This window comes from Vicia villosa, unplaced genomic scaffold (assembly GCF_029867415.1).
Source record: "Vicia villosa cultivar HV-30 ecotype Madison, WI unplaced genomic scaffold, Vvil1.0 ctg.001398F_1_1, whole genome shotgun sequence".
Lineage (NCBI taxonomy): Eukaryota > Viridiplantae > Streptophyta > Magnoliopsida > Fabales > Fabaceae > Vicia > Vicia villosa.
Window position 1 is genome coordinate 226,060 of NW_026705604.1, and position 72,089 is coordinate 298,148.

The window sequence follows — 72,089 nt, forward strand, 5'->3', positions numbered from 1 at the left end:
TTGAAATTTAAATTTGCTTAAACAAGAAAGAAAGAACGAATTTATTAATAATAATAATAATAATAATAATAATAATAATAATAATAATTAACTTGTACTTAGTTATGGTTCTTTGCCACTTTCAGGCTTACAAAAGGAAACAAATAAGTAAAACAACTAGAAATAATAGTAATAAGATAAAACTCCTTCAAGTCTCCCATGGGCGCTTCCTCTTTGATCCAATGAAGTTGTTGATACCTTGCTCCGCCTGAAGTAGTCTCGTGAGCTCTAACACTTGTTTCTCTTTAGCACGGAATTGAGCCTCGAAAGTATCTCTTTCTTCTTTCAATTGAACCCATGACTTTTGTAGTTCTTCTAAATCGGTAGGCATGTCCGGATGGAGAATAACCAAAGGAACCTTTTCTTCACATTCAGGTTCAACAATCACAGGTCTAACATAGGGATATGGCATGAAAAAACGTTGAGCGCGAGTGCGCACCCATCTGAGATAAGGTTCTGAAGGAAAGGAGTTCTTTTGCCCCCAACTCTTACTATCTACCTTGTACACTTTATTCCAAGCTCGTATGAACTCTCGGCGTTGGTTTTGAACATCTTCTTCATAGTTGAAAGCAACCCCTTCAATAATCAAGTGATGAGGACCATCTCTTCGAGCATAACCAAACTGTCGTATGGCTAATGAAGGATTGTAGGTGATTCCCCCTCTAATGCCAAGGAGAAGCACATTAGGGAATTTCCCACAATGATCGATAGTAGTGACGTACTCCTAAGATATAACGTGCCAACGGATATCTGAATGAGAAAGTGACATGATTCTTCGAGACCTTTGCATCTTTTGATCGTTTCTGACCACTGAACGCGGAAGGTGTGAAATAAACCACCTAGCTATCAAGGGTGTGCAACACATAAGAGTCCCTCGCTTCTTCATGATACGGGAGTGAAGAGAGTGCAGAATGTCTCCCAGTAGTGTAGGCACTGGGTTGTGGGTTAAAAAGATCTTGATTGCGTGCACGTCAATGAATTGATCAGGATTAGGAAACAAAACCAAACTATATATCAACAAAGCCAAAACATCTTCAAACGCATGGTAACTCATGGCTTTCAGAAATTGTCGAGCTTTCCCAAATAAGAATTTGGTCGAGAGACCTTCGACTCCATTCTTGGTGTCCCAGTTGGAAGCCTTGTCTGATCTCTTTAGGTGTAGTGCAGCAGCAATAGTCTCAGGTTTTGGAGTGCTCTCCAAACCAGTAAAGGGTAAATGCTCAGAGATGGGTATACCAAGTAAATCCGAGAACTCCTCCAAGGTAGGTACCAACTGATAATCTGGAAAAGTGAAGCAATGATGCTCGGGATCAAAGAATTGGCATAAGACTCTCATCATATCTTCTTCAAATTGGGAGGTGACCAGTCGGAGTAGATAACCATGTATTTCAGCAAACTTAGAATCTCCAGGAACTTCTAAGGCAAGCTCCTTAAGCTCAGAAGGTATCCCCACGAAGTTGAGTCGTACATAATCCCTAGTAGCAAAAGCCATGTCCTACAAAATAGTACAAATATAAATTTCTTAGTCCTTGAAATTGTTAGTGGATATGATATGCCATGATGTCATGATGCCAAGTAGATAACAAACACAAGCAAGTCATACAATTGCCTTAAGGGTAGGCTTGCATGAAGTTCATAGGTATATACCCTTCTTCCTTTCGTTTAGTTGGTTCAACTTGTCCTAAAAAGTAACCAGGTTCTATGGTGCTCATATCCCTGATCTTTCTCGCGGGCATTGTCTCAACATAGCACTCAATCGGCCAGCCAAAAGCATCCCTTGAGTCCAATCTCAATGAGTGTAGCATCGAGTATCAACCGGCTTCAGTCAGGAATCCGAAGCCAGCCATCTCGCTACTTCTTATAAGCCAAAGTCAAGTTCAACTAAGGTTCTAAAGGCGGATTAGTGCTCCTGACACCACGCGGTAGCCAAATGTCTCCTCGATCAGATTCAAGGGCCATCAAGACAAACCAAAGTGTCGCACTAACGGTGGCCACCAGTTCAACCATAACAATACACGTCGTACAGCTTCCCTGGTCTCATGCCACATAATTAAGGTACACTAGATCCGGGTGTAGGATCTTTCACACAGCAGAATTCCCAAAACAGCCTTGAAAATTAAAACAAGCAAAACAAACAATAGAAAACAATTAAAATGAATCCTAAACTTTTAAGGTAACCCCTCTTTTATCGAATTTTTATCCCCATCAGAGTCGCCAGTTCTGTAACACGGTGAACTGACTTTAATTTGAAATGTCGCGGTTAAGCAAGAGTCGCCACCGACTTTTATTTTATCCAAACAAGTTAGAAAGGCTAAAAGAAACAGGAAAAACCTTTCAAATAAAATAGGGTTCGGGGGGTAATTATGCAAAGGGAAGGTGTAAGGCACCCTTTGCATCCATGGTTTTCCATGGGCTCTTAATTGCTTTGCTCTTTGTTTTTTCAGAAAAAGTAGAAGAAAAGAGTAGGGACTTTAGCTCGTAAATGAGCGTAGCCCTTTTGAAGGATTATGAGAAAGAATATAAAAAGTTTAGAGCAAGGCAAAGCAATTAGGGGCAATTACCTTAAACTTAGATGATAGGTTTCTTTTAGCCTTTCAGGATGAAAGGGTCCATCCTTGCCATAAGAGGGCAGGAAGCCTTTCGTTTGGAGGTTGAAGGGTCATCGCATTATCATTCACCATAAGACTACCCCATGCCATAGAGAGGCATGTAGTCTAAGGGAAGGATCAGAATAGCCTTTTTCGTAGGCAGCCAGAGGATACCTCAGCCTTTTCGTAGGCAACTTCCGAGGGTCGAGATCATGTATATCGAAGGCAGTATCATTAGGGACCATGATCTTTAATCGAGGCAACATGGCTGAGGTATCCTCGTATTCGAGGGACTGGCTATTCTGCAAAGAAACACAAGGTAAGAAGGCAACAGGCAACAGGCAACAAGGCAACAGAGAGGTTTACCCAAAAGTGTGCGTGTGTGCACCAATCATGTGATTATGTTCAGAAAATTATCTTATAATTAATCATCTAAATTCATTAGAGGCTTGCACTCCCTAGGATTACTAACCACGCAATTTAATATAAACAGTAATAATGGGGAAGGGAAATTGAAACCAGCGGAGGAGAGGGGAATTGAAACCAGCGGGATATAATTAATTAAAAAAAACAGAAGATATAATAGTTTAGGGTTTAGGGTTACCGATACTCGTAGCTTTGGCAATCGACAAACCCTGAAGATTGGAAAAGGAAAAGTAAGCAAAAGAAGGGGTGAGTGCATTATCGATTCGGGGGCAAACAAGGCTAACCCTAAAAAATAAAAGATAAAGAAATTAAAAATAAATAAATAAATAAATAAACAATCACTTAGCTTTGAATTTGATCTGATATGGTTGGCGGGAAGCCTCGGGGTTAACCCTGAAAAATGGCGAAGCAAAAGGCAAAAAGTGAATGTTAGGCAAGACAAACCCTGTTTTAAAAGGGAACAAAATAAATTGTTAAAATAATAACTAAATAGAATACTTAGCTTCGGATTCTGAAGGCACGTAGTCGGAAGGTACTTGAAGAGTCAGCCCTAAAAAGAAGGCAAAGGCACAGAAAGGAAATATATTCAGTGTAGGGCAAACCCTAATTAGGATTCAAATTGAGTATAATGGTAAATTGATTTAATTAATTATTGGTCTTGCGACCTAATTAATTAAATCGGGGTAAGAAAATTAAATCGAGTGTAAAAATAATTTTTAGGAATTTTTTGGAATTAAAATACAATAAATATGAATTTGGAAAGATTAAGTAATAAAAATATAAATTAAAATAAGAAAATAAATAATAAAAACGTAATAAAATAAATATATAAATATATAATATATAATTAAGAAAATAAAATCATTATACTAATTAAATAAATAAGTATACAAAATTAAAGTAAATAAATATAATAAATAAGTATATATAATAAATATATTAAATAAAATAATTATTAAAAAAAGTGTTTTAGAAAATAAATATAATTTTTATAAGTAAAAGAGAAGAAAAAACAAATAATAAAACCTATATATAAATATATGAATATATAAAAGAAATCATATAATTGAATAAAAAAATTAAGAAAACTTAGCTGGATCCAGTGTGGCACGCGTGTAGAGTCCATGGTGGTCACGCAGCTTTGGAGGCGTTGGATCTGCTGGGCTAGTGATCTGATGGCTGTTGAAACGAAGGCGCGTCATATGTGCATAGGCGAGAAGCACCTGATCATTCACAGGAACACGCGCGCAAATGTTTGAAATCAGCCAACCACCGCGCGCCACGTAATCGTCTCCTTCATTGGGATTTTTCAGAATGCGCTTTTTACAGCGCTTATTCATAGAAGCTGTAAAAGGTCGTACCTTCTACACCTGCGAAAACATGAACTACCACAAAACAAAGCGAAAATCTGGCGCACCCCCATGGATACGATCGTCCAAGTGCCACGAGTTCAGTAGTACCTACCATTAATCCTAATTTTGCTTAGAACATGAAACCCTAAATTAAAGCTTCAAAACCCTAACATGGTATAACGATCAAAACGGCATATAAATGTAATTAATTCTCCAGAATCATCTAGTATGTCACACAGATTAAATATATGCAATTGGATTTGATTATTCATGCGTGTGTTATGCAAATCGAAGAGAAAAAGAAAGGCAAACTGTGATGCTTTTAGTGGTTGATTCCGAGCGTTTCAACCTTGGAGAACGGTTGGGAATTGTTCAGGGACCTTCAGGGAATATGATTGACTCCTTTGAATGCTTTGAATCGGTCTCCGAATCAGAATTCGTGTTTGAGATTTCCTTGCTTTTTTTCACTCGGATTATGGTTCTTGAGAGCAGAATTCTTCAACCCTTGTGCCTTGGCTTTGATCATCTACTTATAGAGGAGGATTAGGGTTGATACAACTGAAGGAAATCTCTTTAAATCAATCAATGGAAATTTGATTGAAATATTTTATTTAATGTTTCTAAATATGGCCATGATCAATCTTTTTCTCACCAAATTATGGGTACACGAGTTTGATTTGTTTTTAGGAGAATATATTGATTGAATCTTTGGCCTAAAATTGAAGAAAATCATATCTTTTATTTTTATTATTTATATGATTAAATTATGATTTTTTAATAAATACAAACCATAAAATATCAATAAAAAAATAAAAAATAAAAGAATATATTCTTGGGACGTGTATGGGCCTTAGATGAAGATTGAATGAAAAGAACATAGGCCCATTTGGAAATGTTTGGAGTTTTGAACCTTTTCTCTTCACATTTTTCCCTCCAAAATAGTCCAACTTTGACAAGGCCTATCTCTCTCAATTTTTTAGGTATGGAAGTGTTCTAGGACTTTTTAGAAACCTTAGAGAGTCCTCTAACCAGTGTCTTTGGTCTCATATCAAAATTATTTTCCATGCTCATTTTATTTCCTTTTGAACAAAGTGTCTTTTTGTTGACTTTTGAAAAGGACCTATAATGTTTTGGTTCATATCTCTCAAATGAAGCATTTTTTGACTTGGCATGTGAGACATAATTTTGTAGAGAATCAAATTTCCTTCAAAATGAGCTTTGGATGGAAAATTTCTGATGTTCCATGTGAGAGTTATGGCTGGTCAAAGTTCAGTTGACTTTTCCTATACAAAACCCTAATTTAGAAACTTTTTGATTTGTTGATTTTCTTTTGAGCAGACCAAACCCTAGTTTCAGAGCCTTGCATAGGAGAGTGTGTCCTGGAGCTTTGTGTATTGATTTGAATTTGTATAAGAGAAATAGTATGGGCAAATTTTGGGGTATGACAGTGTGTTATGAACCTACTAAGGGGGGACATGCACACTTGTAATTTTTGACCAATACACTTCGGAAGGAATGAGCAAAGATCAATGCATACGAATTTTTTGGAGTTTCTAACACCTTTAGTAGTTCAAAGACTCATTAAAAGGACATCTGATAGGATCGAGTAAAGATATCTATAGATGGAAATTAGGATTACTTTGGTAATGGGAAGGTGTTTTGTCAAGATATAGAGAAGATCTTTAAGATTGACAACTTTCTAAGCTGATTATAACACAAAATAAATCAAGATTCAAATTTAGGTTGTTGAAGCGATTGGCTTTTTAGTTTTTAGTATTGTCTATAAATATCTGTTGTATCAAAAACACTATGTAAATTTATGTGAATATAGTGGAAGAAACTAGTCATTTTCAATGACTTGCCATTATGGACTATTAATAGGTGGTGGTGTATTTAGACATTGTTAGCGGGCATGAATGCACTAAACCAATACAAATCTGCTGCATAATATTTATTTTCATGTCTCTTTAATTTTTGTACGTATCATTTTACATGTTTAGTTTCTAGAATCACATGTGACTAAGTCTCTATCTTGCTTTTAGAGATTTATTATATATGTGTAGGATTATGATAGATTTAATCATCTATTTATTCTTTGTGGTAGCTTAAGAAATGTAAAACTATAATGTTTGACTGATAGTTTGATTAATTAGGTTCATTTCGAACATCTCGTGTTAATTGAGTTTAGTTAATTGATGCATCATTTGTTAGAAATTTTATATATTATGCATCATTTTATCTTTCTGCCGTCAGAAAAAATCCTGAATTCGATCCAAAACGCATTATTTCCTGTTCTGGACCGGCCCATGGTGGTTTCCATCCGACCAGACTGGGCAAACATGCCAAGTAACCGACCACGAGGACCCCTTGTGCTCGGTAAACAACCAATCCACGCGTCTCCTAAATATCCGCCCTAAAAGGAGGCGTCCAATCCGTTCCAAAACATATTATATATAGCCCTCTACATACAGAGGGCAAGGTAATCTTTTTCTTACCACTAAAACCCCATTACTTTATTGTACCGTGTGGAATACATACTTACTTTGGCATCGGATTGCCTTGCAGGTACAACACCTTTTTCTCCATATCTGTCATCCTGAACTTCAAGCCTTCATTGTTACCGGTCATCTGATCTGCTCGGTAAGATCAGTGGCGCCGTCTGTGGGAACCCTAGCTCCCCCGTTCCTCTTCTTGCACTTTCTTGATTCATTCTTGCCTCCCGCAAGAACCCTGGAACCAAAGATTTAATCAAACCATTACTCATGGTCGGCAATAATGAAGATTCCTCTTCCTTAGACGCTGCTGTAATACGGTGAACTGACTTTTTATCGAAATGTCGCGGTTAAGTATGAGTCGCCACCGACTTTTATTTTATCCAAATTAAAGAGAAAGGCTAAAAGAACAGAAAAAACCTTTTAAATAAAAAAAAGGGTTCGGGGGGTAATTTATGCAAAGGGAAGGTGTAAGGCACCCTTTGCATCCATGGTTTTCCATGGGCTCTTAATTGCTTTGCTCATTTTCGTTCAGAAATGTAGAAGAAGTGAATACGGACTTTAGCTCGTAAATGAGCGTAGCCATATTGAAGTTTTTAAGAAAAGGGTAGAAAAAGGAATTTAAACCAGAGCATGCAATCAAGGGAAAATTACCTTGGTATTTGTAAAAAGGTTCTTTAAGCCTTTCAGGGCGAAAGGGTCTATCCATTCCATAAGAGGGCAGGAAGCCTTTCATTTGGAGGTTGAAGGGTCGTCGCAATATCGTTCGCCATAAGACTGTCCCATGCCATAGAGAGGCAAGTAGTCTAAGGGAAGGATCAGAATAGCCTTTCATTTAGGCAACCAGAGGATACCTCAGCCTTTCGTAGGCAACTTCCGAGGGACGAGATCATATTAGTGTATCGAAGGCAGCATCATTAGGGGCTTATGATCTTTGCATAATCGAGGCAACATGTGTAACACCCCATAATTTCAGTTTATTAATTTAATTTGGATTTAAATTAAATAATTGGAATTTTAGAATTTTAAATTGGATTTAATTGGAAAATGATGGAATAAAGGCTATTGGGCTTATGGTGTGATGTTAGTAAAAGAGGGGTGCTATATTGGTTAGGCCTTTTACTAAGTTGTGATATTTTATTTTATTTTCATAAAATAAGAAAGAAAGGAACCATTAGGGGAGAAAGGAAGAACACGTGAAAAGAGCAAGAGAAGAGAAAGAGGCAAGAACGTGAAACCGGAAGGAGAGCATTCAAGAGATTCATCGAGGTAAGGGGGGACTCTTCCTTTTAGTATCTCTTATGTGATCTTATGTGATAGGTAGATTGATGTATGGTTTGGTTCAATTAGACATTGGGATTGTTAGGTTAGGGTGTTCTAATTTGGATTGAATTGATGATGATTGTGTGAACTATTTGGTTAATAATGCGTTAAATGATGTTTTGTGGTGTGTAATTGAATATAGGATGATTGTATGCCTGTATGTGATGTATGGAATCGTTTTTGGGTAAAAAGGGAGTGAAATCGCAGGGTCTGTCGCAGACTTGGGGTTTGCTGAAATCGCAGGTCCGCTGAGCGGAGGTCCCAACGTAGTTCGCTTCTGTTTGACGTCGCTTGAGGTCCGCTGAGCGGGGGTTGGAAGGGTTTCGCTTCTGCCTTGCTCCGCTGAGCGAACCTTGCTGTGTGTGAATTTTTCCAAACATCAAAATAACGTATCCTTTGATCCGTGAATCATTTCTTAGTGCCATTTTGGGCGTTGTGCAAGTAATTAAGTGTTTTATATGATGAACGATGAATATTGGTATTATCCGACCTTATTTCTTTAAAACTCGATTTAATTACTTGATAAGAATTGAACATTGTGTGCATATGAGATAGGTGTGACAATGTGTTTGATGTGATGATGAATTGGTGTGATTTGTTATTATGATTGTGATGGATGCATGACTATTTGAATGATGTTGAAAACATGTACATACTTATTCGGTGATGTGGTGTTGAGATGAGTTGCTCATCGTGATTTAGTGTGTTTTAAGTATGTTATATGTGTTTCATTCATTCATGTGCATTGATGTTAGATCCCGGTGAGGTTTGGATCGTTGGTGGACATATTTCCCATTGTGTGGAAATTGTGTCGGTGGGCCGTATCTCGATGAGGCGTAGATCGGTTAGGTGGATTGATTCCACGGTTTATTGGTACCACATGCATAGTGTCAGTTGTGTCATATGCATTTTGTCATAATATGATTGTATGGATTTCTGTAGTATGTGTTGTAATCTATTATTGTGTGAATTAATAATGGATGTGAATCTGAATATGTATAATTGGGTGAACGGTATATTATGATGCTTGTTGCTTATGAATTGCATAATATTTACTAATTGAGAATGAGACTCACCCTTACATGTTGTCATTTTCAGATTGAAGAGTAGCGGCATTAGTGCTTGGTGAGGATGACTCATAGAGTTTATCCGTTTATGTTGGGTCGCGTCGGTCATGCTCTGATCTGTAACATTGGGGAACGATAGTTATAGAGTTTTTATGAAATTATCTAATTTATTTGGTGTTGGATTATGATCCCATTTTGGTTGTATTTGATGATGTTTCGTATTCCGCTGTGTTAAACATGATTGTGTTTTGGTGTATCGTTTCCTAATAAAGCATGACTTTGACCTTAGTTGATTTAATTGTTTTGAATAATTGTGGCACCCTTGTGCATATGTTTTTACTCTGATTAATTAATAAAATTGCCGCGGGGTTTAGAAGGGTGTTACAATAGTGGTATCAGAGCATAGTCGGTCGTTTAAGTCAGAGTCTTAGTGTCAGTTAATCCCTCGTATGCGAATAGTGTAAGGTTGACACTATCGATACTTCTTGTTCTAATGAATATCGTTTGATATTTAGCAGAACAATGGCCGGAAGAGGAGGAAGAAATGACGATGCAATTGCTGAGGCTCTGGGCATGATTGCTGGGGTACTGGGAGGGAATGTCAATGGAGCTGGTATTGGTGCTGACAGGCAGCTGAACAGTTTCCAGCGGAACAATCCTCCGTTGTTCAAGGGCACATATGATCCTGAAGGTGCTCAGAAATGGCTTAGGAGATCGAGAGGATTTCCAGAGTCATCGATTGTGCTGAGAACCTGAAAGTGAGGTATGGTACTCATATGTTGTCCGAAGAAGCTGATGACTGGTGGATGGCTACTAGGGCTGAATTGGATGCTGATGGTGTAGCTATTTCCTGGGTTGTGTTCAAGAGGGAGTTTCTGAGGAGGTATTTTCCTGAAGACGTTCGAGGCAGGAAAGAGAATGAATTTTTGGAGCTGACTCAGGGTAATATGACGGTACCAGAGTATGCTTCGAAATTTGTCGAGTTGGCGAAGTACTACGTTCACTACAACAATGACGAGGCTAGTGAATTCTCAAAGTGCATCAAGTTCGAGAATGGTCTTCGTGATGAGATCAGGCAAGGAATTAGGTACCAGAGAATTCGGCGATTTGTCGATTTGGTGGACTGTAGTAGGATCTTCGAGGAGGATAACCTTAAGCTAAAGTCATCTCACTCTCGCGAGTTGGTTGACAAGAAAGGTAAGAAGCTTATGGATAGAGGTAAGCCATATGGTAGAGGAAATCCTAGAGCTGGAGATTGGAAGAGGCCTAGTGGGGGAGATTCTGGTGCTCCCGTTAGGTGCTACAACTGTGGAGAGACTGGGCATAGAAGGAATGAGTGCAAGGGTGGAGAGAAGAAATGCTTCAAGTGTGGTAAGGCGGGCCATATTGCTTCAGATTGTAGGATAAAGATTGTGACTTGCTATAATTGCGGCGAAGAGGGTCACATTAGTCCGCACTGCACTAAACCGAAGAAAGATCAGGTTGGTGGAAAAGTCTTTACCTTGTCTGGGTCAGAGACTACTCCAGAAGATCGTCTAATTAAAGGTACGTGTTTTATCCATGACACACCTTTAGTTGCTATCATAGATACTGGAGCGACTCATTCGTTCATTTCAATGGATTGTGCTAAACGATTGGGATTAGAAATATCTGTTATTCATGGAAGTATGGTTATTGACACTCCTGCGTCGGGTTCAGTAACTACTTCTTCTGCTTGTTTGAACTTTCCTGTTGACATATTTGGTAGGAAGTTTGGAATGGATTTAGTATGCCTTCCTCTTGAAGGACTTGACGTCATATTGGGAATGAACTGGTTACAATTTAATCGAGTTCATATCAATTGTTTTACGAAGACGGTTATCTTTCCTGAAGAGGTTAGTGTTGAGGATTTGACTATGTCAGTCAAACAAATGAATTTAGCTGTCAATGATGGAGCGGTGGTATTTATGTTGTGTTCTTCGATGGAAGTGACAGGGGGTGATAGCACTGGTGAGCTACGAGTAGTGAATGAATATCCAGAAGTGTTTCCAGAAGATGTTAGTGAGTTGCCACCTGAAAGAGAAGTGGAGTTCGCTATAGAATTGATTCCTGGAACTAGTCCTGTGTTGATGGCACCGTACCGCATGTCGGCATCAGAATTGGCTGAACTGAAGAAACAGTTAGAAGAATTGTTGGAGAAGAAGTTTATTCGTCCTAGTGTGTCACCGTGGGGTGCGCCGGTACTGTTAGTTAAGAAGAAAGAAGGTTCAATGAGGCTGTGTGTTGATTATAGACAACTGAACAAAGTGACAATCAAAAATCGATATCCTTTGCCGAGGATTGATGATTTGATGGACCAGTTGGTTGGAGCTTGTATGTTTAGCAAGATTGATCTGAGGTCTGGATATCACCAAATTCGTGTGAAGGCGGAAGATATTCAGAAGACGGTATTCCGAACGAGGTATGTACATTATGAATATTCTGTTATGCCATTTGGTGTTACTAATGCACCTGGTGTTTTCATGGAGTATATGAACAGGATATTTCACCCGTATCTTGACAAGTTCGTGGTAGTGTTCATTGACGATATTCTAAATTACTCGAAGAGTGATGAAGAACATGCAGAACATCTAAGAGTGGTATTTGAGTTATTGAAAGAGAAGAAGTTGTATGCGAAATTGTCTAAATGTGAATTCTGGTTGAAGGAAGTAAGTTTTCTTGGCCACGTAATTTCGAAGAACGGTATCGCAGTGGATCCTATGAAGGTAGAAGTTGTATCTTAGTGGGAGACGCCGAAGAATGCTTCAGAGATTCGTAGTTTTCTTGGTCTGGCAGGTTACTATAGAAAGTTCATTAAAGGATTTTCGAGGTTGGCATTACCAATGACTAAGTTAACAAGAAAAGGACAAGTATTTGTATGGGATTCAGAATGTGAAAAAGGTTTTCAAGAGTTGAAGAAAAGATTGACAAGTGCTCCGATCTTAATTTTGCCTAATCCAGCGAAGTCTTTTAATGTGTACTGTGATGCTTCACTGATGGGTTTAGGTGGTGTTTTGATGCAAGATAAGCAGGTAGTGGCCTATGCTTCAAGACAGCTGAAAATTCATGAGAAGAATTATCCGACTCATGATTTGGAATTGGCGGCTGTGGTGTTTGTGTTGAAGTTGTGGAGACATTATCTCTATGGTTCTCGATTTGAGATATTCAGCGATCATAAGAGTCTGAAGTATATCTTCGATCAGAAAGAGCTCAATATGAGACAGAGAAGATGGTTAGAATTTTTGAAGGACTATGATTTCGGTTTGAATTACCATCCTGGTAAAGCAAATGTTGTTGCTGATGCATTGAGCAGGAAGTCATTGCATATGTCTATGCTAATGGTGCGAGAATTGGATTTAATTGAACAATTCCGAGATTTGAGTTTGGTATGCGAAAGTACTTCTAATAGCGTTAAGTTGGGGATGTTAAAGTTAACTAATAGTATCCTTGAGGAAATTAGAAACGGACAGAAATCTGACATTGGTTTGGTAGACAAGTTTACATTGATTAACCAAGGTCAAGGAGGTGAATTCCGAATTGACGAGAATGGTGTCCTAAGGTTTGGAGACCGAGTGTGTGTACCCGATGTTACTGAGATCAGAAAGAATATTCTGGAAGAAGGACACCGGAGTGGATTGAGCATTCATCCTGGTGCTACCAAGATGTATCATGATTTGAAGAAGCTATTTTGGTGGCCTGGAATGAAGAAGGAAATTACTGAGTTTGTTTATGCTTGCTTAATTTGTCAAAAGTCGAAAATTGAGCATCAGAAACCGTCTGGATTCATGGAACCGTTGTTTGTTCCCGATTGGAAGTGGGATGGAATTTCTATGGACTTTGTATCTGGTTTACCTAGAACGAGCAGGAATTGTGATTCTATCTGGGTTATTGTAGATCGGTTGACGAAATCTGCTCACTTTATTCCAATAAGAATGGATTATTCGATGGAGAAGTTGGCTCAGTTGTATGTTGAGAAGATAGTGAGTTTGCATGGTGTTCCGGCTAGTATTGTGTCGGATAGAGATCCGAGATTTACTTCTAAGTTCTGGACAGGATTGCAGGAAGCCTTAGGTACTAAGTTGAGGTTGAGTTCTGCTTATCATCCGCAGACAGATGGACAGACAGAGAGAACGATTCAATCGTTAGAGGATTTGTTACGAGCTTGTGTATTAGATAAAGGTGGTGCTTGGGATAGTTATTTACCTTTGGTTGAGTTTACCTACAACAATAGTTATCATTCGAGTATTGGTATGGCTCCGTTTGAAGCATTGTATGGTAGGAGATGTAGAACACCTTTGTGTTGGTACGAATCTGGAGAAAACACGGTGGTTGGACCGGAGATTGTGCAACAAACTACAGAAAAGATCAAGATGATTCAGGAAAAGATGAGAGCTTCTCAGAGTCGTCAGAAGAGCTACCATGACAAGAGAAGGAAGGATATTGAATTTAAGGAAGGAGATCATGTATTCATGCGAGTTACTCCGATGACTGGTATTGGGAGAGCCTTGAAGTCGAAGAAGTTAACTCCGCGTTTCATTGGTCCATTTCAGATTACTAAGAAGATTTGAAAGGTTGCTTATCAGGTTGCTTTACCGCCTGCACTCGCTAATTTGCATGATGTGTTCCACGTATCTCAGTTGAGGAAATACATTGCGGATCCGTCTCATGAGATTCAAGTAGATGATATACAGGTGCGAGATAATCTGACTGTAGAGACATTACCTATGAGGATTGAAGATCGTAAAGTGAAGCAATTGCGAGGTAAAGATATAGCAACGGTGAAAGTGGTTTGGGGAGGACCAGCCGGTGGAAATGTTGCATGGGAGTTAGAGAGCCAGATGAAGGACTCTTACCCGGAACTTTTCGTCTAAGGTATGTTTTCGAGGACGAAAACTCTTTTAGTGGGGGAGAGTTGTAACACCCCATAATTTCAGTTTATTAATTTAATTTGGATTTAAATTAAATAATTGGAATTTTAGAACTTTAAATTGGAATTAATTGGAAAATGATGGAATAAAGGCTATTAGGCTTATGGTGTGATGTTAGTAAAAGAGGGGTGCTATATTGGTTAGGCCTTTTACTAAGTTGTGATATTTTATTTTATTTTATTTTCATAAAATAAGAAAGAAAGGAACCATTTGGGGAGAAAGGAAGAACACGTGAAAAGAACAAGAGAAGAGAAAGAGGCAAGAACGTGAAACCGGAAGGAGAGCATTCAAGAGACTCATCGAGGTAAGGGGGGACTCTTCCTTTTAGTATCTCTTATGTGATCTTAGGTGATAGGTAGATTGATGTATGGTTTGGTTCAATTAGACATTGGGATTGGTAGGTTAGGGTGTTCTAATTTGGATTGAATTGATGATGATTGTGTGAACTATTTGGTTAATAATGCGTTAAATGATGTTTTTGTGGTGTGTAATTGAATATATGATGATTGTATGCCTGTATGTGATGTCTGGAATCGTTTTTGGGTAAAAAGGGAGTGAAATCGCAGGGTCTGTCGCAAACTTGGGGTTTGCTGAAATCGCAGGTCCGCTGAGCGGAGGGGGGTCCGCTGAGCGGAGGTCCCAACGTAGTTCGCTTCTGTTTGACGTCGCTTGAGGTCCGCTGAGCGGGGGTTGGAAGGGTTTCGCTTCTGCCTTGCTCCGCTGAGCGAACCTTGCTGTGTGTGAATTTTTCCAAACTTCAAAATAACGTATCCTTTGATCCGTGAATCATTTCTTAGTGCCGTTTTGGGCGTTGTGCAAGTAATTAAGTGTTTTATATGATGAACGATGAATATTGGTATTATCCGACCTTATTTCCTTAAAACTCGATTTAATTACTTGATAAGAATTGAACATTGTGTGCATATGAGATAGGTGTGACAATGTGTTTGATGTGATGATGAATTGGTGTGATTTGTTATTATGATTGTGATGGATGCATGACTATTTGAATGATGTTGAAAACATGTACATACTTATTCGGTGATGTGGTGTTGAGATGAGTTGCTCATCGTGATTTAGTGTGTTTTAAGTATGTTATATGTGTTTCATTCATTCATGTGCATTGATGTTGGATCCCAGTGAGGTTTGGATCGTTGGTGGACATATTTCCCATTGTGTGGAAATTGTGTCGGTGGGCCGTATCTCGATGAGGCGTAGATCGGTTAGGTGGATTGATTCTACGGTTTATTGGTACCACATGCATAATGTCAGTTGTGTCATATGCATTTTGTCATAATATGATTGTATGGATTTCTGTAGTATGTGTTGTAATCTATTATTGTGTGAATTAATAATGGATGTGAATCTGAATAGGTATAATTGGGTGAACGGTATATTATGATGCTTGTTGCTTATGAATTGCATAATATTTACTAATTGAGAATGAGACTCACCCTTACATGTTGTCATTTTCAGATTGAAGAGTAGCGGCATTAGTGCTTGGTGAGGATGACTCATAGAGTTTATCCGTTTATGTTGGGTCGCGTCGGTCATGCTCTGATCTGTAACACTGGGGAACGATAGTTATAGAGTTTTTATGAAATTATCTAATTTATTTGGTGTTGGATTATGATCCCATTTTGGTTGTATTTGATGATGTTTCGTATTCCGCTGTGTTAAACATGATTGTGTTTTGGTGAATCGTTTCCTAATAAAGCATGACTTTGACCTTAGTTGATTTAATTGTTTTGAATAATTGTGGCACCCTTGTGCATATGTTTTTACTCTGATTAATTAATAAAATTGCCGCGGGGTTTAGAAGGGTGTTACAACATGGCTGAGGTATCCTCGTATTCGAGGGACATGGCTATTCTGCAAAAAACACAAGGCAACAGGCAACAGGCAACAAGAGGGGTTACCCCAACAGGTGCGTGGGTGCAACAATCACGTGATTAATTCGATATATCATCTTATAATTAGTGAGGCTAATTCAATTCAAGGCTTGCACTCCCTAAGATTACTAACCACAACAAATATAAACAGTAATAATAGTTAAAGAGATATGGGGAAGGGGAAAAAGAAACCAGCGGATTTGTAATAGGGTTTGGCATAAGTAATAATTAGGCAGAAAAATAAAAGAGATTAGAGTTTTAGGGTTACCGACTATTTGAGCTTTGGCGGTTGGCAAACCCTGAAAAAGTGGGAAAAGAGAAAATAAAAAGAAGGAGTGAGTGTATTATCAATTCAAACGATAATTAGGGTTAACCCTAATTTGATAAAGAAAATAAAATAAAATAGATGTTTAAAATATAAAATAGAACTTAGCTTTTTGATTTGATCTGATATGGTTTGTAGTCGGGAGTAGCCTCGAAGTTAACCCTGCGTATTCTGTGCGTTGGATTTGCTGGGATAATGATCTGGTGGTTGGATCAGGGAGGGAGCATGATAAGCGTGTACGTCTTAACGCATGGGAACCCTGGGTTTTGAAACATTTCAGCGCACGCGTTCTGGCCAATGGGGGAGAGCCACGTACTCGTCTTCAACCTCTCCTCCATCGTCTTAGCTCTGCAAACAGGCTATACCAACAGACATGCTTCGTAGTTACAGACCCTGCACATACGAATACAAGCAAACGAACGAAGAAATATTTCGCGAGGCCACCATTCGATTCGTCTGGGCCTCACGAATTCATCTATGGCCTTAATTTGGTCAAAGATTACCTGTATCAAGAAACCCTAAAACAAAACCCTAAATTGCTACAATGGCATAATCACACACAGACACGCAAACACACAATTAAGTATCCAGAAACGTTCCACACATCCTAATGAACAATATTATGCATTCAAATTATATTTATATGCCATGAATTGTAGTAATCGAGTCAAGAAAAGTTTCGAAAAACCTTGGCTTAATGGAGATATTTTTGGGGGTGTTGATGGCGTGTAATGGTCCAAACACCTTCAATGATCCTTAGGGAACGTGTAGCAATGCTTGGAATTGGTTGAATTGCCTTGTATCTCAAATTCGAATTAGGGATTTTCTTGGTTTTATGCAAGCTCGGGTAAGGGTTTCTCTGAGCAGAATTTTTGTGTACCCTTGTCATATGCATTGCTTGGATACTTATAGAAGATGAATTAGGTTAAGAAAATTGAATCAAATCTCCTTGCATCATGATATTTGATTGTGATTGGAAATTGATTTTTAAGCTTTCTAATTATGGCCAAATATCAATCTTTCTTCAATCAATCTCATTTGCACGAAATTATATTAGCAATATGCCTTAAATGATGATTGAATATGCTTAGAATAAAATCCCTAGCCAAATATTTGATTTTCCATGATTTATATGATTTTAATTCTTTTTTAATTAAAATAAAAAAAATCAAAATAAATCAACCAAGTCATATATTTTCGTGGCAAGAGGATCTTGGGCTCTTGGATGCTTGAGGATCAAGATTGAATTAAAATTATTTGGGCCCAATCTACAAAAATATTCCAATTTCTTCACATTTTCCCTCCAAAACAGTTCAACTTTGACAAGGCCTATCTCCCTCAATTTTTGAGGTATGGAGGAGTTCTAGGACATTTTAGAAACCTTAAAGATTCCTCTAACCAATGTCTTTGGTCTCATGTAAAAATAAATTTCCATGCTCCTTGTGTGTCCTTTTGAAAAAAATGACTTTTTGTTGACTTTTGAAAAGGACCTATAATGTCTTAGTCCATATCTCTCAAATGAAGCATTTTTAGACTTGGCATGTGAGAGACAAATTTGTAGAGAATCCAATTTCCTTCAAAATGAGCTTTGGATGGAAAATTTCTGATGTTCCATGTGGGAGTTATGGCTGGTCAAAGTTCAGTTGACTTTCTCCTATACAAACCCTAATTTAGAAACTTTTTGATTCGTTGATTTTTTATCTTTCCTTGATGAACCATGATCAATTCTTGATCAAATGGTGAATGATACTTCAATATGAGGATCTTGACAAAAAAATCAGGAGTTTTGATTGTATTTTGACCACGGTTGACTTTTAGGTCAACCTAGTCGACTGTTGACTTTCTGCACAATTGGGTGACCAATCTTTTGAGCTGAGACTTAAGATTTGTCATAGAGGTAATGTGAGATATCATAGACCATATAGAATGCCTTGGAGCTATTGATTCATTGATTTTCCTTCAGAATAACAAAACCCTAATTCCCTATGTTTTATTTAGGAGAGTGTGTCTTGGAGCTTTGTATCTTGATTTGAGTTTGTTAGGAGAAATGAGATGGGCAAATTTTGGGGTATGACAGCTGCAATACTCAAGAAGAACGACATCTCCATCATCCCTCCTTTTAGAAACACCGTTCCTCGAGACGGTGTCACAGCGTCCCCGTCCCCTAAGGATCTTCAAGATGATCAATCTCATCGTTTCGAAGATACCAGCGGGAAGGACAACCACGAAGAAAGTCTGGGCAACCCCTTCCTCTCTAAAGGACAGCCTCCTCAAGACCAGACCATAAACGCTGTCCTAGCTGCTCTTGCCCAGACTAGTGCGCTCTTGCAACAACAAAGTAACCGGATCGAGGCCCTCGAGCAGAAACGCCGCTCAAGAACTCCCCCCGATCACAAAACTCGTTCTCGACATGAAATGATCACCAAGAAACGCCCACGTTCCCCTTCTTCCAGGAAGAAGGTGAATCCCTCTTCCAAGAAAGGGTCGAGCGAGCAGCGTCCCCGACACCGTTCACAGTCCCCTCGGCCAAGAAGGAAATCTAGATCACCTCCGGCCAAGCACGACGACAACCGGAGGCGACGCAGACGTAGCCAGAGTCGATCTTTTTCTCCATCCGCCAGCGATGACTAAGAGGAGCGCCATGGTCCTCTATCCCAGTCAATCTTAGAGGTTCCCCTGCCAACCGGTCTCGAAAAACCCCCTCTGCTAGGGACCTACGACGGGACCACCGATCTGGATGAACATATTGAGAACATCGACGCCTTTCTCGACTACAGAGGAGTGCCCGGCGCCATTAAATACCGTTTGTTCCCAACCACCCTACGAAAAGGAGCCATGACTTGGTATAAAAGTTTGCCCGATGAGTCCATCACATCATGGAGGGTGCTCGGAATACTTTTTTCCAGACATTTCACGGCCTCCCGAAGGCACCCCAAGTCAGAAGCCTCCTTGGAAGCCATTATCCAAGGAAAGGACGAGTCTCTACGGGCGTACATAGAAAGATTCAATAAGGAAGCCGTACAAGTATCCAACACTGTCCATATGAAGAAATTCTTGCTCGAGCGCGGCCTCCGACCACGCTCGGACTTCGCTAAAGCCGTCGGAATTGAAACTCCAGCCACTCTTGACGAATTCTTCCTCAAAGCCCAAGCCTACATTCAATATGAGGAGAAAGAAGCCGCCCACGCCGTCCGCAATTCCAGGCACGAAGAGAGCAGTAAAAATACGCGCCAAGATGCGTCTCGCCGGGGAACTGACAAAAAGAAAGATGATAAAACTCGGGACCCCAAGGACTACAAAGCCCCTGCGGGGAAATTCCGAGAGTACACCCCGCCGAACACCTCAAGGGAGCGCATCTTGAACTAATATGCAAACGCCGAGTTTCAGACAGGCACGGTCCGATTCCCTAAGAGCATGCCCGCCCGGCCAAACGTTGATAAATCGAAATTCTGCAGATTCCACAGAGGCCACGGGCACAACACCGAAGATTGCATCCATCTTAAGGATGCCATAGAGATATTAATCAGGGAGGGACATCTGAAATAGTATGCGAAGAAGCAGGAGGCCACTAGAGAAGCTAAACCAGTCACCGAGGAAAATCCGGCGGAAGATATGCCCGCCATGCAAGTGGCCATGAGCGTTACCAGGCCGGAAGATTTTTACCTCCCTGACTGGGCCAATGCAACAACCACCTATTCCTCCCATAGCACATGGGAAAGGTTCCCATCCGCAATGGTTATATCAGGCGGAGGTTTCAGCAAACTGACCGTCGCATCCGTGAAACGCAAGTTCGACGAGCTAATCTCGGCCAGCGCGAACGTAGCCTTGACCTTCGACCACGCCAAAGGCAGTCCCTCCTCAATATCTTTCTATAAAGAAGAGTTGCCCGGAGGAGCACCTAACGCGACAATCCCTCTCCTCATCCGAGCCCGGATGGCCAATTTTGCCGTGCGATGCATATTGGTCGACCAGGGAAGTTCAGGGGACATCATGTACTCCCAATTGTTCAAAACATTGCAGCTGAACGACAGTCACCTTACACCATACGTGGGATCGGACTTACAAGGATTCAATGGCAGAGTAACCAAGCCGTGGGGATTCGTGGAACTCATAGTTTCGATCGGGTCGGCAGAGACCACCAGGGCAGTGAAAGTACAATTTCTGGTCATCGACTGCCCATCAATATACTAGTGCATCCTCGGACGCCCCACTCTGGCCGAACTAATCACGGTTCCCTCAACCGTACACCTCAAGCTCAAATACTATACGACCAAAGGACAAGTAGCGATACTCAACGGCGACATCGAAGCAGCCAGAAGGTGTTTCTAAGCCTCCGCCAAGGGCCTGAGCGCGATAAAGATACCGACCCAAGAGAAGACACCAACCAACACTACTTCAGAAACCAACAAATCTATGCCCCGCATCGACACTGTCGACCTCGACAGTCGTTTTCTGGGAGAACCCGAGCAGAGCATCAACTCAGGCACATCAGAAGGGATCCTCCGGCCAATTCCGGACAGAAACTTTGAGCACGTAGCCCTCATAGAAGATCCAACCAGGGGAGTCAAGATCAGATCAGACCTGCCAGACCTGGCCAAAAGGAAACTCAAAGCTTGCCTCCGTGAGAACGCCGACCTATTCACCTGGAGCGCTGCAGAAATGCCCGGACTTGACCCAGAAGTGGCTTGCCATCACCTGACCATCGACCCGACCTGCAAGGCCGTCGCTCAGAGGAGAAGAAAGCAGTCACCGGAAAAAACGGCTGCGGCCGAACTAGCTGTAAAAGACCTCCTAGAGGCCAAGTTTATATCTGAGGCCAAGTACACTACTTGGCTCTCCAATGTTGTACTTGTTAAAAAATCAAATGGAAAATGGCGCATGTGCACTGACTAAACCGATCTTAATAGGGCTTACCCAAAAGATGCTTATCCTCTCCCTAACATAGATAAACTAGTCGATAATTCCGTTGGTTTTAAATTACTTTCATTCATGGACGCATATTCCGGGTATATTCAAATACCCATGGCTAAAACCGATAAGAAATATACGGCCTTCATGACCGAATCGGGAAACTATTACTACAACGTAATGCCCTTCGATCTGAAGAACGCTGGTGCGACGTACCAGCGCATGATGAACAAAGTCTTTCAAGCAGAGATAGGTGATATGCTCGAAGTCTATATGGATGATATGATCGTCAAATCCCAACGGGAAACCAATCACGCCTCTCACCTTCAAAAGGTTTTCGAGCAAGCCCGAAAGTGTAAAATGAGATTCAATCTGGAAAAATGCACATTCGGCGTCCGCGCAGGAAAATTCCTCGGCTTCTACCTAACAGAAAGAGGAATCGACGCCAACCCGGATAAGTGCAGGGCCTTCTCAGACTTGCCCTCTCCAAATTCAAAAAAGTCAACCTAAACCTTGAACGGCATGCTCACATCACTATCCAGATTCGTGGCCAAATCCGCGCAGCATGCCCTACCACTATTCAAACTTCTCCGCAAAGAGACCACATTCGAATGGACGGAAGAGTGCGAACGCGCCCTCTCCCATCTCAAGCGGACATTATCCAACCCACCAGTTTTATCTAGACCGGAAGATGGAGAAATCTCATACATCTATCTCGTCGTAGCCACCAAGGCCGTTAGCGCGACCTTGAAACGAGAAACCTCGGAGGGCCAGAAACCCATTTACTTCACAAGCAAAGCACTCCAGGGCCCCGAGATCAGATATCAACAGATCGAAAAGGTCGAACTCGCGTTAATAACCGCAGCCCGAAGACTCAGACACTATTTCCTAGCACATACAATAGTCATACGAACTGAGCAACCCGTAAAACAATTGCTTGCACGCCCTGACATGGCCGGGAGAATGCTCCGGTGGTCGCTGGAACTTGCGGAGTTCGACATCAAATACGAGGGAAGAAAGGCCCTTAAAGCACAGCTCTTGGCAGACTTCGTAGCCGAAATGGCATTCCCCGAAACAACAAACAACAACGCCCGAAGGTAGACCTTATATGTGGACGGTGCTTCAAGCTCAACCGGCAGCGGAGCGGGGATTATTATTGAAAATGGAGAAGGAACCCTCATAGAGGTATCCCTTTCACTATCATTCCCGACATCCAACAACCAAGCAGAATATGAGGCCCTGCTAGCCGGGATGCGCCTCGCAAACGACTTAGAAGCCGAAGACATTGAGGTATTCACTGATTCTCAACTGGTCGCATTCCACATCTCGGGCGAATATCAGGTTAAAAGCGAAGCCCTCGCCGAATACCTGATCCTCGTGAAAGAAAGGCTGGCCCGATTCAGGAGCGCCAAAGTAAATCATATCCCGAGGGAACACAACGCACGGGCAGTCGTCCTATCAAAACTGGCGAGCACAAGAAAGAAGGGAGGTAACAGATCCGTAATCTAGGAGATATTGCAAAAACCCAGTACCGAGACCTCATCTTCCCTCTCACTCGTAAGCGCAATTGGGGACGTGTCTTGCTGGATGACCCCCGTATACAATTACTTAACAAGTGACCTCTTGCCCGCCGATCCGAAAGAGGCTTCCACCATCCGAAAACGAGCTCGCTCATACGTCTTAGTCGAAAATCGCCTCTACCGGCGAGGATTTTCCATACCTCTCCTCAAATGTATATGCGAGGGCACAGTCCCCCATATACTCCGAGAGATACACGAAAGAATCAATTCCCAACATCTAGGAGGAAGATCACTCGCTCGGAAGGCTCTCCGAGCAGGCTACTATTGGGCGATGATGCAGAACGACACCAAAGAATATGTTAAGAAATGCGACAAATGCCAACGTTTCGGGGACATGCACCTCGCACCCCCCAACAAACTCAAATCCTTATCATCTCCCTAGCCACTCGCGTGGTGTGGGATGGATCTCCTCAGTCTGTTCGTGACCGGAAGCAATCAGAACAAGTATCTCAGAGTTGAGGTCGACTATTTTACCAAGTGGATCAAGGCCGAGCCACTGGCCAAAATCACATCCTTGAACGTACTCCGCTTCTATAAAAGAAACATCCTCGCCCGGCTCGGGGTACCATTAGTTATCATCACCGACAACGGCACCCAGTTCACAGACAGGCGCTTCCAAGAATTCGTCACGAAATTAGGTACGAAGCAACATTTCGCGTCAGTCGAGCACCCACAAACGAAAAGGCAAGCAGAGGCCGCCAACAGAGTAATTTTGAGGGGCCTCAAAAGAATACTAGACAAAATAAAAAGGAGATGGGTAGAAAAGCTGCACAGCATCCTATGGGCTTATCGCACCACCCCACACTCCAGTACCGGGGAGACCCCCTTCCGACTGACGTACGGAACGGAGGCCGTGATCCCCGTCGAAATACATGTGCCCTCTAGACGCGTCGAAGAGCCACTCGAGTTAGAGGGAAACACCGAGGCAATCAGGGAAGAGCTCGACCTGGTCAAAGAAATTCGCACTAGGGCATCTCTACGCGAAGCTTCACTTAAGCAAAAAATCGCCCTAAGACACGACGCTAAGGTCATTAAACGGGAATTTAAAATAGACAGCCGAGTACTAAAAAGAAACCATAGAGATTCCCGAGAAGGCAAACTGGCCGCGAATTGGGAAGGCCCCTATCGTGTCCGAGCAAGGACAGAAAATGGGGCATACTACCTGGAGAACTTGCAAGGAGAAGAACTCGCTCGACCCTGGAACGCTGAGAAACTCAAACAATACTACAGCTAATAAGATGCGGCCCGGTACGAGCCGAGCACCTCTAACTGAAACAAAACAACGGGAGCCCACTCTCTTAATCGAGCAGACTCTTTGTTCTTCGAGGGGTCCTAAATACAGAGCATCCCCGTCGTAAGCACGTACCATGACGGCAGAACGCCCACTCGCGAAGGGGCTATTCACGCCATGAGCCCCGGAGCTCAATACAACGAAATCCGAGACTCACCATATGCTAGGCACACGTCCCCGGGAATCGACCACAGTTCCACACACTGGGCGATCAACACGTTATAAGTCGAGCAAATCTTCATAAATTGCAACATAAATACATAAAGGAACTACAACGGTGTTTTATTCATCATTCATGAGAAATTACAAAACAAACAATTGAAAAGAAAACACTTCATTCCTCCCGATTGGCAAATTGCTCCGAGTGAACGTACTGATACCAATCTTCATCCCACTCAGTCTCGGAACCATCCGCGTCAATCACGACTCTCACACCAGTCTCCCGAGCACGAGCATCTGAACTCAAAGAGCCACGAGAATGAGAAGCAGAGCCAGTCGAAGCCTTCTTCTTCTCGTTCACCTTCTTCACCCCGCGAGAACACGAGGATGAAGACACTTTCTTCCCAGTAGCGCCACCCATTCCTACAAGAAATGAAGAAAGAAGAGGTCCACGAGACCTCCTTTTATAAGGGAAGAAGGGGAACAATAATCTTGGGAAACGAATGTGCCGTTAATGAATAAAGACATTGGAAAACGATAATGCATCTCCCAAAAAAAACTCATAACACACGCGCACAAGTCCCAAAGAAACTCACAAAAGCGTTAGAAACTAAGTACGTTTAAATAAAAGTGGGCAAACAGCCCGAAAATGTGCCCAACTACGGCCATATAGACCGAGCTGGTAAATTGTACATACAGAATCAAAACGGGGGGCATACCCCCAGAGAAACAACATTACAAAATAACCGGCACGCAGGCCCCACACTTAGACAAAGAAAAACTTCAAACACCTTCCTCGACTTGGACATCCTCGGCTCCCTGGGTCACGGTCTCCTCCCCGAAGGCCGGAGAAACCATCTGGTCGCCCTCCACACGGTGGTAAGGCCCGGTACCTTCGATCACCAAATCCACCCCCGGATTCTTCAATTTAAGTTGAGCCACAGTGGAGTTATAGGTATCCTCGGCAGCCGCCACACAGTCACCCCCCAAGACTCAGATGTATTGAATCAAGTCTGCCGTGGTTAAAAGAGCCTTCTCCTCTTCCGACTCATCCTCAGCAGGAGCCTGAGAACGGCGAAGAGAGGCCTCCCTAACCGAAGAAGACAGCATTGTTCCATACAAAGTCCTGGAGAGCAAGGTGTATTGACCTTGCACGTCCATCAGTGCAGCCTCCTTTTGGTTCAACCGAGCCTTCACCGCGTCCAGTTCCTCGCCCTGCTCCTTCAGCAATCGGTCCTTCTCCTCTGAGGCAGAGGCACTCATCTTGACTTGCTCCGGAAGCAACTTCGCTGCTTCCGCTGACAAAGGCGCCGAGCGAGCACAGAGAGTGGCCATTTCCAAAAGACGGACCATGGCCGAAGCATCCTGCACAAGGAACCTTTGACGAACAGAAGGATCCAAACCCTCAATATGCAAAGACTCAGCACGCGGAATAGTCAAGGAAGGACCACCCTCGAAGAATCTGGGCTGAAGAAAGCACGAAGGAAGGGTAAAAATGTCAGCAGCCTCATCCTGAGTAAGATCCACGGCTTCAATTCTCTGGTGCTTATGGCAGACCAAGGCGTCCGGATCAGGCTCTGGGCGGAGAGGGGAAGGAAGCACAGTAACTGGCCTCAAGGATTCACCTTGATCCGGAGTCCTGGAAGGGGAACCAGGGACGCCAGCAGAGGAAGAAGAAGCACCCAAACCCGCAACCGGGGATCTCTGCACAGCCGCCAACCGAGGACCAACACTCCTCTTTACAATCCCCTTCAGCTTGCTCGCCTGCCTGAGCATTCGGTCATGACGTGCCCGATCCATAGCCTCTGCAAAGAAAAAGAAAAAAGCTTAAGAGGCCAGCCCATCAAGGAAATCACTATCAAAAAGCTATGAAAAACAATAAAAAACGAAACAAATATGGCATAAAAAGCAAAGGGGCAAATACCCAGATAGGTAAAAGCCCCCTCATCAGTGCCCTCAGCTAACAGCTCCTTTATACTGATCACTCCTGGTTCCCGAATAATTTGCCCATCTTCACCAACCACAGACGCCCCGGACCGATCCACCTTAGCAACCGGAGGAAGACCCTGGACAAACTTCTGGAGAACAACGTAATCTCCCCGAGCATCCTCATCTAAATCAGAGAGCTTAGTAATGTACTGATCAGTAGGGTACTCGAAATGATCACGAGACCAAAAGAACCTAAAGCGATGCCGACGCGAGGTGACTGGCTCCCCGATAACATTAAGCACAGGACGACCATGGACGTCCAAGGTCGGTACCCGAGCAAAGACGCTATCTCGAGCCTCCTGAGACTGAGGACGGATGAAGAAGAAGCGAGGTTTAAAGTGCTTCAGAGAATCAAAGTAAGATTTGAATATCTTCTTGGACTGCTTTAAAGATACCCAACCAAAGCGACCTTCTCGCACTGTGCGCTGTACATAGAATATGTAAAAGAACAGAGGGATAGTCGCCCCTATCTTCAAATGAGCACATACCAACTCAAACGCCCGGATGAAGGCAATCGAGTTAGGATGAATCTGACAAGGGGCTACCTCCAAGTGATTAAGAACGTCGATCTGGAACTCAGTAAAGGGGGCCCAAAATCCCATCTCCCGGAATACGACCTCATACATTGGAAGCAAATCAGGAGTGTACACGTCGCAGATACGATCTCCTTCGGCCGGGATAAGTACCGACCATCCATCCCCGACCTCCGTAAAAACATCTGAATCGTCATCCACGAAGAAACTCGACATCCAACGCCTCTGGGTGCACCCAAGCCGATCGGGGCACCTCCTGCCGGGCTGGAGGAGTTGAAGACGACGAGCCAGATGCCGTCGGGCGAGTCTCTTCGGCCATTTTTCACCTGAAACACAGGGGAAATTAGTGAATTCGACAATTAAATAAAATCCACCCTTCCACCATCGTCCATAGTGAAAGGGCACGCCTACGGCCCAGAGACCGGAAGAACTGCGTCTTTGCCTCCCCCCATAACCACAAATACCGAGCCAGAAGAAACTCGCGCCCAGGAAAAGGGCAAAAACGCAGGACCTCTAACTACGACGCTAGAGCACAAAGAAAAAAACACTAAAAAGCATAATCAAACGCTTATCAACAATACAGAAAGCCAAAATCTAAAGATAAATGCAACAAAACACACTCATGAATGACGGAGAAACCTCCTATCTCCGCCGTACGCCACCACATTCATCATCTATGTTCATCAAAAATTCTTCCTAAAAGCTTACCCTAACCACATGCCATCGATTCTAAATAAAGATCAAAGCATAAAAATGCAGAAAGCAGAGATCACAGGTTAAACTTACAGTTAAGATTTTGATGAAGAGTTGAAAAATCTGTAACAAACACCACTGCAAGAGAAAAGAGTCGACGGAGGGAGAACGAAGCAAATGAATTTGAAAAGTTTGGAAAAATGAGGGTTGTTCTCTATTTATAGGCTACTTAAGTCCCCACACGCGCCGCACGTGTCAGACTATGCAGAGGGATGGTCATCATTAACCCTACAGCCTAGGTAATTGATTGCCTATCATTTCGCATTAAATGCAACGTTCCCAATCACCAACTTTTCGTAAACAACACGCTTCATCACTCCCGACCTGACCCTTCCTCTCCTTGGAAATAAACGGCCTACCTCCCTCGGATAGACAGGGCACGGACCCTCGGATCAACTTCCTATAAGTCGTCACTCCTCTGACCGGAAGCAACGACTTGGGGGGCTCCTGTTCTGGACCGGCCCAATCCAGTCAATTGGGCCATTCCCGCCTTCGGCCCAATACGTTTGAGAACGCACGTGGTGGTTTCTATCTGACCAGACTGGGCAAACATGCCAAGTAACCGACCACGAGGACCCCTCGTGCTCGGTAAACAACCAATCCACGTGTCTCCTAAATATCCGCCCTAAAAGGAGGCGTCCAATCCGTTCCAAAACATCTTATAAATAGCCCTCTACATACAGAGGGCAAGGTAATCTTTTTCTTACCACTAAAACCCCATTACTTTGTTGTACCTTGTGGAATACACACTTACTTTGGCATCGGAGTGCCTTGCAGGTACAACACCTTTTTCTCCATATCTGTCATCCTGAACCTCAAGCCTTCATTGTTGTCGGTCATCTGATTTGCTCGGTAAGATCATTTCCAAAATTCAACAACTTTTCCTCTATTACAAACTCTAATTTTGAAAAAAAAAAAGATCTCCAAAAAGTTCACACCATCCAAAAGTTGAAAATTTTCCTTTTAAAAAGTCTAAGCGCAACATAAATCATATCACAATCTATACACATCGTGACACAATTTGCAAAAGCTTTCAGAATCGTGACACTGTAGCTTTTGATTGTGTTGCGATTCACCAAACAGTGTCAAGATTGTGTCACAATTGTCAAAATTGTGTCGCGATTTTTCTAGTGGCTTAAGGCGAATTTTCTTCCTAACTTTCTTATTTTTCTTCCCTTTTAACATATCTTCTCCTTTTTTCATATAATGCTAGTTTTTCTTGTAATACCAAGTAATTTTTTTGTACTGAAAACTCTTGAAATTGCTTCTAAAATTACATGATTGACTGTCATAAATAAGACTTTCCATCTTTTTGTGATTTCTAAGGTATTAATGCACTCTAAGATGTTAGATATTATTAGAGCCTCAGGGGTTTCTCGTTTGTATATATTTTCTTTGACTATGATTTGAAATGGTGTGATTAGATTAATTGAGAAGTGTGAAGAAATATAGTATACACCCTTCATTGTTATTTATAAGCAAAATTTGACTTTTTAGGTTTATGGAATAAATAATGTATTTAGAATATATATAGGTTAAATACATCAATTATTAAATGAATCTAAAAAGTTAAATTTTTCTTATAAATAGGAATGGAGGGAGTATTAAATAAGAATCATTTATACTACAAAATTAGATGGTATAGATGTAGATGCTCTTACGTGCATGAATTGTTAGTAGCTTGATCTTTGTTTCCCCCAAATCATAGAAGTTGTGCTATTGGTGTTCTGGTTGAACTTGGTTCATAATTTTTCCTTTCTGATTGGTTAGAAACTTGGTTGAACTTGATCTTTGTTTCCCCCAAATCATAGAAGTTAAACTTACTTCACATCTTAACCATTAATTCTGCTCAATCTAATAGCTAAAAATAATAAGCAATTAAATGTGGAGAGAGAAAATAATACTCATTAATTTTAACCATTAGATTGAAAAGAATTAATAGTCAAGATGTGAAGTAAGTTTTAATATAAAAATATCCTTCCTCTAAATGTCATATTAATATCAATGTCGTGACCCTGTGTCTTAAGAGATTTTAACGTCATTGACTCGTGTTTTTTTAGATGACATATACATTATTATTGTCTTTAAAAATAAAGAAAGATGGCACATACCAACACCGATTGTGATGTTGAAAAAATAGTTCTATAGTTTTTTCTAAATTTATTTTATTTTCTTTTTATATTTACTCAAACAATCATGTAAACAATATGAAAATATATGGATTAATTTATTTGCAAAGTTCTTTCTTCATGAAAAAGTATATGAATGACAAGATAGTCTAATAAGTTAGGCTACAACATATCACACTGACACACACCCCAACATATTACATTACCTCACACAACACAGCATCACAAATCAGAGGACAAATTTGCATAAAATTCTTCACTAAAACTCTTTATAAAACCGTTTCCGCCTAACCTCCTGCCTGAAACAAAGCTGTACCAGAATACCGAACATCAACGCAGCGGCCAGAGACTCCAACTCAATCTGCATATGAATCAGTACAAGTGAGACAATTTGATATCAGTACAAGCAAGCTTATTATGTAACAAGTGAGAAAACTTGTACATAACATCTTGGAATATATCATCAACATAGCGGCAAAATTCCACATTTATAACTGTGATTGTAAACACATTCAACTAGCCCCTAACTCTACATCTATAGCCGCAACCAGCCCCTAACTGCATCACACAAACTCAATATATGGTCTATTGATTAATTGGAAGTAGTGAGTGTGATTAACAAGTGCAACAACAATGACAAGGGAAATGTATGTTTCTACCTCTGGTGTATGTTTAAACAAAAGATATAATAAAATTGAAATTATGAAAGTAAAAACTCTATTGTTCTCTATAAGAAACTATAAGAAGTTGCCTTCAATTATATGCTATTTTACAGTTCAAAATTCCATGCATAATGCCTTAATTTGATGCATAGCAAGTTATGTTGTATATGTCTTGTAAGCTAACCATTTAACAGTATGATAGGCTAAGCCATCATAAAAGGAATACATGCAAAGTCTAGTATTATGAGCGACAATGATTTCAAACAATATAAACTAACATAAAACAAGAACATAAATTCCAATAAATAAATTGTTGAAGAGAGACTTACTTTCAACAAGTCGAAACCAAGGTTTCGATATAATTAAGAGAAAACATCCACAATACATGGTTGGTAATTCTAGTTTTTTCTACACTATTATCTCTCCAATTATAGAGCAATGCTTGCTCATCATGACTGCTTGCTAGTATTATTGTGCCATCATTCTCAGAAAGGCATAATGGATGCACTAGATATTCATAACCATATCGCGGATAGTCATGATCAATTTGAAGATCCATACAATTAATATTAAGGAATTGAGTCCAAGATTGTTGGACTCCAAATTCCATCATCATCCATATAGCAAAATGGGTGGTCTTAATGTGGGAGGAAAAACAAAGACAGTCCCTCAACACACTAATAGTTGGCAAAATAGATGAGACTTCCACGAAACCACTTGGAGGAAGCAACTGTCGGTATGTCTCTGTACACAGATCCAGCGAGATGATAACAAATTGATCCACTTTTGGATAAACAAATGGATCTATTCCTGGAAAAATTAGATATTCTTTGGTAAAATATTCACAATTTAGAATTGCCAGCCAATTAAGAGAGCCATTCAAATAAACACCTTCATTAACACGTTGCTTTCTACGGCAAACCATATGCACATAATATAAAGGAGTTATAGGAAAATGTTGAATATTTTTCCAAACATTATCACGAAAACTGAAAATTTTCACCTCCTTAGGACAGAATGCCACTACTTTATAAGTGTCAGTTGATTTATCATAACCAAATGCAAATCTGAAATAGTTAGATAGGTCCTCGCCGGGCCCAAATGGCTGGTCATAGGGATGGGTAATTGAGCCTAATTTTTGAGATATTGTCTTGGTGGCTGGGTTCCACAAACGGAAGTATGTGTTTCGATGCCATTCACCTTCACGAATTATGCGAGAATTAAACAAACAGAGCAATCCATTGATGGAACCGATGACTCGGAAGCAGCTCTTGTATCTCAATCGGTGATGAGGAAGGATGTTAATGGTTAAAGATGGATTAAGTAGTAAATTGTTGAGGGGAAATGGTACCACGGAACAATCTCGATCATAATAGTAATCTCTAATATGTGTCATTGGCCTGCACAAGATTAGAGCGAGATGCAAGTTTCTTTTTTGTGATAGACGACGATGCTTTTCGACAAAGAAAGGATCAGAAATGAGGAATTCCCATGGCTTGCAGACGCATTTGAATCGCAAAATGGATTTGGCAGGAAGAATTGATAAGACTTCTGTGATAAGTTCTTCGGGAAGGACTGCTTGGGACATTTGGGCTGTTTTGATTTAATTAGTGTAATCTTATTTCGCTATCCTATCTCTAAATATATTTTCATTCTTTTCTTAACGATTAAGTTTACATTTTTTTAAATTATAATAGTACTTTTGCTTTTGTCTCAATTATAGAATATTTTTTAAAAAAAGTTTACCTATTTTAAAATAATCAATGACGAATATATTTGACTTATATTATGCTCATATGCATTAAATCTTCTAAAAGTTACTTCTTTTTCCTTTTAGCCGTCATTTTAGCAAACAAAACTCTTCAACTAAGATACTGGATTATTAATTTTTGAGTGAAGTCTCATTTTAGTCCCTCACAAAAACTTTAGAGGTCAGATTAGTCCCTGAGAAAAAAAGTCCATATTAAATCCTTTACAAAATTTAACCGGGCTATGTTAGTCCCTTAACTAATATTTTTTTTAAAATTGGTTTTTTTCTTACTTTTGAACCGTGACTGGACTACTAATAAAGACTCATTTTAGTCCCTCACAAAAAAGGAATAGTCCAAATTAGTCCTTAAGAAAAAAAGTCTATATTTAATCCCTTACAAAATTTAATCAAGCCATGTTAGTTCCTCTTTTAGTTTTTTTTTTTAAATCAATTTTTTTTTTTTAAATTGGGGCTGGACTCCTATTTTACAACTGTTGAATTGAAATTATTTATGAAGGGATTGTAGATAAATCATCGCGATACCACGATGTTCTTTTCTTTGTTTGGTTTATTATCAGACTTATGGATGGGTGATTATGGTTTTTGTTGTTATGTATTCTTGTGTATTAGGTGTCGTTATTGTTTTAGTTGTTAATGATCTTTTAGGAAGGTTTAGTTTTGTTACTAAAGTTATTTAGGATAATTTCTTTCTTTTGTAAATAATACTTGTGGCAAAAATAATACACATGGTATGTTAGAAGAAAATTGATTTATACCATATCACTTAGGTTTTGATGATAACAAAGTACTTAATGAACAATTAGGCGCACTAACATATATTCAAGTGTGCGGGATCATTAGTCAAAGAATTTACTGGACTTTGACTGTGATTGGAACATATGAAGAGAAGCTTGAGATTCAGATTCTGAAAGATCAGAATATGATTACTCAAATTCTAAATGATAAGATTTTAATGTCTCACATCTAGGGAACTCAGCTTCTGGAGGAAACTTAGACTCTGAAGACCATGTGCAAAGGAACTCAACCTTTGACCCGTACTCAATTTCTGAAAGTAGATCTATCTTGTCAAGTTTAGTCATAGTTTAAAAATACAAAAAAAAATCGTTTGAAAAATAATTAAAAGAGGGACTAACATGACATAGTTAAATTTTGTAAGGGATTAAATAGAGACCTTTTTCTCTCAGGGACTAATTTGGACTTTCCTATTTTTGTGAGGGACTAAAATGGGTCTTCACTGGTGGTCCAGACACGATTCAAAAGCAAAAAAAATCGGTTTAAAAAAAATATTAGTAGAAGGACTAACATGACTCGGTTAAATTTTGTAAGAGATTTAATAGGAACTTTTTATTTCTTAGGAACTAATCTAACCTCTACAATTTTTATGAAGGACTAAAATGGGACTTCACTCTTAATTTTTTTCTATTATACCCTCATTTATTTTCTCTTTTCAAATAAATTTTAATAATCACTCTCTTTTTTAATGATTAATTAAGGAATTTATTGAGAAAACAAGGGTATAATTGACAAATTATAACATTAAACAATAAAACAACACTTAAATAGAAACAAAAAATTCATCTAAAACGACATTTAAAAAGAAATAGAGGTAGTAACTACTAGCAAAATTATGCCATAACCTGATGACAATTAACTAGTGTGTATACCCGTGCACGGGTTTAAAAATAATCATATAATGATTAGTATACTCACGGCTTTGGATCATCTTCGTGCGAGGCACAAGATAAAAAGATTCAATAAAATTTAATACATAATAAAAATATTTTCTCTCATTTCAAATATTCAATAAAAAATATTTGATAATTCATTTACTTTCCGAAAATACTGACTTTTGAGATAGAATTTTTCAAATATTAAAAATAATTTTATTAATTGACATAAGTTTTAAAATTAAGAATTGTTTTTTCAAAGGTTTTTTTTTTTGTAAGCAAGTTATATTAATGAAGAACGAAAATTCTAGAAACTTGGTGACAAAAAGCTCAACGAGGAAAATTACCCATCAAATTGAACCTAGCTTAAGTAATACAAAGGGTTTTTGCAAAACACGTAAAAGTCACAATTGGGATTTGTAATTTTCCCAAAAAAAAACCCACCTCCATACGAGCATTTTACAACTCCACACTAGATCACTAGAGTTGTGAGAGAAATTTTTTAATATAATTCCATTTCTGTTTAACCAGAGACTCCAAATAATAACGTACCAAATGCATCCTCTTTACTTCTCTTTACTTTATTTTGATGGCAATACCTATTCCAAGCCCAAAAACTATCCGTGAAAGCCTCCATTTTACTATACTCCATTCCAATCCAAAACACCATTTCTTTCTAAACCGCCTCGGCTAACCAACACTCCAATAACAAATGTTTTAGACATTCATTATAATTGTTGCAAAAAACACACAGAAGGTTTGAAGAAGAAAGATTGATACCTCTTTTCGAAAGCAAGCCTCTAGTCGGGATCTTGTACAAAGGTACATAAGATTCATATAGTATGAATTTACATTAACAAAAATATCATATGAATATAAAATTTATATATTATACATTTACATTTATTCATCTTTCATATAAATATTTAATAAATAATAAAATAATAAAATATGTTAAATATATAATTATCCATTTGTTTTTCCATAAGAAAGTTGTGATTTCTATACGTCATATTATCTTACATTTTTTTGTTAAAACAAATATTATATCAACTTTTTAGTATAAACGTTACAATTTTAGAGGACTCATGCACCATTGAATCTCCACGTTATTTTTTAAATTTTTTCCCTTTTGAGTTTGATTTTTTTAACTATATTTTATTATAAATAATATGTAATAATGGTAATAAAGTAATTTACTATTACAATCATATTTCTATGGACTAATCTGTCAATGTAACACAATTAAATTCAGATCTTTTAATATATAATTGGTAAACTTTCGTTTTAAAAATTTCTCAATTAGGCTAATAAAATAATTATTAATATCTTTTTAGTCATTTTTTGTGTGTCATAACAATCGTAAAATAAAATTATTTAGTTTGTATTAAATAAAATGAGATATTTTTGTATCATATATTTTTTATTCTATTAATCATTATATATTTTTTGTTTAATAATAATTATTAAATTACTATTGTCAATTTTAATACAACATCAACGTTAAAATTAATAATAATTTTTTTTAAATAAGAAAATTATATATTTTTAATCTATATTGATTTATTTTTATGTTTTTCATTCTATTATCTATTATTTAAATTTTAAAAAAAATTTGACTTCATCGTTATTACTGCCTGAAACTTTTTTTTATATGACCGGGCAAATAATTATGACTTTTACCAGAAAAATAGTTAATCAAAAAAAGTTCATTTCTTCTATTATCATAGCAAAAACTTTCTCTTAGTGATGCAAATGCATCAACTCTAAATATTAATTATAACCTATATATTTGATTTCAATTTATAGTCTAATATTATTTTATTTTATGACTCTCTAAATTCAAATTTTTCCAATTTTGTCGTTCATTATTGTTCTTAAAAGTGGAAAATTTTAGATGTTTTTCAAACCCATTCATTTTTTTATTAAATATTTCCTTATTAATGGGATTTAAATTTAAAATCAGGAATTTAAATTTAAAATCATTCACAAATCACACTTTAAGACATTTTTTTAATAAGTTATTTAAATTTGAAATTAAATTATCTTATGATTTTTTATTGTAGATAATAAATCATAGAAAAGTATTTTACTAAATAAATAACTAATATGGTGCTTACATATTTAAATTAATTATGAAAACTATTTATTATTAAATCTGTTTTATATTATTTGTGGCAATTGAGCTTTTCATACGGATTAAGAACTTTTTTTTGTTATATTACCCTTATTTTAATTATTAATCTTTTAATTTTTATAATTTATTTTAAATAACAATTTCTTAACATTTAAATATTATCATAATTCATAGAAGGCCATAAGAGGGAAATTATTATAAATATTGTATCGCGCATCCATTTCTTCTGATTCTCTGCTTTTTCTCTCTTCTATTTAACAATTAACCCCAATCCATTATATAATTAAAATACCCCTCAAACCACATTGGTTAATGGAGGTTATGAGAATTGTAGAAGACTTCAAGGAAGTGAAGATATGATTTTATAGCATGAGGAAGTGAATTTGGGCCGCTTTGAAACGTGAGAATCAAAACAGAATGAGCGATGTTTGAACTTCCTAATGACAACTTCACGTGTTTCAATCAATTTTTGTTATATAAATAATTAAGTAAATATAACCAAATAATTAAATAAATAAAATAAAATAGATAAAATAGTAATAAAATTTACTTTAAACAGAATGGAAAGAAATTGTTAGAATGCACAAGGGAAGTGACACATCGTAAACTTGCCAAAGTACTCCTTTTGCTTTATTATATTAAATGATTTGTCATGTTTCCTTATTAATGGGATTTAAATTTAAAATCAGGAATTTATATTTAAAATCAAAATGTTACAAATCACACTTTAAGACATTTTTAAATAAGTTATATAAATTTGAAATTAAATTATCTTATGATTTTTTATTATAAATAATAAATCATAGAAAAATATTTTATTAAATAAATAACTAATATGCTGCTTCAATATTAAAATTAATTATTAAAATTATTTATTATTGAATCTAAGGTTCTTTGCTAGCTGTTTTTGGTTTATTGATTTATGAGATTTTCGGCTTAAACTCCTAACCTTAGGGTTAGGGGCCTTGGTCTTGGAGATTGGTCTCTAAGGTTCTTTGCTAGCTGTTTTTTGTTTATTGCTCTTTGATAGCTGCTTTTGGTTTTATCTGGGTGATCTGTAGATGATGAGAGGTTCGAGAAGTGGTCAATGGCAGAAGGTTAGGGGAGGGGGAAGGAGGGAGTGTAAGTGGGACATTGCAAGAAAAGAGCTTAGGAAATCTGAAGATAAGGCTGTTTCCTCATCTTTTTTTGTTACGGAATTCGGAGATAGGTGGAAAGCCAGAGATTTATTCTTTGAATTCAAGGATTTGGGAGATATTGAGGAGGTGGTCATTCCTCCGAGAAAAGATAAAAAAGGATGTCGCTTTGGTTTTGTTCGTTTCTTGAATGTCAAAGATGAAGAGTTTTTGGCTACCAAGTTGGACAATGTTGTTTTAGAAGGAAGAAAGATTTTTGCGAACTTACCACGATTTAGTAGGGTATCCAATGTTCAGACTAGGAGAGAAGGAAGGGAAGTGAGGAAGCAGGAATCCGCATTCAGCAGACCGAAGGTCTATGATGGTAATCGTTTTGGAGCGGTTGTGAAGGATAGATCCTATGCGGATGTTATTCAAAATAGAAGTCGTGACTCGAATGGTTGTGGTGGTAATACACTAGTTTTCCAACCTAGTCAAGAAGCAAAAAATCAGTATCTTAAAGCATTCACAGGGAGAATTAGAGAGCCAAGGAAGATGGTGGATGTTAAAAAATTATTTCATGAAGAAGGTATATTCAACATTAGGGTTACTAGCCTGGGGCACAACTTTTGTCTTTTGGAGGACTTGATAGGGGGTGATGTTGAATGTTTCTTAGAGGAAAGGAAATCTTGGTGGGAACAATGGTTTAGCTTGATAAAACCGTGGGAGCCGAAGGATGTTGATGAAGAGAGGGTTGTCTGGCTAAGGATACTGGGAATACCATGCCATGCATGGGGAGAGAGTTGTTTCACGCTTCTGGTAAAAGATAAAGGTCAGTATGTCAAAAGTGATGAATGCACCTCTTTAAAGCATAGATTGGATGAAGCAAGGATCTGCATAATAACAAGGGCTAAGGAGAAGATTGATGAAGCTTTTAGGTTATCCATTGAAGGGGTTCTATTTGACATTAGGTTGGTGGAGTATACTGATGGGTGCTCGTTTAATCCAAAATCGGGGGTTGGTAGGGACTACTCTGAATCGGAGGATTCCTCTACGCCGAAGTTTGTTCTGGATGTGGAGGATGGAGGAGAGGTAGGGTTGAGCGAGGAGGTGGTGGAAACGGTGCTCGAGGAGGTTGACGGGACGGGAGATAGGAGGGAAGCAAACAAGGTAGGGTCTATCAGGAATAGGCTGCAAGTTATACAAAAAGGTGTTAATAGTCAGAATAATGATGGAAAGTGCTCTTTTGACGTTTCTGATCCAGGAAAGAAGGAGACTCCCGAGGCAAAATTAAAGGGAGCATTTAATGTGAGTGTGGAAAATCTTTCTATTAGCTGCGTGGGGGATTCTAGACAGAAGGAAGTTACGGAAGGGTCAAAAGGAGAAGCTGACTCAGCATTTTCAAATAATGTTAATGCTGATGTTGGGCCGGGTAAACAGTTGGACCTTGAATTTGGGCCAGAAAAATCGTTGGACAGGACTTTAGTTCCTTCAACTTTTGATGAAGCTTGCAAGATAGTGACACGGGGGTGCAGCCCAGAAAAAACACTATAAACCCAGCCACTAGCTCCAGTCGGAAACCTAAACAGAAAAGAAAGGTAGCGAATTTGGGTGTCAAAGTCCCCATTGCAAATTCTTATTTTGCTTGTATAGCACCCAGGTCCGATAGAGGAGGAGTTGCCGAAATCAATAGAGAGGGAAGAATGGGACTCGACACCAAGATTGGGAAAAGTAACTGCAGCTTATCCCCTTCTGATTCTATCTCCTCTGGTGAGTTCTATTCTGTCTCTTCTATAGCTGATTCTGATATTATCAGATGCAATACTCGATTTAGTGCGAAATCGGAGGTGGGGAAGAAGGTGTGGCAATCAATCACTTTCTTGGGGGTGGAAAGTCAGAAGAAGGATGAGGATAATGAGAACCTTATAGTTGCAATGGAGTGTAGAGATAAGGAGGGGTTGCGAAGATTGAAGGAGTTGAAAAAAGGAGATCCATGAATCTGCTTTCTTACAATATCAGAGGGGGGGGGGGGGTTCTTTTTCTAAAAGAAAAAGAGTGAGCTTTGTAATTCAGTCCAGGAGTATTGATGTTTGCTTCATTCAGGAGACCAAACTGATAAATTTTAATGATGCTACTACTGGTGTTTTCTGGGGTAATAAAAATGTAGAGTGGACGGCGAGTCATTCAACGGGGGCTGCGGGAGGTATGGTTATCTTATGGAGGAAAGATAGTATGGTGGTTAATCATAGTTTCATAGACAAAGGTTTTGTTGGCATTAACGTAACATGGAAAGGTATGGTGTATAATCTAGTCAACGTATATGCCCCGTGTAATAGAATAGAGAGGCAACAAACTTGGGAATCCTTAATTAGAATAAAAAAAAGTAGGACTAATGAGGATTGGTGTGTGGCGGGTGACTTTAATGAGGTGTTGAGAAAAGAAGAGCGTATAGGGGAATGTTGTAATCGGAATAGGGGTGGCATGGAGGATTTCCGTAGCTTCGTTGAGGAAATGGAATTAATTGATATTAATTGTGTTGGTGGGAAGTATACTTGGTTCAGAGATAATGGCAAATCTATGAGTAGATTAGATAGATTCTTACTAAGAAATTGATAGAGTCATGGGAGGTGGTTGATCAAAGAATCGATAATAGAGATATCTCGGATCATGCCCCGATTCGTCTAAATGTGGGGAAAATAGATTGGGGCCCGAAACCTTTTTGCTTCAATAATGCTTGGCTTAAGCATGAAGATTTTAATGATTTTGTGGAAAAGGAGTGGAAGAAGTTGGAGGTTAGAGGTAGGGGGACTTTGTGCTTTATAAAAAAATTAAAGAAATTCAAGGAGAGCCTACGGGTTTGGAATAGGGAGGTGTTTGGTTGGATAGATTTGAGAGTGGAGGATGCGTCGGCAAGGATTAATGATCTTGACAAGGAAATAGCGGTGAATATGGGGGAAGAGTTAGAGGAGGAGGTTGAAGATAGAAGGAAGGCTACTAAAGATTTTTGGAATTATTTGAATCTTAAAGAAAGCATGCTTAGACTAAAGTCTCGAAATCTTTGGTTGAGAGATGGTGATAAAAACTCAAAATTTTTTCACAATTCTTTGAAGGAGAGAAATAGACGTAAAGCTATAACTATGTTGGAAGTTCCGAATGGGCGATTGGAGGGTGTTGATAATATTAAGGAGGGGGTTAGAAGATATTTTTGTGACTTTTATAAGGAGGAGGATAGGGAGAGGCCGGTCCCGGAGGGTCTTGCTTTCAATTCCTTGGAGGAAGATGATGTGTCTTGGTTGGAAATAAGGTTCTCGGATGAAGAAATCAAAGAAGCGGTTTGGTCGTGTGACGGGAATAAAAGCCCCGGTCCGGATGGTTTTACTCTTGAATTCTTCAAGAAAAAGTGGGAGCTAGTTAAGGACGATGTCTACTTATTCGTGAAGGACTTTTATGAGAAGGCAAAACTCACAAAGGCTTGTACTTCTTCTTTCATAACGTTGGTGCCAAAAGTCACTAATCCGCAAGCTTTGAACAAATATCGACCTATTTGTTTAGTGGGTAGTTTGTACAAGATATTGGCTAAGTTGTTGGCAAATAGGCTTAAGAGGGTTATTGGAAAGCTTGTCTGAAACAACCAATCGGCGTTCATTGAAGGAAGAAACATAGCGGACGGAATTCTTGTTGTGAATGAGAGTTTGGACTTAGCGAAAAGAGAGAAGAGGAGTTTTGTAGTGTTGAAAGTCGACTTTGAGAAGGCCTATGATAGAGTGAGTTGGGATTTTGCTAGATACTTGTTCAAGAGGTTGGGGTTTGGAGATCGTTGGATGAGGTGGATGGAGTGTTGTATCTTTTCTAATTCTTTGTCCGTTCTAGTTAATGGAAGTGCGACTAAAGACTTTCGTGTGGAGAAAGGCCTTAGACAAGGTGACCCCTTGTCCCCTTTTGTGTTTGTCTTAGTTATGGAGGTTCTAACGGCCTTAATGAAGAAATCTAAGGAGTTAGGAGAATTTCGTGGTTTTAAATACAAAGATGACAAGGAGGTGGACTTGTTACAATTTGCGGATGATACTATAGTCTTGGCCGAAGGGGATACCGCAAATTTATGGTGTTTGAAAGCTATCCTAAGAGGTTTTGAAATGATGTCGGGGTTAAGAATCAATTTCCACAAGAGTAATCTCTTTGGTATAAACGTGGGAGATTGGTATCTTGATGCGGCTTCGTCCTTTCTATCTTGCAAAGTGGGATCTTTTCCTTTCAAATTTCTTGGAGTAAGAGTTGGAGAAAGTCCAAGGAAAATTTCGATGTGGAAGGATTTACTAGGGATGCTTAGGAAACGCTTAAACATGTGGAGTGGTAGATTCCTTAGCATGGCGGGAAGGGTGGAGTTGGTTAATTCGGTCCTTAATGCTATACCTATTTATTCGTTATCCTTCTACAAAGCTCCCAAGAAGGTGTTGCAAGAAATTAGATCTATTCAAAGTAAGTTCATTTGGGGAGGAGTTGATTGTAACAAGACCGTACATTGGGTTGGATGGGATATGATTTGCAAACCGAGAAAGGAAGGAGGTTTGGGAGTGAAAAATGTGGAGGTAATGAATGTGGCACTTTTAAGTAAATGGAAGTGGCGTATTCTCATGGACAAGGAGGCGGTGTGGCAAGATTTGTTAGAAGCTAGACACGGTAATACGAAACTTAAAGCGTGTGAATTCGTTAAGCCCATGGGATGTTACTCAGCTGTCGCTACCGCGAAAATTAACAGAGTCGCCACTAACATATTTATCCTGAAAAGGAAGGGAATGCCAGCAAACCACAAAACAAAACAACGGTCTCACGACCAGAGAAAAAGGGTAAGGGAGTTGGTTACGCGAGGGGAAGGTGTTAGCACCCCTCACGCCCATCGTACTCGATGGTATCCACGCCAGTGTCTAAATCTATGGGTGTGTAAAACTACGCTAATCTGGACTAAAAATGAACGCAAAATGTAGGGAAAATAAAGGATTGTGCTCGCACGGGCCCTACCCCGCTGCCTACGTATCTGTTTTGCAGAATCAGAGCTACCGTAGCTCGGCTAACTAATTTCTGTTTGTTTTGTGTTTTTTAGGTGAACAAGTTACATTCACACTCCGCTGCTCGACCTTTGGATACTTATGCTTGGGAATGGAGCGGAAATAACAAGCTCTTAAGAAAAGAAAATCAAAGAGTGTGGTTTGTATTTTAAAGAATGCATGAGGAAGACCTAAGCTAAGGGGGGAAAGCTTGCTACCTAATGTTATCATACAAAGGGTACAAGTCTAAACTAAACTAGCAACCTACGGGGGAAAAGGCAAAAGCACACAATGAGCACACAAACGAGCATCCACTCGTAAAGCAAACAAACCAACGGTACTGACCGAATGGTAGAAAAGCGGTCCCGCCATAGCCAAGGGGAGCAACTCAACCCAAGTAAACCAAGCATTAGACCTCGCGAAAATGATCGGGCCATAGACAAGAGGGCGGACCCCTCTCAGCAACCAAGCCGTCACGGATCGTAAAGGAAAACGGTGCGTGCGTACACCGAGCATCAACGTCGAGCGACGCGAGCTATAGGAAAGGCGATGGTCCGGCTGCATGAACCCTTTTCCTGACATACTCAATAACAAGATCTTGTGCAGGTTCAGAAGCGAGCAACGCGTAGCATGCGCATACTGAACAGACTCGATGAGACTGGGCGGGGGTTGATTGCTAACCCTTTCCGCGTGCCTTCCATGAGGACTTAACGGAGTGCCATATAGGACTTATTACACCGTGACTCCCTGCCGCAAAGCACTAATATAGACACACCAACAAAAACAGAGCCTCTTTCGAGGGCTTGGCCAGATGCATGTCTAAGTCCTACTTCTCATGTTATAGGATGATGCGAGAAAGCGATAAAAGGGACAAGGAGACAATACTGATCGGATAGCAAATCCGCAATGAGCTAGCGAGCGTAAGCAGAGAAGTCCGAAATACTTCGCGTAAGCCATCATCAAGCATAGCGAGTCAAAAAGCGTCGTCGTGAAAGTAAATCACGAGCGACATGTGGTACACGTCGTGCATAACCACACGAGCAACCTGCAAGAGAAACAATCCAGACAATACAAGAGTATACATCTCAATGGATGAGAGATCAGCTGACTGACATCGGAAATAGGTTCGTGTTCCACAAATAAAGTGGAACACAACGCAAATCAATCGCACCGGAAGCGAAATTTATGTCCCACAAATAAAGTAGAACACGGAGCAAGTCGAATCTCAATCGAAGGCTCTCTCGAAGTACCTCGCACATCTCAACAACCAAATCAGTAATAACAAGGAAGCATGCACCGACCATAGAAAATACTAGCAATTAAATTCTAAATGAATTCTAAAAGAAAATCTAGCAAGGTTAAATTGTTTTTTTGTGACATTTTCATCTAACAATAATAGAACAAAACTATGTACAAAACAATTAAATTCTAATGAGCAAAAGATATTACATGTTTTTATTCCTTTTTATCATCTAAAACAAATATAGAAAACAAAAATCTAATTCTAACTAGAAAAGATCAAATATTTTTATTATCTTTTTATCATGTTAAAAATCTAACAAAGATATTGATTTAATGCTAAAAATAATAGAAACAAACTACTAAAAGAAAACTATTAAATGAAATACTATGCAAATAAAGGGGTGAAAGTCTGAAATCATGGTGCAGGGAGGAGTATGGTCGCAGGCCCACTGGTGGTGGCCCAAAGTTGTTTTTGTTTATCACAGTTTTTGTTATTGCCACAAAACAATGGCGTTCCTTGGGCCTCATGAGGGGAGGTGCAGCGTGTGAATTCGTTAAGCCCAGGGGATGTTTGATCCAAATCCTTTTTCATAATTTTGATCCAATTACAAACAATTAAACTACCAATTAAACATATTAAACTAACATTAATCTCATTTAATCACATTAATAAAATTAAAACTCAAAGTTAAGACTTGAAAGAGGATTAGGTCAAAATTACATGGTGACTCATTGAGGTGAACGGAGATTCCTCTTTCTCTCGTGAACAAGACGGCGAACGGCGGCGTCAGGAGAGGCTCCTTCTTCACTCTTGAACTCGCGGCGGTGATGTACATCATCTCCGGTGAGACTTCTCCGATGAAAGCCTCTTCAACTCGCCGTGAATCAACCTACACAACCACACCACTCTCGTTTCTCGTCTCTCATTTCATAATCTATCGCTCATCCTCTCCGAATCAATCTCTTACTCGGTTATCCCCCAATTTCCGATCTCGTCTCAGTTCGATTGCTTCTCTTGGATGTATCCGTTTTCGACTCCGATTCAAGGAAACCTTCTCAATCCGATTCAGAAAACCGAACGCTCGCGAAATACGGAAGAAGAAGAATTCGGTGCGTATTCCATGGCAACTGCGAACGTCCGATGCTCAGGTTCGTATTAGTCTTCTGCTTCTTTTGATCATTGCTTCCCTGTTCTTTTGCGATATGGTTGTGAGCGAAGAATGATGAAGATGTTTTCTGTTGATTGAAGAATGAAATCGAGAGAAGAATGAAAGGATGTTGAAGAGTATGACCTTTTTGTAATTGTTTTCTGTTGAGAACTTTTCTGTTTGCGATTCTCAATTCTCTTTCTCTTTTTTCGTTCTATCGTTTTTCAGGTTTGAATTTGGAAGGTTGAAGGATCTTGAGTGGTGAATCGGTGGTGAGATTTTGGTGTTATGAAGAAGATAATGGAAGGTTCAATGACGGAGAAGGTTGAAGATGATGGAGCGTCTGAGTTTTCTGGTTTTTTATTGAATGATTCTTGCAGTTGGTGATTATCTGATGTGTGAATGGTTGTAAGGTTGAAGAGTGTGAAGGGTGAAGTTATGGAGATGGTGAATCGAGCCAGAGAGTTCAGAGCGAGAGAGAGAGAGCTCTTTCAACTCAGAAGTTTGTTACGTTTTTTTTGCCTTCCCTGTTATCATTCTTCTTGAACTATTATCAATCTTTTTTTTTTGTTCTCAAATTCTGTTCCAAACGGTTTTTTGTGATAAAGGGTCCCAGTGAGTGCAATCGTGATTTTGCAGAGTTGGTTTTTGAGTTTTTATGAGGTGCAGGCGGTTACTCCTCTTGTCAAAGTTGCAAGTTGCCGTTTTTTTGAAGGGATTTTGGCCTATTTGCGTTTTACATATGCAGTAGAGTTTCTGTAATTTACAAGTTTGAATTGAAACATTGTATATTGTGATATGAAGACTTGGATTTTGTAATGAAATTTGAATGGTATTTGTAATTGAATGAATGTATAGATTGAACTCGAACTTGTGCTTGACACCTCGAATAGTTTCGAATAGAACTTTTTTTTTTATGAATGAATCGTGAATGATACGAGGATGAACATTGAATGACAACTTGAATCTTGTAGTAAAATAACACTTTAAGGAATCCTTGAAGAATATACGAATTGAAGCACATGAGGACATCTCAACATGAATTTGAGTGAATCTTAGTCGAGTTAAGGATCACACACACCATGCACAAGAAACTCTTTATAATTTTTCTTCGATTTCTCGGAGACGAAATAAACGTCTACCGTAATTTAGAGCACATAAAAGAGGGCAAATTTTGGGGTGCAACAGCTGCCCCTATTCAAACTTCTTGAACCTGACGAGTGAGAAACGAAAGTTTCGAACCGTTGAGGTGGAAGGAGATTGAATACCAGAATGAACTCGAAAATTTGCGCTCTTGATCAATAGAAGATTCCATCTTGCAATAAGAAGGAATGTACCACCCCACATGCAGGGAGAAAAAACTTCAATTGACCTGGATAATTAAATAAGCTCCAACTTGCGATAAGAAGGAACGGGCACCCACAGGCAGGGGAAACACTTCAAATGATCTGGGCATCAAGAGAAGGAACATCTCGACTGATATGAGTATCAGACGTAGCAGATGTCTCCGAACATGCATCGGGACAGATGTCTTAGGTCGATCTGGGAATCGAAGGAGATACATCGGTTGAATAGGACATCAACGGGTAATAGGTATCTCTGATCTGGGAATCATGATCTGGGAATCTGGGAAGACATCTCTTCTGATGCAATTAAATCATCAGGCAGATATTTCAACTAATCTGGGAATTAGCGGCTAGCTCCTTCGTAAGACCACGGGGATCCGGAGGCGGTTCCTTCAACTGAACTAGTAATCAGGATAGGAACAATATCTCTTCCGAACTGTGTACGCCGGGGAAAGAATGCCTTTAAACTGATCTAGACATGATGCCAGAAAATAAGTAGGACAATCTTCATCTGAATGAAAAAGTCAATCAGGCAAACATCTCCATCTGATCTGATGATATCAGTGGCTTGCTCCTTCGTAAGACCACGGGGATCCGGAGGCGGTTCCTTTAACTAATCTGAATCTGAATATTAGGATAGTCTGGCGATACGGTGAACTGACTTTATATCGAAATGTTGCGGTAAGCAAGAGTCGCCACCGACTTTTATTTTATCCAATTTATAGAAAGGCTAAAAGAACAGAAAAAAACCTTTTTGGAAGAGATTGAGTTCGGGGGGTAAGTTATACAAAGGGAAGGTGTAAGGCACCCTTTGTATCCATGGTTATCCATGGGCTCTTAATTGCTTAGCTCACTTTGAAATGTTTGAAAATGTTTGAAAAGGAGGTGTGAAAAGTAGTGTATGAATAGAAATTCGGATAAGAACTTTAGCTTGTAAATAAGCGTAGTCTTTTTGAAAGTATTTGAAAAGTAATGGGAAAAAGAGTTTGAATTTTGAATTTGAATTGAGCAAGCAATTAAAAGCTACTTACCCTAAGTTTAGAAATTCGTTCTTTTAGCTTTTCGAGGCGAAAGGGTCTATCCATACCATAAGAGGGCAGGAAGTCTTTCAATTGGATGTTTGAAGGGTCATCGAGATATCATTCGCCATAAGACTGTCCCTTGCCATAAAGAAGGCAGGTAGTCTAAGGGAATGATATAATAGTCATTTTATCTTTTTAGGCATCATGCGAGGATACCTTAGCAATTGGGACAATCATCATGTTTTACCGAGGCAACTTCGAGGGACTAGATGATATCACTGAATAAGGCAACCTTTGCTTTAGGTATCCTCGGAATCGAGGGACTTGACTATTTAGTACAATTAGAGGCAACATGCAACAATATAAGGCAACAGGCAACAAAGGCAACAAGAGAGGTTACCCTAAAGGTGAGTGTGTGCACCAATCACGTGATTGTTATCTACTTCTGTTAAAGGCTTGCACTCCCTAAGATTACTAACCACGCAGTTAAAATGGCAGAACTTAAAGGCAGAAGTTAAAGATCCTACGCTATTACAATAAACACCTGCGGGGATGGGGGAATTAAAACAGAAAATAAATGGGAATAATAATTAACAAAAATTCTTGAATGCCTTGATCTTCTTCGAACCCTCGATCAATTCTGAAAATAAATAAGAAAAAATAAATAAGAAAATAATAGTGGTAAGTGTATGAGTAATTCATTGACAATTGGGAACAAACCCTATTTTAATCAAAAAGACAAAAATAGAAATTAAAATGATATTAAGAGAGAAAAAAAAAATAGAAAACTTAGCTTTTGATTGGATGGCGCGTAGTTGGAAGATCTTGATTAACCCTGAAAATTGGACACAAAGAAGATAAATGTTAGTGCATTAAAGTCCCCAACAATTATAAGGATACTAAGTTAATGGACAACATCTACCTAACAGTGACTAATGATCATGAAGAAATCAAGGTTTAAAGGCATAAAAACTAAATTAGCCAAAAATTAAAATTGTTACCCTAAAATAGTTATTAGCTGAAAAACAATTACTTTTATTTTTATAAAAAAAATCAGATTTTTCGATTAAATAAAATAAGTGATTATGAAATTATCAAGTAAAAACAATTTGTTTTAAAAATAACATGATCAAAAAGAAATTATAATAAAAGAGATAAAAGGAAAATAAACAAAAAGATAAAAATTATTTTAAAGTACTTAGCTGGGATTTTATGTGGCTTGATCTTGAGGGTGTATGATGGAACTTCACAACTGGCCGTCAGATACTATGCTAGTATTGATCCAAAGGTGGGTGCGTGAGGTCGTATGGTGAGGCCACAGTAGGATGTGTGCGCTGGAACACTTGAAAGATTGTTGTAAAAATTAATCGACGCCTGAGGGAATCGAACACATGTGCTGATACTTCCAGTCTTTCCTCTTTGCCAATGGAGCAATTCACGTTTGCTGTTAGTGGATCACATAAGTAAAAATAAATAAATAGGCAATTGCTGAATGGAAAAGTCAAAAAGTTCAGAGTGGGACCCCCCTGTGTCATGCTTCGCCAATCAAAAAGGAGAGAGAGGGTCAGAAGCGTTTGACCAGCGAGCCAAGTCGCGCCACGCGTGCGGAGAGAGAACGAATGGTTGACCAGCCAGTGAAGCAGCGACACCCGTTTCAGCTCCCCATGTCATCATCTTCAACCTCCGCACCTGCGGATTTTCCTGCGGAAACTGTTGGGACTTTACCTTCGAATTTTGCTAAGCGCCCGTCTCCATCAACCTGCACCTTCGAAACACGAAAAACAACAACAAAGAGACACTCCTTTGAACCCAGGTCTCATAATAAAGACCTTCTGAATTCAATGGAGGGATTAGTTTTGGCTGAAAACACTCGTAGCCATGGGTACGAAAAGATGAAAGCTTTATCTCCAACAATGGCAAGTGATGTTTCTGACGTTCTTGAACCCATGTAATAATCCAAATTCATTCTAAATAACTCAAGGAACATGTCAGTACGTTTAAATTGCTTTGAAATACCATAAATTATGCAATACGAAAATCAGAAAGAATGAATAAAGTTGTTGCATATGATATGTGCATTCCACGTATAGTTAACCTTACAAATTCCTTGGACTTACCTTATGATGTCTCAAAAGTTGAATGGAAAGATCGAAACCACCTGACTCTTGCTGTAAGAATAAATCTCGAGTGCCCTAACTTTTGATTATTTGAAAGCTTCCAAACCCTAGTCTTTTCCACCAGTTTTTTCGTCCCCTTCTCCTTGCAGCATGTTTCTATATATATAAGGGTGGAAATAGGTCAACAAGAATGGGCTTGGATCCATGTTATTTGAAAGATAATTTTTTATTGAAAATTATGTGATTCTTTTCTATTTTTGCACAAAATCTTGAATCAACTCTTCCAATCCTATTTATCACGATTTTGTACTTAAATGAAGAGTATTTTGATGATTGAATTTGATTGTAAAATCAAATCCTTGATTTAAACTAATTTTTTCATATTTATAATGATTTATTCTTATTTAAATGAATTAAAAAAATTCAAATAAATAAGATAATTATTATAAAAATAAAATAATCAATTTAAATGAAATTATAAGGCCCATAGAGATGTTTGGAACTCAAAAGTTAGGTCCACTAGTCAAAATAAGCAATTTTGTTCAAGTTGACTTTTGTGCATTTCTCCAAAATTGTCCAACTTCGTCAATGCATAAATCTCTCAATTTTGATCGTGTGAAGGTGTTCTATGACTTTTTGGAAGGCTTAAGATGTCCTCTAAAACCTCCTTTTGGTTTCATCTCAATTGAGTTTACCATGTTTAGGTTATGAGCTTTTGAAAAATGTGACTTTTTGTTGACCTTTTGGAGGACCTGTAATGTTTTGGCCTATATCTCTCAAATGAAGTATTTTTGGACTTGGCATGTGAGAGACAAAGTTGTAAAGAATTCGATTTCCTTCAAAATGAGCTTTGGATGGAAAATTTCTGATGTTCCATGTGGAAGTTATGGCTGTTCAAAGTTGGGTTGACTTTCTCCTTAAAAACCCTAATTTAGAAACTTCTGGAATTGTTGATTTCTGAGTTTTCCTTGATGAATCATGATCAACCTTTGATCAAATGATGAATATAACATTGAAATGATGATGTTGACTGAAAATCAGGAGTTTTGACTGTACTTTGACCACAGTTGACTGTTAGGTCAAACTAGTCGATCGCTGACTATTTGAGCTGTTGATTGAGTATTCTGAAGAATCAGAGCTTGAAACTTGTCATGAGAATATTATAAGGCACATGAGAGAACCTGAGGTCCCCTTGAGGTGTCAGAACCTGATTTTTCTTTGAGATGAGCAAAACCCTAGTTAGAGGGTTGTTGTTTAGGAGAGAGACTGCATGCTTTCTTCTTATATATCTTTGAGCATTTGAAGATCATATGAGTCAACATATTTGAAATATGGTGGGCAAATTTTGGGGTATGACAGATAGGAACAGATGTTTCTTCCGAACTGTGTACGCCGGGTAAAGAAAACGTCCTCAACTGATAGCAAGGTATCAGGACTGGGCAAACGAGTTTCTTCTTCTGAACGAACTAAATCGTCAGGGAGTAGATATTTCCAACTGATCTAATGTATCAGAAGGCTTGCTCCTTCGGAAGATCTTGGGAGATCCGGAGGCGGTTCCTTCAACTGAAAGTCTGAGTTATCAGGAATAGGAACAAATATCTTCCACCGATCTGGGGGCATCGGGAATAGGAATGTCTTTGAACTGATCTGAGCTATGCCAGAAAATAAGTAGAACAATCCTCTTCTGATTCAAAACATCAGGATAAGTGCCTGTAATGACTAGGCGATATTGCTCTCTAGGGAGCATTTGAATCTGGATAACTTTCCTGCAGAAAGAAATAAATATGATATGATTTATGCATGATGCATGTATGCATGTATATGGAATAACGTTTCCGAGGAGGAAGACGCTACACGCTTAGAGAATGCAATGCGAATGATGCATGATTCAGACGTTGCTTAAGGAGACAACGAAGGAGCACTGAATTGCTGAAGAAGTCCTGGAGAGAGTATAGAACTCTGCGGGGAGGACAAGATGAGTGACCACAAGTCACAACTACGAGCTGGCAAAGATGGATCAGAAATCTGCTGGAGACGATCAAATCTGGATGCGAGCTCTGTTTGGGGAATAAATCCTGCTTGGGGATATGGACATCCCAATTATCTGCTTAGGGAATACCCTGGCAACTTCACTGGAGAAGCAAATTCTCGACATTCTGGGGATGCGGAGATAAGAGCAAGTCATGGAGATAACTCTGATGGGGAGTATCCGACTTGCTTGTGTAGAATGCATTCTGCTGGGGAAATCCTTGAAGGACACAGATTCTGCTGAGGATGCAAGTGAAACTCTGCTGAGGAGAGACTCAGTGGAGAAGATGAATACTTCTGCATAGTGGTCCACTGGGGAGATGAGAGATCCTCCAGGGATAAGGAACTTAGCATAAGAATATTTTGTTAAGATCACTCTACCGGGGAATAAGATGACTCTCTTGGGGAAAACAGTTCCATCTGTTGGAGAGAGAAGTGGTCTACTGGGGAAAATGAGGCATTCGGGCAAGGAACCTCATTAAGAGCTTTGCTAGGGAATCAGATATCATACAATCATGATTCAACTAGGGAGAAAGCATTCCACTGGGGAACAAGAATTCTGGAGCACGGAGATCTCGTTGACATGTGCTTTGCTGAGGGGATGAAAATCTTGGAACCAAAGAAAGCCTCGTCTGAATGTACTCAGCTCGGGAATGAGAATCTTTCACTTGGCTAGATCCGCCAATGCGCTGACATGGTATACTCGAAAGGATGTACCTGCGAGGTAAACAGATGAAAATGCCCCAGGATATAGCATGACGTCTTCACGGGGTTTCCTCACATGGCAGAGAACATTGATGCTCACCCACAATGGGAAAATGCAAGAGAAAACAGATTGTCAGACATCTGAGCTTGAAACTTTCCAAACAAGCAATGGATTCAATGAGCTGATAGGCAAGTAATGATTAGAACACCATACAAGTATCAGCCAGAGTATCAAACAGGCATTGATTTTCTGAGAGAGTGCCACCAGGAAGTGGGCTTAAGGGGTCAAGCAAGTGTTTACTTCAAAGGGACCAAACAGTCATTGGCTTTCAAAGAATTCTGCAGATTCACATTGGTTGTAAAGATGCCAACAAGTAATGGATTTTCAGCTTCTGACTGCTGAGGATGACGACCCTGATAGTTCTCAAGTTCATAAGTTGTTTAGCTCACACCTGAACTTTAAACTGAACACCTCTGGATGAGGAAAGAAAGACATTGTATATTGCTTTGCCCCAGCTTGTAAGGACTTTGAAGAGATTCGTCAAGTAAGAACTTCTTGAGATTCGTGCTATCATAGAAAACTTGGCCCAGTATCATGACTTTTGAAACCATGCCCCTGCTTGACATGTATTGGAGGTAACTTCAACTACGCTTGGGTGAATGCCCCTGATTACTCAACACTTTGAGAGATTTTTTGAATCTTGACCTGATTGCCTCAGATTGATTGAAAACTTACTCGATAGAGTATTCAAAATGCTTATGTGTCCTTGAGGGTGATCAAACTTCGAGATATTCTTGCTTCAACTCAAAGGAGTTCTGAAGACAACTAGTCCTTCGGGAGGATTAAACTTTTCATCTGAAGTTCATGATGAAAACTTTCTTGGTGTTAAGCACTTGTTCATATGCAAAGAATGTTTATTATGAGAAATATAATTCCGATGCAAAGAGTATGTTTGTCTCGAATTTTAAAGAAACTTTTTTTTTAAAAAGGATGTCGTAACATCGAGTTTTTATGAAAGAAAGATGGTGTGATACCAACTCAAGCATTTAGCGGATCTCCTAGGAGTCAGCTTACCGTATTATCATGTATGATACGCTTTTGAATTAACCCGGCTTCAGTTAGGACTTTTAAAGGTTGTAACGTGGCCAGGTTCACGGTTTGAGAAAAAAAGATTTCAGGCTCAAATTATTTGGTGCCCACCCCCTTCGTGATGTTCTCCAGTCCTAAGTTCAGCTAACTTGACATGAGCATTCACCTTTCAAGAGGAATTTGAAATGATTGAGGAATCGATGAGGCGTTCAGACATGGCAGTCACTTTACCTTTCATTTTGGTGTCTGATCACACGACTTTGTTCTTTTGATGAGGATTCTTATTTTGTAATCCTTGTTTTTCACTTTTGCTTTGCTTTTATTTTTTTTGTTTCCCTAACTTTTGTCTGGACAAATTCTTTTGAACTTTGATTTGGATGTCCAGCGGGATGCCCTAATTTTTGCCTAAGTCACATGCTTTCAACTTGTTTACTTAGCGGGTTTTTTTTTTTATTCATTCTTTTCTTTTGAACAAGTCGTGTGATCATGAATCTCGAATTTGTAGTGATTGTGACTGCCCGAGTCCTTGAGTGATGAAGAATTACCATTGTGGTATTGTCATTTTTTGACCTCCTGATGTGAGGGATAAACCACCACGGTGTTGATGTTGGTCTCGACCTCCTGATGTGAGGGATAATCATGATATCTCAACCTCCTGAGGTGAGGGATAATCATTGTGGATTTGACTTTCCTCAATCTTTTGAAAGATAGCCATTATTGTATCCTTGGATATGTGCTCCTGATGAATTTTGAATGCTCGATCAGGTTAACTGAATACTACCCTCCCCTGGGTTGAATGTGAGAGTTTTTTATTTTGAGAAAAGAAACTCCTACTTCGAAGGCTCAAAGGGGGTTATCGAGGGTCTATCTCCGTTATATCTCCAGTGTTTGGGATTTTGAAACAATGCCTGTACATCATCAACAGGGTTTTACTCAAAAGCATACCATTTGAGGTTCTTGGTATTATGTTCATCATTCTCCCTACGGAGTTATCATGCTTTATTAACAAGAGTTGAGTATCACAAAAAGCATAGAGAAACATATAAGAGCAAAAGCGAATGGATTTTTTCAAGACAAACATATACAATGCATTATGATTAATAGTTCAAAAACAAACAAGTTTTGCATACAACAGTATTGAACAAATCAAGAAAGCTTAAACATGAACATGCATGATGAATTAGGAATTGCCAATGTTGAGGAGATCCTCTCCGTATGGACTTATTGCTTCAGAAGATCCGTTGCGTCAAAGGAGAACTTCAATTCTGGACTTCAAGCGTGAATGTGATAGCCTTTGAGTCAATCAGGTATTGAACCCTATCTTTGAATGACTGACAGCCTTCAATCAGATAACCAAGTGCCTCCAGAGTGGAAAGCACACCAAGCACTACGTCAGAACACTTTAGATCACTTCCTGGAAAAAGATTTCGGCAAAGTCATACAGAAGTTGCAAGTGACCAGGTTTTAGGGATTTGAGTTGTGCCAGTGGTGCACAAACTCAAGATACAAGGTGTCTTGCTTATCCCTCGGTCGGGAGCCCCAAAAAACAGCGGTTGGAGTTTGTGAATGCTTTAGGGATTTGAGCTACCAATGATGCGAACTCAAGAACACGGAGTCTTGCTTATCCCTCAGTCGGGAGCCCTAAATATAGTTGCTGAAACAGAAAACACCATCATAGATGAAAGACTTTTTGTATTGCTATCAATGAACAACAATAACCTTTGCGCTTGGCCACCAAAGTAAATACTTGGAACACACAAAAGAGTTGATGGGAAGGAAGCATCTGGCAGTATCAATTGCAAGTGACTCTCATGAGTTACTCCTCGAGGAAGATCAAACATTCAACTTGCAGCATATGAAATGGGATTTACCAGTAGAAACCATTATGAGTAAACTCAAAAATCCCTGCATCGAGAAAGTTTTAGACTTTTTGTACCTCAACACCTTATAAAGCTTGGCATTATGATCAGGTGCCCTAGAATGGAACACACCGAGTATTGTCATCAAAATCAGGAGAGCTATATGTGGTGAGAAACACCCAAAGCACGAATCTCAACCAACCGAAATTCCCACAAGCAAGGAAGTAACTCAGATAAAAGGCATTAGGAGTACATCAACTTGTTTCTCTTCCGTCTCTATTGACAAGAAAATGCTAGCGACAAGGAAACTCCAGGAAGAGGAGGTGACTCTGGATATGAAACAGAACCTTGAGAATGAGAGGTGTCTCTGCAGAACACTTTTGATTACTGCCTGGCAGAAGATTCTGGCAAAGTCACACAAAATTTATAAGTGCATCAGGGATTCGAGCAATGCAAATGGTGCAATGCTCAATATAGACAATGTCTTGCTTATCCCTCGTGCGGGAGCCCCAAGCAATTTCAAAGACTTGTAGATCCTAACATCACGACCAGGTGGCCCAAAATAGAATTCACACCTAGTATCATCGTCATCAAGCAAAGAATATATAGACATCCCCACAGTATGGAGCTTAACCAGTTGCAAATAAAGCAAGCATGAAAGCAAATGAGCATAAGACACGTCTTCATAGATAACCCCAACTGAGCTTTCCTCTTGGTCACCCCACAAAGTTGTTTCATGACTGATCTTTGAGCACACAATAAGAACACGTCAAGTCTCTGAGTCTGGAGAAAGTACTGAGTCTGAATAAGAGATCCTCAATCCTGAACACCTGTTATGAATGAAATGTATGAGATGCATGATATGAATGCAATGCCATGTTCATTCGATTTCCAAGGAATCCTCATGTTATGATTTTTTTAGAAACAAGCAAGAGATGGAAAAGCTCGACACGAGGCTTAAATATATGATTCCTTTGAAATGGAAGGAACATGTATGCTAGTTATTTTTTGTACATCATTTTTTGGAAAGTAAATATGCAATGATGCAAAGTGGTGGGGCTTGTTGCCGCCCACCAAGCATTCTGGACTGTCGGTAACACACATAATACAAAGCCAAAGGTTCGGCCCCAAATGGTATACCACACGGAACACGGAATATCAATTCACGGAACCAAAGCCCATAGTCAATAACACACTGGAATAGAACACAGATTACCACTCGAACAAGAACCATAGTACCCCACGAACAGGAACTAATAGTACACACGAACGAGAATAGCGGCAACCCACGAACAAGAACAGCGGTAACCCACGAACGAGAACAGCGGTCACCAACAATGTACCTGTTATATAATGATTGATTCCCGCCCCACTCACGGGTAAATCTAGGCCAAGGTAGGTCAAAAAGCCAACAGAGGATCGAATGTAGGCGTTATCATACGATATTGCCTCATTCCACCAAGCTCTGCCCGTGGATACGTGATCAGATCAATCAGGCATACGCCTTCTGTCCGTCACGGCCACTCTATTCCTAGTTCCTATGGTATCACTCATAGCCTGGGTATTGGGCCTTTTACCTCTTGAAACACCCACCCAACAAACAGAGATTCAGACAGTCCAGAATATGATGCAGAAAAGTAAAAGCGCACATAGAATGCAATGCAAACAGGTAAATATGCAAAGCAGTAAAAACACCCAATGATAAACACACAAGTGCTAGGATCGACTTGCTGAGTCCGGACCAGCAACAAGTCAAGACGTCCCCAGCAGAGTCGCCAGCTGTCGCTACCGCGAAAATTAACAGAGTCGCCACTAACATATTTATCCTGAAAAGGAAGGGAATGCCAGCAAACCACAAAACAAAACAACGGTCTCACGACCAGAGAAAAAGGGTAAGGGAGTCGGTTACGCGAGGGAAGGTGTTAGCACCCCTCACGCCCATCGTACTCGATGGTATCCACGCCTATGTCTAAATCTATGGGTGTGTAAAACTACGCTAATCTGGACTAAAAATGAATGCAGAATGTAGGGAAAAAAAAGGATTGTGCTCGCACGGGCCCTACCCCGCTACCTACGTATCTGTTTTGCAGAATCAGAGCTACCGTAGCTCGGCTAACTAATTTCTGTTTGTTTTGTGTTTTTTAGGTGAACAAGTTACATTCACACTCCGCTGCTCGACCTTTGGAGACTTATGCTTGGGAATGGAGCGGAAATAACAAGCTCTTAAGAAAAGAAAATCAAAGAGTGTGGTTTGTGTTTTAAAGAATGCATGAGGAAGACCTAAGCTAAGGGGGGGAAGCTTGCTACCTAATGTTATCATACAAAGGGTACAAGTCTAAACTAAACTAGCAACCTACGGGGGAAAAGGCAAAAGCACACAATGAGCACACAAACGAGCATCCACTCGTAAAGCAAACAAACCAACGGTACCGCCATAGCCAAGGGGAGCAACTCAACCCAAGTAAACCAAGCATTAGACCTCGCGAAAATGATCGGGCCATAGACAAGAGGGCGGACCCCTCTCAGCAACTAAGCCGTCACGGATCGTAAAGGAAAACGGTGCGTGCGTACACCGAGCATCAACGTCGAGCGACGCGAGCTATAGGAAAGGCGGGGGTCCGGCTGCATGAACCCTTTTCCTGACATACTCAATAACAAGATCTTGTGCAGGTTCAGAAGCGAGCAACGCGTAGCATGCGCATACTGAACAGACTCGATGAGACTGGGCGGGGGTTGATTGCTAACCCTTTCCGCGTGCCTTCCATGAGGACTTAACGGAGTGCCATATAGGACTTATTACACCGTGACTCCCTGCCGCAAAGCACTAATATAGACACACCAACAAAAACAGAGCCTCTTTCGAGGGCTTGGCCAGATGCATGTCTAAGTCCTACTTCTCATGTTATAGGATGATGCGAGAAAGCGATAAAAGGGACAAGGAGACAATACTGATCGGATAGCAAATCCGCAATGAGCTAGCGAGCGTAAGCAGAGAAGTCCGAAATACTTCGCGTAAGCCATCATCAAGCATAGCGAGTCAGAAAGCGTCGTCGTGAAAGTAAATCACGAGCGACATGTGGTACACGTCGTGCATAACCACACGAGCAACCTGCAAGAGAAACAATCCAGACAATACAAGAGTATACATCTCAATGGATGAGAGATCAGCTGACTGACATCGGAAATAGGTTCGTGTTCCACAAATAAAGTGGAACACAACGCAAATCAATCGCACCGGAAGCGAAATTTGTGTCCCACAAATAAAGTAGAACACGGAGCAAGTCGAATCTCAATCGAAGGCTCTCTCGAAGTACCTCGCACATCTCAACAACCAAATCAGTAATAACAAGGAAGCATGCACCGACCATAGAAAATACTAGCAATTAAATTCTAAATGAATTCTAAAAGAAAATCTAGCAAGGTTAAATTGTTTTTTTGTGACATTTTCATCTAACAATAATAGAACAAAACTATGTACAAAACAATTAAATTCTAATGAGCAAAAGATATTACATGATTTTATTCCTTTTTATCATCTAAAACAAATATAGAAAACAAAAATCTAATTCTAACTAGAAAAGATCAAATGTTTTTATTATCTTTTTATCATGTTAAAAATCTAACAAAGATATTGATTTAATGCTAAAAATAATAGAAACAAACTACTAAAAGAAAACTATTAAATGAAATACTATGCATATAAAGGGGTGAAAGTCTGAAATCATGGTGCAGGGAGGAGTATGGTCGTAGGCCCACTGGTGGTGGCCCAAAGTTGTTTTTGTTTATCACAGTTTTTGTTATTGCCACAAAACAATGGTGTTCCTTGGGCCTCATGAAGGGAGGTGCAGCGTGTGAATTCGTTAAGCCCAGGGGATGTTTGATCCAAATCCTTTTTCATAATTTTGATCCAATTACAAACAATTAAACTACCAATTAAACATATTAAACTCACATTAATCTCATTTAATCACATTAATAAAATTAAAACTCAAAGTTAAGACTTGAAAGAGGATTAGGTCAAAATTACATGGTGACTCATTGAGGTGAACGGAGCTTCCTCTTTCTCTCGTGAACAAGACGACGAACGGCGGCGTCAGGAGAGGCTCCTTCTTCACTCTTGAACTCGCGGCGGTGATGTACATCATCTCCGGTGAGACTTCTCCGATGAAAGCCTCTTCAACTCGCTGTGAATCAACCTACACAACCACACCACTCTCGTTTCTTGTCTCTCATTTCATAATCTATCGCTCATCCTCTCCGAATCAATCTCTTACTCGGTTATCCCCCAATTTCCGATCTCGTCTCAGTTCGATTGCTTCTCTTGGATGTATCCGTTTTCGGCTCCGATTCAAGGAAACCTTCTCAATCCGATTCAGAAAACCGAACGCTCGCGAAATACGGAAGAAGAAGAATTCGGTGCGTATTCTATGGCAACTGCGAACGTCCGATGCTCATGTTCGTATTAGTCTTCTGCTTCTTTTGATCATTGCTTCCCTGTTCTTTTGCGATATGGTTGTGAGCGAAGAATGATGAAGATGTTTTCTGTTGATTGAAGAATGATATCGAGAGAAGAATGAAAGGATGTTGAAGAGTATGACCTTTCTGTAATTGTTTTCTGTTGAGAACTTTTCTGTTTGCGATTCTCAATTCTCTTTCTCTTTTTCGTTCTATCATTTTTCAGGTTTGAATTTGGAAGGTTGAAGGATCTTGAGTGGTGAATCGGTGGTGAGATTTTGGTGTTATGAAGAAGATAATGGAAGGTTCAATGAAGGAGAAGGTTGAAGATGATCGAGCGTCTGAGATTTCTGGTTTTTTATTGAATGATTCTTGCAGTTGGTGATTTTCTGATGTGTGAATGGTTGTAAGGTTGAAGAGTGTGAAGGATGAAGTTATGGAGATGGTGAATCGAGCCAGAGAGTTCAGAGCGAGAGAGAGAGAGCTCTTTCAACTCAGAAGTTTGTTACGTTTTTTTTGCCTTCCCTGTTATCATTCTTCTTGAACTATTATCAATCCTTTTTTTTTTTGTTCTCAAATTCTGTTCCAAACGGTTTTTTGTAATGAAGGGTCCCAGTGAGTGCAATCATGATTTTGCAGAGTTGGTTTTTGAGTTTTTATGAGGTGCAGGCGGTTACTCCTCTTGTCAAAGTTGCAAGTTGCCGTTTTTTTGAAGGGATTTTGGCCTATTTGCGTTTTACATATGCAGTAGAGTTTCTGTAATTTACAAGTTTGAATTAAAACATTGTATATTGTGATATGAAGACTTGGATTTTGTAATGAAATTTGAATGGTATTTGTAATTGAATGAATGTATAGATTGAACTCGAACTTGTGCTTGACACCTCGAATAGTTTCGAATAGAACTTTTTTTTTTATGAATGAATCGTGAATGATACGAGGATGAACATTGAATGACGACTTGAATCTTGTAGTAAAATAACACTTTAAGGAATCCTTGAAGAATATACGAATTGAAGCACATGAGGACATCTCAACATGAATTTCAGTGAATCTTAGTCGAGTTAAGGATCACACACACCATGCACAAGAAACTCTTTATAATTTTTCTTCGATTTTTCGGAGACGAAATAAACGTCTACCGTAACTTAGAGCACATAAAAGAGGGCAAATTTTGGGGTGCAACAGTATGCGAATTGGACGGGGGAAAAATCTTTGATGGAATCTTATCCCGAGCTTTTTTCTTTGTCTGAAAACTATCTGGACTCCGTTAATCTTGCAGGTGCTTATGTTGATAGTGTGTGGTGTTGGAATATTTCCTCTTGGTTCGGGGATGGTTCGGAAGCTGCCAAGGCGGCTGAAGCTTGTCAATCCAGAGGCTGGCAGCGTACTGGGGCCGGTTCTGCTGTGGAAGACAGCGCTGCTGCTGTCTCGAATCAGGCTGGGAATGATTCCAGCGCTGTTGGGATGACCGGGCAGCAGCTTGAGGTCTTTTTGCGGCGCTTGTTGGAAGTTCTAAATTCTGTTTCAGTGAAGGAGAATTACGAAGATCGCTTTACATGGGCCTTGAATTCTAATGGAAGCTTTACCGTTAAATCTTGCTATGATCTTTTTATGGCATCTCTTTCAGGTCCTTCCTTGGAGAGCAACAAGGTTACGGCATTGAACTATCTTTGGAAAAGCAAGGTTCCCTCAAAAATTCTGGTTTTTGGTTGGAGATTTATACACGAAGGTATAGCCACAAAGGATCTTTTGGTAAGAAGGGGCATTTTGGCGATTTATGCCCGCTTTGCTGTGTTAATGAGGAAAATCTCCCCCATCTTTTCTTCTCGTGCGGAATCACTTCTCGTATTTGGAGGAGGGTGTTCATGTGGATTGAATTATCCGAATTATTGACCCTTGAGGAGTTTGGTGACTATTTTTACAATTGTGGGAAAGTCACTTGTTTAAATAAGAGAATGTTAATGGGTAATATTTGGCTAGCTACAATTTGGGCTATTTGGTCGATGAGAAATGCGGTTATTTTCAAGAAGGAGCCGTTTAGCTTCACCGATTGTATGTCGGAGATTATCTATAATTCTTGGAGGTGGACTTCTTATTATTATAAGAAGGTGAATCTTTGTAATTTTTATTTATGGAATATTCGACCTCTCGACTGTTTCGAGAGGTAGGAGCTTTCCTCTTTGTATTGGGGTGGAGCATCCCTTTTGCTCCCTTTAATGTCAATTGCTTATTTAAAATAAAATTATTCAATCTGTTTTATATTATTTGTGACAATTGAGCTTCTCATACGGATTAAGAACTTCTTTTTGTTATATTACCCTTATTTTAATTATTATTATTTTAATTTTTATAACTTATTTTAAATAACAATTCATTAATATTTAAATATTGTCATTTTTTGTCTCCAAATAATTAAAACTTTCCATAAAATTTTATTATATAAGATAATGAACAATTTCCCATAAAATAATTGTTAAACTCTCTGTTTGTAACGTGTCGCGCGCCCATTTCTTCTGATTCTCTGCCTTTTTCTCTCTACGATTTAACAATCAAAACATAAGTAAAATACCCTCAACCCACAGAAACCCTAACCCCAATCCATTATATAATTTTACTATTACAATTACATGGCTTGATGCGATGCAAAAATTAAAATAAGACAACTAAATCTAAGGAAACAAAAAAGGAAAAAAAATTAGGTACATCTTAGTTTCTTCTTAATTTCTCCATGATGGTGTTTTTTGTGATTTTACAGGGTTTACTGTAACAACGGGTTTATGGTGAATGGTTGAGCGGATTTGGATTGGTTGATGGAGGATTTTGGCAGAGGTTTGTTATAAGAATTATAGATGAATTCAAGGAAGTATGATTTTATAGCATGAGGAATGACTTAATTTGGGAAGCTTTGCATTGATTAATTTTTGTCCCAAATAAATTCCAATCGTGAGGATCAAAACAGAATGAGCACTTCACGTGTTTCAAACAATTTTTGTTATATAAATAATATAGTAAATATAATCAAATAATGGAAAGAAATGGATAGAATGCATAAGGGAGTGTGACAATTTGCCAAAGTACTCATTTTTCTTTATCTACATAATATAAATGTAAGTTTTTCATGCATTCATTTCTTCTACAACCTTTTATTATAGTCTCTCTGCTTTCATTTCTTGTAAACCCGTTCACTTTTATTTTTCGTTCTCTCTCTGCATTCATATTCTCTCTCTGCCTTTCATCCACCCCAGCCTCCTCGTCCGTCATTTCGTTTACTCCATTTTTCTTTTTTGTTTCAGCTTCTCCAAGTTTCTGATTTCTAGGCAAAGTTATTGCTTATGAGTGATGAACATATCAGAAAAAAAGAAGTTTGGGTGCACCAAAAACAAGGTAACAAACGTTTTCGTTTTCCTTATCATTTTCGTTTTCCTCTCATATTCCTTTTCATTTTTGTTTATGTTTTCGTTACCACGGTTCTATTTTGATTATAAATCTGTGCAGAGCTGTGAATCCGGCGGAAGGAAGAAACTTGGTAAGAAGCGTATTGAATGAAATCGCGGATCCGAGGATTCAGAAAATGATTTTAAGTGTGCAGAAGAAAAAAACAAACTCAAAGCTTGGGTAAAGCTGCAAAAATGAAAAAGAAGAAAGGTTTTCTCGGGATGGAAAGTAGATCTATATAGTGTGTATACTTGATTATACAGTGGGTATAGCTAATATATTTGAGGTTTTGTGGTTTTTCAGTTTTGTTAATGTTTAATACTGCTATTTTTTGGTTAAATGGAACATGTATTCGTCTGTGTGTGTTGCATCGTGGATGAATGTTAATCTATGTTGCAACATGTAACCATTTGATCTGTTTGACCACATGACAAACTCTTGCACATGTTGAACAGTATCAAAATTCAACCATCTATGTATTATTTATCCTCTTTATAATGATAATCTATATGAGAAACTATTAATTATGTTTGTTTATTTTCCATTTTGAATGACACTTATAAACATAAACTGTCATTTTTTATGCAGGAAACAAGAAAAAAATGAAGCCATTTCATAAAGTTTAATGTTCGATTTGCTGAGAACTCCATTTTCCAACTGGTAATGAAGTGTTGGTACAATGTGATTTTTATTAGGTGAACCATTTTGAGTATCAAAATTTTCTCCATCAAAACTTTCTACATTTTTAATTTTAGTATATTATAAAATATGCAAGACATGATTGACATATGACATGGAGTGTGCTTATGGTTTATTGAAACAATGGTTTATTTCTTCAGTATGAGATTGATGGCAGGCGAGAAAACTTAGCATACTAGCATGGAGTGTGCTCATGATCATCTTAATTTTGAGAAATAATTAAGATGCTCAGAGAAAACAGGGTTGAACAGACGAAATGTGCAAAGCTTGTGTTTTTTATTAGCTTTTGTGAGTTGCTTTTATGTTTTTAATAAGCTAATAACATGTTGTCTTTCATACTTGTGTTTCATAAATCGTCTTTTATGTATTGCTGCATTTTTATACTGATTTTAGTGAAACTTTATGTTGCATTGGTTTTGCATTTTGCTGACTAAGTAAAATTTATCGTCCCCTCTAATTTGTAGAGGGAAACCCTTCTCCAAATACTTCACAAACACGATCACTCAATTCATGTTCACAAGGTCCAACTGATGATCGATCTTTCTTCTTTAGCAAGGATGTCAAAAGCATTGGGGAGATGCTTTGTATTCACGATGTCAGTTCTTTTTATTATCGAATAATTAGTGTAACCGCTTAATAGTGTCACGTTATGGTTAACATCCACAATACGTGGTTAGTGATTCTATTTTTTTCTACACTATTATCTCTCCAATTATAGAGAAATGCTTGCTCTTCATGACTGCTTGCTAGTATTATTGTTCCATCATTCTCAGAAAGGCATAGTGGATGCAGTAGATATTCGTAACCATATCCATATCGCTAATAGTCATGATCAATTTGAAGATCCAAACAACTAATATTAAGGAATTGAGATGCATGTTTCTTTTTTGTGATTGACGACGAAGATTTTCGACAAAGAAAGGATCGGAGATGAGTAATTTCCATGGCTTGCAGACACATTTGAATCGCAAAATAGATTTCACAGGAAGAATTGATAAGACTTCTGTGATAAGTTCTTCGGGAATGACTGCTGGCGAAATTTGAGAGATGTTGGTAAGTTATGGAGAACTCCAGCAGGAAGCACCGCTTTGATTTAACTAGGGTAATCTTGTTTAGAGTATCTTATCCCTAATATATTTTCATTATTTTCTCAACGATTAAGTTTAAATTTTTTAAAAATTATAATAGTACTTCGCTTTTGTCTCAATTATAAAATATATTTAAAAAAAGTTTATCTGTTTTAAAATAATCAATGACAAATATATATCATACTAAATTATAATCTTAGAGCTTCTTCCAGCCAAAATTCTTTTATTATAATTAATTAACTTATAATTAATCATACTAAATTATAATTTTAGAACTTAATTAATTAATTAAATAATAAAAAGTAAACTCCATTCCTTCATTTTAATTAAAAAGTGATTAAAATTAATTTTCATTAACTCTCTTATTTATACCCTAATTTCATTTTTCAATTTAAATAGATCACTTCGTTTTACTTCTTATTTTTTGTTTTCAATCAAAATTGATTGAATTCCTAATTATTCACTTTTCCTTCTTATTTTTTTTTTTCAATCAAAATTGATTGAACTCCTAATTATTCACTTTTCCTCAATTTTCATGTTCAATTCTATCATCTTTATTTTATTTTTCTAGTCAAAAGTCTATATTGTTGGAATTAGACTCTCAAAACCTTTGAGTAATTCCTTATCGTTAAAGATGACAATGAAGAAAAATAAGAACAAAAGTAAGATTAGGGTTTGCGAAAATTAAAGGAGAAGAAGAAAGAATTTTCTGCAGAGTTTCTCTCTGCCAACGAACTGTGGAAATTATGTTATTCACTTGCAGCTACAACTTCTGTGAATACACGTTATTGACTTGATTACAAAATAATGAGGGTTACTCTCTATTTATAGATTTAGGTTAGCTTTCTCCCTAAGGCAAAGCTCAAAACTATAAAAACCCAAAATACCTATTTTGGAACTAAATCAAATCTAATCTATTTTAAATCTAAATCAAATCTATCTAGATTTAAAATAAATTTATGTGTAACAAACTGTTACACACTTCGACACACCTTGTGTTCGAGCAACAACCTGCTTCGACACAAGGAATTACAAATTAACATATATAGATCACTTCTTTTCCTTCTTTTTTTTTATCAAAATTGATTGAATTTATGGTTATTCACTTTCCCTCAGTTTTCATATTCAATTTTATTATTTTTATGTTTTTCTACTTAATCTTTAGAGAAATACAAGTTTTTTTCTACTCAATCTTTAGAGAAATAAAGGAATACAAATCATTTTATCATGAGGAGGCATTGATTAGATAATCATAATATAGCATTTTACAAGATATATTCTGATCAAAATATTGTCAACCCAATGGCCCCTTTAACTCTATTCCATGTAACATATTGTATCAAATAAATAGTATAAATATAGTAACCCAGTGACTCTTTTAATTCAATCTCATCTAATGCTTTGTATGAATTAAATAGTATAAATATATTATTAAGATAAAACACAAACATATCAATTTTTGTGAAACTATTTAAATCTTTCTACCATTTTTTTACAATTATTAAGGATGAAAATACACATCTCATTTATTATATTATTATACTAATCAATTATTTATTATTATTTGTTTTTATTTTTTATTTTTATTTAATTATTTTTTCTCTTTTTAGTTTTTGCAGAGATATAAAGATTTCATGGATGAAGAATTGTTAAATTGCACATTTTATTATATTACTATTATAATACTCTATAATTTGCGGTTGTTGCTACATCATGTATAAGAATGACATGGATGAAGGAACTGCATATGAAATCAAGAGATTTTTAATTTTTTAATTTAATCAATTTAATATGTTTTTAATTATTTTCTATTGTTTGCATTTTTTTTCTTATGTTATTTCTACTTTAAGGTTTTTTTCTCTCATTTTTTAAATTTTGTTGTAAATATATATTGTTATTCTTTTTAAACATACAAAGCAATTAAGTTTTTTTCTTTTTTATTTTTTTCTTTTTTAGGTGGGGTGTGTTTGGTTGGCAATTATTTGGAGTTTATGATTTTTCAGAAATTGTATTATATTTAAGAACTCGGTGTGGAATTCCCGCGATGTGGTGTGGAGTTGAAAAGCTCTCATTTGAAGGTGGTCTTTTATTGGAAATATTCCTCATACCAATTGTAACTTTTATGAGTTTTGACAAAAACCTTTTGTTTTACAGTTAGTTTCAATTGGCGGGTAATTTCTCCCTCGAGGTTTTCGCCTCGTCTTTTGTAATCTTGTTTAGTGAACTTTTGTTCCCATCAATATAACTTGCTTAAAAAAAAGCAATGTCGTGTCATGTATCTACCTCTTAATAGACATTTCTATCGACTCGTGTTTTTTTAGATGACATATACATTATTTACATTATTAGTGTTTTTAAAAATAAAGAAAGATGGCACATACCAACAGCGATTGTGATTTTGAAAAATAGTTCTACTAGTTTTTTCTAAAGTTATTTTATTTTCTTTTTCTTTTTACTCAAACAATCATGTAAAAAATATGAAAATATATGGATTAATTTATTTGCAAAGTTCTTTCTTCATGAAAAAGTATATGAATGACAAGTAATCACATATTTGAAGATTAACATGAAACAGTACTACTAAGACAAGATAGCCTAATAAGTTAAGCTACAACATATCACACTGACACATATCCCAACATATTACCTTACCTCACACAACACAGCATCACAAATCAGAGGAGAAATTTGCATAAAATTCTGCACTAAAACTCTTTAGAAATCCGTTTCCGCCTAACCTCCTGCCTGAAACAAAGTTGTACCAGATTGCCGAACATCAACGCAGCGGCCAGAGACTCCAACTCAATCTGCATGAATCAGTACAAGTGAGACAATTTGATATCAGTAAAAGCAAGCTTATTTTGTAACAAGTGAGAAAACTTGTACATAACATCTTGGAATATATCATCAACTATTATCATTCTTTGATTTGTCAACCTAAACTGTGCAAATTTTATGACCGACAAAATTCCACATTTATAACTGCGATTGTAAACACATTCAACTAGCCCCTAACTCTACATCTATAGCCGCAACCAGCCCCTAACTGCATCACACAAACTCAATATATGGTCTCTTGATTAATTGGAAGTAGTGAGTGTGATTAACAAGTGCAACAACAATGACAAGGGAAATGTATGTTTTGACCTCTGGTGTATGTTTAAACAAAAGATATAATAAAATTGAAATTATGAAAGTTAAAGCTCTATTGTTCTCTATAAGAGGACAATGATTTCAAAGATAAACTAATGTAAAACAACATAAATTCCAATAAATAAAATGTTGGAGGGAAACTTACTTTCAACAAGTCGAAACCAAGGTTTCGATATAATTAAGAGAAAACATCCACAATACATGGTTGGTAATTCTAGTTTTTTCTACACTATTATCTCTCAAATTATAGAGAAATGCTTGCTCTTCATGACTGCTTGCTAGTATTATTGTGCCATCATTCTTAGAAAGGCATAATGGATGCAGTAGATATTCATAACCAAATCGCTGATATTCATGATGATTTTGAAGATCCACACAATTAATATTAAGGAATTGAGTCCAAGATTGTTGGACTCCAAATTCCATCATCATCCATATAGCAAAATGGGTGGTCTTAATGTGGTAGGAAACACAAAGACAGTCCCTCAACACACTAATAGTTGGAAAAATAGGCGGAACTTCAACTAATCCACTTGGAGGAAGCAACTGTCTGTATGTCTCCGTACTCAGATCCAGCGAGATGATAACAAATTGATCCATTTTTGGATAAACAAATGGATCCATTCCTGGAATAGCTAGATCATTGTATTCTTTGTGAAAATATTCACAATTTAGAATTGCCAGCCAATTAACAAAGCCATTCAAATAAACACCTTCGTTAACACGTTGCTTTCTATGGCGAACAACAAGCACGTAATATAAAGGAATTATTGGAAAATGTTGAATATTTCTCCAAACATTATCATAACCAAATGCAAACCTGAGATAATTAGATCGATCATGGCCCGGATAATATGGATGGCAGTTGGAATGGGTAATTGAACCTAATTTCTGAGATATTGTCTTGGTGGCCGGGTTCCACAAACGGAAGTATGTGTTTCGATTCCATGAACCATCACTTATTTTGCGAGAATTAAACAAACAAAGCAATCCATTGATAGAACAGATGACTCGGAAGCAATGCTTGTACCTTAATCTGTTGCAGGGGTGGCCCTGAGCACGGGCTCGCGGGGCGGGACTCCAGGGCCCCATAATTTTAGGGGCACCAAAAAAATATTTTTTAACATCTATATATATTAAAAGAGAATCTGGATTTGTAAATGTTAAGGTTAGTGCTGAAAAGATTGAGAATGAAATGGAGATTGAGAATTTATTCAAAAACGTCAAATTCGTAGAAAACAACACTGATGAGAATCCATCTAAACCCACACAATCGAATCTTGAGTATGCTGAAGAGGTTTTCCGAAATCACTATTTCTTATATATTGTAGATCAAACAATTGACTCACTTGATAGAAGATTTTAGCAGTTTAGCACATATAAAAATATTTTTGGATTCTTGTTTAGTATTGAAAGAGTTAGATCATTATCTGGTAGAGACTTGAAAGTATGTTATAAATATCTTGAAACTTGTTTAAAACATGACGATTTTCTTGATCTTGATGGTGAATTTTTTGTTGAAGAATTGAAAGTTATTCTAGAAGTTTTAACAACCGAATCAAAATCAAGCTATATGATATTAAGTTCTTTAAAGATTTTTAATTGTTTTTCTATTGTATGCATATCTTATAGAATAATATTGACTATTTCTATCAGTGTTACATTTGCTGAAAGAAGTTTTTCTAAATTAAAAATTATTAAAATCTTATTTGAGTTATATTACACCACAAGATAGATTTAAATAGTCTTGCGTTGATTTCAATTGAAAATAATTTTTGAAGAATCTTGATTATGAATAAATTATTAATGATTTTGCAACAAAAAATGCTAGAGGATGATATTTAATTAATTTTAAAAATTTGGTCAATTTTTTTATAGGAAAAAAGATCAGATCAAGATCAAGAAGAAGAAGAATAAGTCTCTTTATAGTGGTTTATGTTTTGATGTAGTATAAACAATGATTTAAAGATCCATACTTGTATTCTTTTTGCATAATGTAAAATAAAAATGTATTTTTATCCAATTATTTCTTTTATCCTTATATATTTATTGTTAAAAAAATTATAGGGGCACCACTCTTTTGATTTGCCCAAGACACCCAAATTCAAAGGACCGGCCCTGATCTGTGGTGAGGGAGATTGGTAATAGTCATCGACGGATATGTGTTGAGGGGAAACGATACAACGGAACAATCTCGATCATAATAATAATCTGTAATATGTGTCATTGGCCTGCACAAGATGAGTGCGAGATGTGTGTTTCTTTTTTGTGATAGATGAAGATGCTTTTCGACAAAGAAAGGATCGGAGATTAGTAATTCCCATGGCTTGCAGACGCATTTAAATCGTAAAATAGATTTCACAGTAAGAATTGATAAAACTTCTGTGATAAGTTCTTCAGGAAGAACTGCTATGGACATTTGGGCTGTGTTAGTTAGTTTATGGAGAACTCCAGCAGGAAGCACAACTTTGATTTAATTAGGGTAATCTTACTTGGAGTATCTTATCCCTAAATATATTTTCATTCTTTTCTTAACACTTAAGTTTAAATTATTTTAAAATTATAATAGTACTTTCGCTTTTGTCTCAATTATAAAATGTTCTTCAAACAAATTTTAACTGTTTTAAAATAATCAATGACGAATATATCATCCTAACATACTAAATTATAATCCTAAAACTTCTTTCAAACAAAACTCTTTTATTATGATTAATTAATAATTAATCATACTAAATTATAATCCTAAAACTTAATTATTTAATTAATTAATTAAAAGTAAACTCGATTACTTCATTTTAATTAAAAAGTGATTAAAATTAATTTCCATTAACTCTCTTATTTATACCCTATTTTCATTTTTCAATCTAAATAGATCACTTCATTTTCCTTCTTTTTTTTTTTTTTCAATTGATTGAACTCCTAATTATTCACTTTTCCTTCTTAATTTTTTTCAATCAAAATTGATTGAACTCCTAGTTATACACTTTTCCTCAATTTTCATGTTCAATTCTATCATCTTTGTTTTATTTTTCTACTCAAAAGTCTATTTTTTTTTTTATAAACAGCTCATGTAATAGATTAAGAGAGTACTAGGGGTACTCTAACACTTACAAGAGAAATAGTGCAAACCAAATTTAGCCAACTATCTAGGCACACAAGTGTGGGTTTTGAAACCTCTCATAAAAATTACAAGATATTCTATCTTTAGCTTCCAAGGCAAGCCACCACCACGATTGCCAAAGGTTCCTAAAAAAACAATTCTTCCGAATCAAACTCAGCAACATTAAAAATTATATCATTAAGGTTTTTTTAATCGAACTCAAAAAGTCTATATATGAATTTACGATTGCCAATTGATGGAAATTAAAATTATATCATTAACCTTTATCCCTGTAAAATGAATGGAAAGAATTGAACTCAAAAGTCTATATAAATCACTTCTTTCCATTCATTTTTTTTAATCAAAATTGATTGAATTTATGATTATTCACTTTCCCTCAATTTTCATATTCAATTTTATTATTTTTATGTTTTTCTCTCAATATTTAGAGAAATAAAGGTTTTTTTCTACTCAATCTTTAGAGAAATAAAAGAATACAAATCATTTTATTATGAGGAGGCATTGATTATTTAATTGTAATATGAAATTTTACAAGATATATTCTGATCAAAATATTGTCAACCCAGTGGCCCCTTTAACTCTATTCCATCTAACACATTGTATCAAATAAATAGTATAAATATAGTAACCCATTGACTCTTTTAATTCAACTCCATCTAATGCTTTGTATGAATTAAATAGTATAAATATATTATACAGATAAAACACAAACACATCATTTTTGTCAAACAATTTAAATCTTTCTACCATTTTTTACAATTATGAAAGATGAAAATATACATCCCATTTATTATATTATTATATTAATCAATTATTTATTAATATTTGATTTATTTTTATTTTATAATTTTTTCTCTTTTTAGTTTTTGCAGGGATACAAAAATTTCATGGATGGAGAGTTGTTAAATTGCACATTCTATTATATTAGTATTATAATACTCTGTAATTTGTTTTTGTTGCTACATCATCTATAAGTATGACATGGATGAAGGAATTGCATATGAAATCAAGAGATTTTTAATTTTTTTAATTTTATCAATTTAATATGTTTTTAATTATTTTCTATTGTTTGCATTTTTTTTCTTATGTTATTTCTACTTTATGGTTTTTTTCTCTCATTTTTTAAATTTTGTTGTAAATATATATTGTTATTCTTTTTAAACATACAAGCAATTAAAATTTTTCTTTTTTCTTTTTTTCATTTGTTTTATTTATGTATTAAATTAAAATAGAATAACACATATATTTATCAGATCATAGATCAAATATGGATCAAAATAATTTAAAATTATTAAAATTCAAAGTAAAAACGAATTGAATTATTAATATTATGATTTTTTATGATAACAAATAACGCAAATTATTAAAATTATTACAAACTCATAATTTATT

General features: G+C 37.9%; 4 protein-coding genes across 4 annotated transcripts; 2 read left to right on the top strand and 2 right to left on the bottom strand.

Annotated features, from left to right (window-relative positions):
• Nucleotides 1-18,502: 18,502 nt before the first annotated feature.
• Nucleotides 18,503-19,081, top strand: LOC131634954 (uncharacterized). Its single transcript, XM_058905581.1, has one exon. The coding sequence runs from the start codon at nt 18,503-18,505 to the stop codon at nt 19,079-19,081; it is 579 nt and encodes a 192-aa protein (XP_058761564.1).
• Nucleotides 19,082-19,285: 204 nt separating this feature from the next.
• LOC131634955 (uncharacterized) lies at nt 19,286-19,816 on the top strand. The gene has a single exon (XM_058905582.1). It carries the CDS (start codon nt 19,286-19,288, stop codon nt 19,814-19,816), a length of 531 nt encoding a protein of 176 aa, XP_058761565.1.
• A 10,143-nt stretch (nt 19,817-29,959) lies between these two features.
• Nucleotides 29,960-32,034, bottom strand: LOC131634967 (F-box/kelch-repeat protein At3g23880-like). The gene is made up of 2 exons (XM_058905593.1): nt 30,784-32,034; nt 29,960-30,153 (listed from the first exon to the last, which is right to left on the bottom strand). The coding sequence occupies exon 1, from the start codon at nt 31,848-31,850 to the stop codon at nt 30,786-30,788; it is 1,065 nt and encodes a 354-aa protein (XP_058761576.1). The 5' UTR covers nt 31,851-32,034; the 3' UTR covers nt 29,960-30,153; nt 30,784-30,785.
• Nucleotides 32,035-67,128: 35,094 nt separating this feature from the next.
• LOC131634956 (F-box protein CPR1-like) lies at nt 67,129-68,176 on the bottom strand. The gene is made up of 2 exons (XM_058905583.1): nt 67,778-68,176; nt 67,129-67,230 (listed from the first exon to the last, which is right to left on the bottom strand). The coding sequence occupies exons 1-2, from the start codon at nt 68,174-68,176 to the stop codon at nt 67,129-67,131; spliced, it is 501 nt and encodes a 166-aa protein (XP_058761566.1).
• Nucleotides 68,177-72,089: the final 3,913 nt, after the last annotated feature.

What these genes read in the sequence shown, in the direction of transcription:
- LOC131634955 (XM_058905582.1), top strand. Translation starts at nt 19,286, where the DNA reads ATGACTTGGTATAAAAGTTTGCCCGATGAGTCCATCACATCATGGAGG.
- LOC131634956 (XM_058905583.1), bottom strand. Translation starts at nt 68,176, where the DNA reads ATGGATCAATTTGTTATCATCTCGCTGGATCTGAGTACGGAGACATAC. An exon ending in AAACTAGAATTACCAACCAT is followed by an intron (nt 67,231 to 67,777) that starts GTATTGTGGATG and finishes TGATTCATGCAG; the next exon opens with ATTGAGTTGGAGTCTCTGGC.
- LOC131634967 (XM_058905593.1), bottom strand. Translation starts at nt 31,850, where the DNA reads ATGACACATATTAGAGATTACTATTATGATCGAGATTGTTCCGTGGTA.
- LOC131634954 (XM_058905581.1), top strand. Translation starts at nt 18,503, where the DNA reads ATGGGCAAATTTTGGGGTATGACAGCTGCAATACTCAAGAAGAACGAC.